This window comes from Gossypium arboreum, chromosome 13 (assembly GCF_025698485.1).
Source record: "Gossypium arboreum isolate Shixiya-1 chromosome 13, ASM2569848v2, whole genome shotgun sequence".
Taxonomy (NCBI): domain Eukaryota; kingdom Viridiplantae; phylum Streptophyta; class Magnoliopsida; order Malvales; family Malvaceae; genus Gossypium; species Gossypium arboreum.
The window spans coordinates 111187918-111260006 of NC_069082.1; the positions used below are offsets into that span (position 1 = coordinate 111187918).

The following is a 72089-nucleotide window of genomic DNA, read 5'->3' on the forward strand; positions in this document are numbered from 1 at the left end:
CATAAGCATTCCATGTTTGATTCAATAAATGAGATAATATGTGAATTCTGTGAAAAATGCCTTGTGATATTTTGATGTGTTATGTTTTAAGATAAGTGTTTGTTTTGATCTGACACTGAGCCTTTTAAAGCTCACCCATGGTATTCGTATGTCTCAAGTAATCCTCGTACTTAAGGCTCGGATTTGGATCTTCGGAGGGGCTCTCGGTATAATATGTTTTCATGGTTAAGGATTTTGGAAATAGTTTGGTGCTTTTATAGATTTTTTTAACTTCCTTTGGACTTTTATTATGGACTTTAAACTGGGTTTGTTTAAATGGTTTTGGGACTTTAAATTTTATATCATGAACTATGGTAAGAGACACTATTTTGATTTAATAAGGTATTATGCATGAATTGTTTTTATGTGATTTCTAATCTATCAAAGAAATGTTCTACAAATATGGGTTTTAAAAACTAATTTACATTTTAAATAATTTTTAATTATAAAGGAACACATAACTCTACAACAAAAAGTACAAGATGTTTTACAAAATCAATTTTTTTAAAAAAGGTAATTGAATTTTCTGTTAAAAATCATTTTGGCCATCTTCAAGGCCTATGTAATCACTCAGATTGGGTCATAGCGTCTAAGCCCGGTTTTAAGGGTTACAAGCAGCATAACATCATCGATCACCCAAAAAGGGAGTACAGAATCTCACTTGAACTCATTTATCCTTGTCAGCTTAGCTTTTCCAAATGTCGAGCCTCCATCGTCCTAGTAGATAAGCATGACAACCACATACCAATTAAATTAAAGTTATTTAAACCTTATACCCCAGAATCCATTATATAGAAACTTATTAGGAATTCTTACTCTCCTTCCTCTAATCTACTGAGTATAGAAATATGATAAAGCTTACCAGCTTCCTGGATTTTGTACTTCTTTACCTCAAACCTCACGATCATCGCCCCATACAACATTTTCCTTAACTCTCTTTTCTTCAGAGTAACCGAAGAAGACGATACAGATGAGAAGAAAATATAATCAGAATGAAGAAGAATTTCATCTGTTGAATGAGGCTTCTCCCATATATATAACCCTTCTCGCACAGTCATCAAAGCCCCAAACAACCCTTCATCGATAATTATTGTGCCTCCCACTAAGGAACCAACCGGTTTTATTTTAATTAAACCAAAATTGAAACCTAACAATTTACCAATCAACCATTAAAACTTTCCCAATTTTCAGTAGAAAACCATGTGTGAAATGTCGAATCTATGGGGAAAAATATGGCCTTTCCCCCCTTTTTTATTCCAATTTTATAATTCTTAAAAGGACCAAGTCAAAGTTATTTTAAATGTGTGACCGACATTAAATCTTGAGTTTTTAATCATATCTAATGGCTACAAATAATACCCAAATATCAATTATCTTATAAAAAGGGACCTATCAAATTCAAGTCTCATAATTCACATTTAAATCTTAATAATACTCCTTGGATGGTGAAAATTACACTTTTACCCCTCTATTAATAAAAATGGGTAATTTATAATTTAGCACATGTACTTTTAAATATTTTTCAATTTAGTCTCAAAAGTGATTTTTATCACACTAATACATATTCCAACTTATTCTTATATCACTTAGTCAATAATAATAACTCACAAATCTCATTTTAGTCAAATTTATAATTTAGTCCTCAAACTTTTTAAAATTTACAATTTAGTCCTTTTACTGCAATCTCACATCCACAATATTTTCATCGCTTTCCATCTCAATCATCAGTTTACCTTTCAAAATTTTTCTTTATATGACTCATTTCCCAATTTTCACTAAATTTCACTGTTTTTTAATCTTTAAACATTACTAGATGCCATATCAAAATTTTTAAGGTGTTAAAGTTGTGGATCAAGAAAAGAGTCCTCATTTTTATTTAATGCTAGCTTTGAATTCCAAAGGTATTGTGAATGTGACAAAAAATGATAGTTCAACTATGTTATAACATAGACGACTTAACCACATAAGTGAGAAAGGGCTTAGTTTCTTAGTTAAGAAGAATCAACTGTCAGGTTTGAAAAATAATAAACTAAAGAATTGAGCTCATTGTCTAGCTAAAAAGTGTAAAAGATATTTTTTTAAGCATCATCCTCCTTTAACAAAATCTAATTTTCTAGATTTGGTTCATTCGATGTTTATTGTCACTTAAAGGTTAGGTCACATAGTGATTCATTCTAGTTTGTGACTTTCATTGATGACTATTCAAGAAGATTTTGGGTTTATGCTTTGAAAACAAAGAACCAAGTACTTGACATGTTCAATCATTTTCAAGCTTCAATTGAGAAGAAAACATGGAAGAAGTTGAAGTGCATCCATATCGATAATAGTGGAGACTAGAAAAGACCATTTGATGATTACTATCGGTTATAGGAAATCGAACATCAAAAGATACTACTAAAGACTCCACAGTTGAATGGGTAGGCTGAGAGAATGAATCAAACATTGATTAAGAAAGTCAAATGTTTTCTTTCAGATGCAAAGCTGCTCAGATCTTTTTAGGCTAAAGCTTTGCATATAGTTGTACATGTGATTAATTTATCTTATATTGTCCCTTTGCAGGGTGATGTACTAGATAAATTTTGGTTTGCTAAATATGAGTCATATGATCACCTGCATGTGTCCGTTTGTAAGGCATTTGTTCATATTTTAAAAGATGAGAGATCTAAGTTAGATGTCAAGACTCATCAATATATCTTCATTGGTTATGGTTATGATGAGTTTGGGTGCTAATTGTATGATATAACTAAAAAGAAGCTTGTAAGGAGTAGAGACGTGGTTTTTTTATCGAGGATCAGACTATTGAAGACATTGATAAGACGGAGAAGATGGATCCACAAAATAGTGGTGACTTGATCAACACGGATCCAATTCCTCTAACCCTTTCATTGAATCCTTTTCATAATGATATGTAAAAAGATATTAGTGATGACATGCAGAGTATAGTTGATTTTAATGTTATCATAGATTATGTTGAGAATAATCAACACCAAGCACCTATAGCTCCACCAACAGTTCCATCTCGAAGATCCATTAGAGATCAATGATCTTCTATAAGGTATCCTTATGATGAGTATATTCTATTGACTAGCGAGGAAGAACCAAAATGTTATGAAAAAGCTATGGAGAGTGAATGCAAAGATCAGTAGGTTGAGGTTATGAAAGATGAACTTCAATCCTTGCATGACTACCATACCTTTAGGTTGATGAAATTGCAAAATGGTAAAAGAGCTTTGAAAAATCAATGGGTTTACAGGTTGAAGCAAGAAGAAAATTCATCGCCACGATACAAAGCTAGATTGGTCGTCAAAGGTTATAGTTAGGAAAAAGAGATTGATTTTGAGGAAATATTTTCTTCGGTTGTGAAGATGACCTCTATCAGAACTATATTGAGTTTGACATCTTGTTATGACTTAGAAGTTGAACAGATGGTTGTGAAAAATGTTTTTCTTCACGGTGATTTGGAGGAAGAGCTTTAAATAGAGCAACCAAAGAGCTTTGTTACACAAGAGACAGAGGACTATGTATGAAAATTGAGGAAGAGCTTGTATAATTTGAAGCAAGCTCCGAGACAATAGTACAAAAAGTTTGAGTCAATTATAAGGGACATGGCTACAATAAGACTACTTCTGACTATTGTGTTTTTGTTTAGAGATCTTCTGGCGATGATTTCATTATTCCACTGTCTTATTATTGGTTGTAATGTTTTTAAAATTGCCATGTTAGAGCAATAATTGGGTCAACAAATCAAATTGAAAATGTTTTAAAATATAAATAAATAGGTTTAAAATGTTTAGAAATTCATCAGCTTTGCAATATGATTTGGGAAGTGAAGATTTCTTTGTGATAGAATGTTAGTTTCATTTCGTAATAAGGCTTAGCGTCGCTCCTTTCTACCAAAAATATTTTATAAAGCTTAAAAAGTTTAAATAATAAATCAAAATTTTACGTAATTAAAATCTATATTATATATAGAACTATTATACATTAAAAATTATGAACTTATTAAATTTATTTTCAAAATTAAACAAAATAAATCGTAAACTTTTGTATATTTTTAATTTGATGAATTTATCATGAAATTAAACATTTTTATTATTGTGTTTTTATTTTCTTAATTATATTATCTTAAGCAATGATATATGATTTTAAAAGAATAATTTTTAATTTAAACTTTTTTTGTAATTATATAATTTTTAATTTATAAATTTATATTTATATATTTTACTTATTTCTCAAATTTTATTTAAAAATCATTTTAAAATTTATATATAAATATTTAATTTCAATTTACATAGATGTCACAAATCACATTTTAATGGGAAGGAAGTATCACGTATCAATAGATTTTGTTTTAAAAATATTGGGCTAAATTACATAATAAAATATAAGATTAGATACCAATTTAGAGAACCAATGCATTAATCTTTAAAAAAAAACCAAAACATTAGGCCAAACTTTTAAATATAAATATAGATAGTTAGATGCATTATATGGACAGGTGAAATTCGGTGCTAAACACAATAAAATAATTAAAATGATGACTCTTACATGACTTTTTAAATTTAGAAAGGAAAAAACTCACATGGATCCTTTATTTTTTAAGTTTAATATATTATTTGGTATTTGAATTAGATATTTTTTAATGTAATATATGTGCATTTTGATCTAATGTGGTATTTGTATTTAGTAAAAATTATACATACAATGATTACGAATATTTTTTAAATTTTAAAATAATTTGATAAAATTAATTTTTAATATTATTAATTAATTATAAATTTTCATCAAATTAATTCTATAATTAAAATGAAACACTAGAAATTTAACTCATTATCTATGAGTTGATAAATACAAATACCATATTAAAAAAAATCAAATATAGGGGCATCAAATGATGCAATAAACTACTTTTAGAAAAGGAGTTATCCAAATATACAAACAACCACATATAATACATAACTGGATAATTTGGTATAAATCACAATCTAACTAGAAAATAGAATTTATTCACGAAATAAATTATATTTAAATACGATAAAATAAACATCATTAAGAGAAATAGATAAAACAAAACATAAAAAATCACCATAAATTCATGAAAGTGTAAATAGCTGTTAGAGAAATATTAGGAAAGTTTGGCGAGGACATGTTTGGCATTCTCAAATTTCATAAGAAACCATCTAGCTCTCCACAGTCCACACAAATAAAATAGTATATTCCAAAACCGATACCGTGTGTCCTTGATTTCTCTAATAGGACAAGAATGCCACTTTCCTAATACAAACTTACCAGCTTAACAAGGCTAAAACAGTCATATAAAAGAAGACCGTCATGGATTGAGTGAAGACAAAGAAAAAAAACCATCACAATTTTTCTTTCAGTTCAGTGTTTCACAAAGGGGAAGAGATTCCGTAAAAGAACAGGAATGGAAACAAAAAGAATGATTTTTGTGATACTAATCAGTGTTCTTCTATCCTTGTCATTACCCGTTAGAACTGATTACGTTAGACCCCAACCTCGTAAGACTTTGCATTTCCCAAGGGAACCAAAGCACCCTTCTCTGCCTCACCAGGTAACTTTTTATCTTGAGCAGTTTCGTTTCTATGTTGTTAATGTTTTTGTTTGATTCTATTTCTTTTTTCTTGATCTGATCCGGGACTTTCTTGTTTTATGCATTTCTGGGTTCATTTTGTTGAAAAAGAAGATTTACTTTATATATATACGTGGAAGTTTTGGGTTTAATGTTTATGGATTTGTGATTATTTTATGTTTAGAGAAAAGGATTTAACTTGAAATAGCTTAAATTCTTGACTATTTTGTTTTGTTTGTTTTTAGGTTACTGTCAATTTTCTCTGTGGATTTTGTATTTGACCTGCCTGTAAAACTTAACATTTAAGCTAATAGATTTGGTTGTTTCTGGAACTGCATGGTAAATTTGTAAAATTAAGCAATCTATCTATGATTAGGGTTTGAAACTTTCCCTGAATGTTTTTGAGGGAATATTAATAGTAATTTTGAGATTAATGATGCTTATCTAGAACTGAAGAATGGCAGTGTAAGGTATTACTGTCAGATTCATGCACATGTTTTGTTTGAAAGCATGATACATGCATCTATAATCGCGGTCTGACATACAAAAGTTTCTTTCTCTGGTTTAACTTCCTGTTAATTCCGTCAAGACCTTGATGTTGTGATTTTTAGTTGAAATGCATTGTGCTTCATGAATGTGTTGCAGGTACACATATCATTGGCTGGAGAAAATCACATGCGAATTTCATGGATCACTGATGATAACTCCGCTCCTTCAATTGTTGAATATGGAACCTTGCCTGGACAATACACCTTTTCATCATCAGGAGAGACCACCTCTTATAATTACTTATTTTATAGCTCCGGAAAGATACACCATACTGTCATTGGGCCTCTGGAACATGATACCGTTTATTTCTATCGGTGTGGAGGACAAGGTCCTGAATTTCAGCTCAAGACCCCACCTGGACAATTTCCTGTTACTTTTGCCGTGGCTGGCGATTTAGGTCAAACTGGCTGGACTAAATCAACATTAAACCACATCGACCAATGCAAATATGATGTACATCTGCTTCCCGGGGACCTTTCTTATGCTGATTGCATGCAGCATCTCTGGGACAACTTTGGTGAGCTGGTACAGCCACTTGCGAGTGCCAGACCATGGATGGTAACACAAGGCAACCATGAAAAGGAGAAGATACCATTTTTTACAGATGCATTTGAGTCCTATAATGCAAGATGGAAAATGCCGTTTGAGGAAAGTGAATCGACCTCAAATCTTTATTATTCTTTTGAAGTTGCAGGGGTCCATGTTATCATGCTTGGTTCATATACGGATTACGACGAGCTTTCAGATCAATATAGCTGGTTGAAGGTTGGTTTTTCCTTTCCTCTAATAAGTGATTGAAGATCAATATAGCATGCAACTCTATTTGCGTATTTAATTGACAAAGTTTCTTGTCTCTTTAAAATCGTAGGCTGATCTTTCAAAGGTGGACAGAAAGAAGACACCCTGGTTAGTTGTGTTGTTCCATGTTCCATGGTACAATAGTAACCATGCTCATCAAGGTGAAGGGGATGGGATGATGACAGCCATGGAACCACTGCTTTATGCTGCTGGTGTTGATTTAGTATTTGCAGGTCATGTGCATGCTTACGAGCGCTCCGTATGTCAATATTGGCCTAGCTTTCTTTCTTATTCTTATGTTATTAGTTGGATATATGATAATGTTGTTCTCTACCTGGCAGAAACGTGTTAACAAAGGAAAATCAGATCCTTGTGGCACCGTTCATATTACTATAGGAGATGGAGGCAATAGAGAAGGATTAGCTCAAAAGTACGTCATAACAACAAAATTTCTTAAATTCTGATCTTAGTTGTAATACAAATTGAACATCATGCATTTATCTTGTTTGTTGTAACAACGTTGAGCCAGAATATAGTATGTCATGTAAATTTACTGACAGGTACATTCACCCAACACCAGAGTGGTCAATGTTCCGTGAAGCGAGCTTTGGTCATGGCGAGCTCAAGATAGTGAATTCAACTCATGCATTTTGGAGCTGGCACCGGAATGATGACGATGAACCAGTAAGGTCTGATCAGGTTTGGATAACCTCTCTCATCGGTTCTGGATGTCTTGCAGAAAAGGCTTATGAATCAAGTAAAATTCTTGTTTCTCCTTAAACTAAGACTTGGCGGTCAGTGTCCCTAGATTCGAGCTAAGTTGTTGCTAAACAGCTTGATCTGTGTTATGTGTATATATATACTAATACTAGAAGACATGGTTTCCATTAGTAAAATGGTTATTCGTTTCATGTAATTGAGCATAAAGGCCATCTCCATTTGAAGTTGTCCTATTGCTCATTTCTTATATGTAACTTTTCAAAGATAATTTTGTTTCCCTATGCGCATACTGAAAAGTCTCTCCGATCGATTGAGCACTGTCAACGGAGGTATTATTTTTGTACTAAAAAGGTAAGTTTAACAATTTCGAAATGACCTGATTACACAGTACAATAAAAGAAAATTGATTAAAATACAATATAATATGAAACACAGTAAAAAAAATATTTAAGATGTTTAGGCAAAAACTGAATCCTCAATCTTTTCTTACGATTGTTACATTCCTTCGTGTAACGAATCAATCGACCAAAAACGATTTATACAAAAATGCCTTTGCAATATCAGAATGAAGATATTTAAAGATGTGAACCAAGAACCAAATGACTGAATGTATCCATTGCTATTAATTTCTGTGTATGGCTACCTGTATTTAAGTAGTAAAGTTGATGGAGAGATTATAATTGTTAGGATGATATCTAGTCGAGTCAGACTCAGTGGCTAGCAACTCTGGTTGTTCATCTGAAACATCTTAAGGTAAGTTATGATGCTATCCCTGTAGCTTCCTTCGGTATCAAAAACAGGAGCACAACAGGAATGAAAGTGCAAAAGAGTTGAATATTGATGCCTAAAAGAAGGTTGCCGAAAGATCCTGAAGAGATGTTCAAGATTGATGCCAACCCAGCGCCTACAAACGATCCTACAGTGGACCCAAAGTTGTTTATTGACATAAAGAGAGCAAAAAGTGTTCCTTCAATCCCTGGTGGGCAAAGCTGTCCGGACAAGATCAAGAATGGCATGAACCTGTGCAGTGACAGGACAGCTTGGCTGAAGAGAGAATGTCTAAGCCTTGAACGTAACTAAAAACTAAGAACAAGGCATGTGGCTTGCGCACATGATGAAGAATTTCATATTCATATTATGATAGTGATGATTTATGAAAAGAAAGCATTATACATACTTGAATTGGTTGACGGCATCTGAAAGTGCAGATCCACAAAGAACCAAGGTCTTGTCTGATACTCCAAATGCAACATTAATTCGAGACACCAAAATAACATCAAAGAGATTCAAGAAAGCCAAACCAATGTGAGTCAACCTGCATTACGTTTTCGGAATAGGAGATACAACTTAATCACATTAGTTTCAGGAAAGGATAATATTTTACAAATGAATTAAGCTAAAGTACTAAGTACTTACGCAAGAATTCTCCGTAACTTCATTTTCTTCAAGTACTGATTATATGTAAATGTCCCTAGCATGAGTCCTAACCATCCAATAACTCGTACAGTCCCCAAAAAAGATGCTTCCAACTTCAAAAACTCGGTCTGATAGTAGAACATGACTGTTGAAAGGTTTGGAACAGTAACGTGTGCTAGGAAAAACCAAGCCATCGGTCTTGTTTTCCCAGGGGAAAATTAAATCAAAAGAAACTTGATTAGAAGGGCAAAGAACATAACTCTGAGACAATATCAAACAATTGCGTCAACTAGGATAGTATCAAAGATCAACTGCTGATTATCCAATGTTTCATAGACAGTACTTAAATGACGTTTTAAATCTACACATCTATAGTCAAAGAGCTGAGCCTACCCCACATAAAATGCGGACAAATATTAGCGAGACATTCTAGACCATGCGCCATTTTTGAGTAATCATTTCAATTAGCTGCCTTGGAAATGTAAAGCATTTAATAACACTATGTTTAACCTTCAGTTCCAGAAAGTAAGTTAATTCTTACCTCAAAATCATAGGCTGTTTAAAAGCACGGCACAAATTGTAAGTGGCATATTTCAGGGACTGGAACCACAGTAATGGCAGGGACTTGCCCTTTCCAGGACTCGGAGTCTGTGCTTTTCTGCCTGTAAGTTGTGTCTTTTTGCTTTTCTTTTGGCCCTTCTTTCTTTTTCTGGCACTAACATTGGATTTCTTTTCCAAAGAACCGTCTTCATCCAAATCATTAGCTTTTCCATTCAAATGATGGGAATCACTTGAAATAGAGAAATCAGATAAAACTTCACCGCCCATAGAACTCTCTTCGACCAAACCACATGAAAACAACTGTATGGCTGGAAGTATAGAGAAAAGAAGGAAGATAATATCTATCACTAAGTTGGTTAATGCATATCCTCCTAGCAAACTCCCACACACTCCACCAAAAGCCATCGATAACCATGACAATGACTGAAGGTCTCCGGCAAAGGAGGCCCTGATGAAAGTTAGTTCAACTTTGTAAGTTATTTGTTCTACTGAAATAAAACCAAGCAAACAATTGGTTGCAGAAAACATAGAACGATTTATCAAACAGAGTTGAAAAGTAAATTTGATAGAAGAACATACTTCTCAAATCGTACAGCCTCAGCGATCATTGCATCAACCACAACATCTGCCATTGCAGAACCTAGGTTCTGCAGTGTTAATAAGATCATGAGGTGCCATATGGAACTCCTTGTGGAGGCATTTATACCCAGAATAAGCCATGGCACAAGAGACATCACAGTGGAAATCACCAAATATGGGATCCTTTTTTTCCCTTTAATCGGAATGCAGTCAGACAAAATCCTGCATGTGGAAACAGAGTAAGGCTCCAATAAACAATCAAGAGATAAAATAATGCTAAAAGGACAATTTTCTTGTCATCATATATTTTTCACCCAAATAGTTTTCATCACATTCTATTAGGGCTTTAGTAAGGACTACATCATAATTAACATCCTTTACAACATATTTCATGGTCATTATTCCATTACCAATCATGTTCCAGAAAGATATTTTCCCTGAAAACATGCTTTTCCTATGCCTATACTTTCATGCTAAAGATTGGTTTATCAGAAAAGACCAAACTGATATTATCCAGATTCTTTAGAACCTCAATATGTCTTTTTTTCTAATAAATAAATCTACCACAATAATGTCATTCCATGGCAACAAGAGTACTAAGCACCACAATGACGCGTACCCGTATATAGGTTTTATGCTCCATGGGAAAAATGATACTGAAAACACAAATTGGGAAGCCGAAGGTGACAACTTAAGCCTATCCTTCAACTGGTAAGAAACTGCTGTCCATACGAATGATCTGAAACCCTGCACTCATACATGGTGAAGTTACTTTAAATCCAAACTCAAAGTAAGATAAAAGGGGACAAAAGGTAACATACATAGGAATTACAAGAGCAGAGGGATTGGAACTATTGGAAACCCGGAACTATAATGAGATTGTTAGCTTATGCAACAGATACTTCAGGGAAATCTTGAATCACACTTAATTCATCTTAGCTGCCTAAGGGAAATCTAAGCAGAAAAAATGGTGATGTTTCTAAACTAAAACTCATTTAGCTTTAAGCATGAAACTAAAGAAAAGCTTCTCTGTTATGTCGTTTGAGACTTGACAAAGATCTCAATCATAATTCAGCATCAATCAAACGTAAATCACGAGGTTCTATTTGGCTTAACAAAATTATTTCTTTCAATTACCTAAACGAGCATATTTTCCTTCAACGAGAAAACAAATAAAATATTAACCCAAACTATCATTTACAAATTCATATGATATCCAAATCCAAAGTTATATAACATCGACAATTAAAAAGAAGAAAAGAAAATCAAAACTTTAAATGCAAATTGTTAGTTTTTCAACAAAACCCAATACGAAATCAACAAAAAGAAACCACAAAACCAAAGCAATTGAATTTCACATAATTAAGAAGTCTATGAATCAAAGTAAGAGGGAAGAAAAAAGAAGAAGAAAGAAATGGGGGAACCTGGGTGAAGTAAATCAAACAAACGAGCCACAAAAACGCCAAACCAAATGCCGTTTTGAGCTGCTTTATACATTGTATCATCTTTCAGAAACAAAACAAACAAAGATGAAAGAAAAAGGAAAAAAAAACTTATAAATTTCTCTTGGATCGGTTTCTGGATCATCAAAAATCGTTTTGTTGGGGGGAGGGGGTGGTGTTAATTTTCAGTTATGGAATAAAATGGTGAACACGTACATGGTCCAACTAGGTCTCGCCACGTAAGCTATCTGGTCCCGCCCACAGCACCAGTCAAGGTCTCCTCCCTTGCCATCCGTGTTGACTTTGACTTTTTGATCAAAATTTACCTTAAAATAAAGGGATATATAAATTATAGCTCCTGAACTTGGCAAGTAAATTCACTTTGGCCCCTAAATTTGATAACTATGTTCACTTTGGTACTTGGGTATTTTTTTTGTTCACTTTGATATTTGAACTTGACAACTAGGTTGATTTTAATCTATGAACTTGTCTAAAAAGTTAGATTTGTGGCACTCTAAGATTGTGTTACATCATCACTTGAAAAATAAAAAAAATTTAGAAGATAATGTGGTACAATCTCAAAGTGTCATATTCAATATTTTAGTGACTGAATCGATCGTTGAACATGTTAGACCACTAGCTCTTGATTCAACTAGTTCGATCAGTTCAATTGTCGGACCAACAATAATTAAATAAATAAATATTCATAAAAATCTAAAAATCCAAGTAAAACTGATTTTATTTTATTTTTATTTTTTTAGATTTTTATGAATTTTTAATTATTTATTTAATTATCGTTGGTCCGACGGTCGAACCAATCGAATTGGTTAAATCAAGAACTAGTAGCCTAACATGTTAAACCATCAGTTCGGTTATTAAAATACTGAATATGACACTCTAAGATTGTACCACGTCATCATCTAAAAAAAATTTATTTTTCAAACTCAGAGTGTCACATCATCAAACATTTAGAATTTTCAAATTCAGAGATCAAAATGGATCTAGTTGTCTAGTTCAAGTGTCAAAGTAAGCAAAAAAAGTACATGTACCAAAATGAACTTAGTTGTCAAGTTTAAGGGCCAATATCGACCTACTTGCCAAGATTAAGGGCCAAAAGTTACATTATCCCAATATGGATCTACATGATAAGTTTAGAGGACAAATTTTACATTATCCCTAAAATAAAAAGGGAAAAAGCCTAAAATAAAATTTATCAAATAAATTTCAATTGGTTAGGTGATTTTATCTAGACCTGCTTGTGGGTCGGGTCACCCGTCCAAGCTCAAAGGCCAGTTCGAAAAATGAGAGAGTTTGAACAAAAATACGAGGCTCGTAAAATAGGCTTGGGTAAAATTTAAGACTCGTTTTCTATATAGGTCAAGCATTGGGTGTAACACCCTTAACCCGTATCTATCGCCGGAATAGGGTTTCAGGCATTACTTGGATTTACATATCATTTAACAAAAATTTCAATTAAATACTTATCGTTTCTTTATAAGTATATATCGTTCATTTCATTATATCAATATTTCATGCACCATCATTTCCATATATTTTATGTATATTTATTCTGGTAATAGTTCATATCAAACTTAACATAAATTATATTCCATGTACCTATACTTATTTTGTTTATCTATCTTCATAATTATTTCATGCAACTGTTTTGTACATATATTTCCATATGACCAATTCTTGTAAACATTTCACACAACCATTTTGTACAACCAATTCATATAACCATTCATCATCTGATACATATTACCTGAATATCAATTGTTCAACAGATGTCATAGCGTCTCTCATCCACGGTCTTATTAATCTTTGACATGATGCCATAGTGTCTTTCAACTATGGTCTTACTCATTTTCTGTCATGCTTCCATGGTATCTTTCAACCATGGTCTTATTCATTTCCTGTCATGTTGCCATGGTATCTTTCAACCATGGTCTTATTCATTTCCTGTCATGTTACCATGGTATCTTTCAACCATGGTCTTACACATTTGAATCTTGATGCCATAGCGTCTTTCAGCTATGGTCTTACTCGTCTGAATCATGATGCCATAGCGTCTTTCAGCTATGATCTTACTCATTTCTGGTATGATGCCATAGTCCAACTATGGTCTTACACATGTATTGCCATGGCCCAGCCATAGTCTTACACTCGTGGTGTCATATCCCAAATATGGTCTTATCATCAGGATGCCATAGCCTAGCTATGGTCTTACACATATATTGTCATGGCCCAGCCATGGTCTTATCCGTCAATTCATCACTAATCACTGAATGGTCATACTCAATTCAGCGTTCTGCTCAATTTGAACTTTTGATCTGATTTCCATAATTTAACAATATTCATAATTCAATACAAAACATATGAAATAATATATTATATCAGTCCTAATTTAGCAAATAATCATGAAAGTTCAATAATATGAACTTACGGTTAAATTGCGTAAATACCAAAATTCAGGGGTATTTTAGAAATTTTTTTATTTTTCTCTATTTTCCACCCAATATTTATCTAAATTGATAATTTCATTCAATTTATTAATTTAAATAATAAAACAATTCATTTCATGCAATTTGGTTATTTTTTACATTTTTACAAAATTACCCCTAAAGTTTTACTTTTATTCAATTTAATCCCTAAGCCTACAACACGCAAATTAGTCATTTTTAATGTAAACTCATGTTAGCTGAATATTCACATATATTTTCCTCCTCCTTCTCTCCATTCCACATCCTTGATATATACATAATTCTACTATATGCTTATATACTCATATCAAGTTGTCCACTTGAGTCATTGTCACTAAATTATTTAAATCTTGAGCTACAGAATTCTAAATCAATATCCGCTTGTTGTTTTAGAAACTAGACTCAAATATATTTTTACCATAAAAATTATAGAATTTATAATTTATCCAATAAGTACAGTAAAATCTTCAAATTTATCCATGTTCTGTTGTTTGATACTTTCAACCTTTCTTTGCTAAAAATTAATTATCTCTTAGTACGGGATTCGAATGATGTTCCTGTTTGTTTATATTGAAAATAGACTCATTAAGTATTTTAAAATATAAATTTAAACACCTTATTATTTTTATACAATTTTTAATAATTTTTCCAATGTCAGAATAGGGGAACCCGAAATCATTTTGACCTTGTCTCACTAAATTTATTATATCTCACAATTTCGATTCAATTGCTTACACTGTTTCTTCTATGAAAAACTAGACTCAATAAAATTTAATTTCATATTTTATTCAGCCTCTAATTCAATTTCCACAATTTTTGGTGATTTTTCAAAGTTAGACCACTGCTGTTGTTTAAAATTGTTTTAGTACAAAATGTTGATTACCAAGTTTATAACACCCTTATTTCCTTTCTCTACAATATTTTCCATCACTTTCTCTTATTTTCCTTCGCTAACATATCAAGAACATAAAACTTTATATAATAAAACTCTACATTCACATCATTTCATTGCTTTTTCAATAATATTACACTTAAAAATATATTGAAATCTTGATATTCTTACCTTGTTCTATTGATTTCAATCTCTAACTTGATTTTCTCTCTCATCCAACTTCTATTTCTTGAATCTAACTTGATATTCTAGCTCCCCATAGTCTCCTTGTCATCTTTCTCTCTTGATGGCTATGAAAATTCTTTTAATTTCTAAGTGAAAATGGTGGATTTTTTGTGAAATGACCAAATTGTAAAGAAAAGAAAGTTTCTTTCTTTCTTTTCTCTTCATACGTTGGGTGCATGGGAAAAAGATGATGGCTCTTCATCCTTCTTTCCTTATATATACTAAATAAAATAATACTAAAATAATAAAAAATAATTTAAAAATCAAATTAAAATATTAATAAACTAATATTTATTTATTTAATTAATCTAAAATATCTTTAACATTATCATTACCTTCTAGATTTTTCTCTCCTTCTAATTGACCATTTTACCCTTTATGATCTTTTAAAATTCCATCATTGAGCCATCATTTAAATTTGGTAAAATTGTAATTTAATCCATCATAATTCTTTACCTATTCAATTTGGTCCCAATTCATCCATTTTCCTTAGTTTCTAGATCATTCCACCCTTAAAATATTTACACAATTAGTCCTTTAAATTTTTCATATTTACACTTTAACCCTTCAAATTTTGAGTATTTACTCTTGTGCAACAAAACTTTTCTCACTTTTACAATTTAGTCCTTTCTTGAATTAATATATCATAATATACTCCCTAATGTTGACATAACTCAAAATTTCCCTTTTTTTCACTTTATTTCCTTATTTTACTATATCAAGGATAATATCTTACTGTAAAAATTTTCGGGGTATTACATTGGGCAAGATTCTTTTAACCTGAGCCTGGTGTTGGGGATCAACCCGTTTAAACAATGAGAAAGAAGTAATAGAGAAAATTGTGCACACAAATTTACGTAGAAAAACTCCTCCAATCAAGAGAATAAAAAGTCACAAGCAAATAAGACTTCACTAATGAGCAAACAAACGAATAGTACAAGATGGAGAAATTTAAAACAAACCCTAACCCCAAATACAAAGCTCTCTCTGGCTAAAAACACAAAATTCCCTTAAAGGTCTCTGGTATGACTATAATATTAGAGTTCTAATATGACTATAATATCTCTAGTATAATCAAAGTTTAACTAGGAAAACTATAACACCCTACATCCGACCCATTCACCAGATTTAGGTATGGAGCATTACAATTTAAAACAAATCAGACTGAAGAATCAATTTGAAATTCTAACACCTTAATTTCGATGAATCACCCCACAAACTATAACATAAACTCGAAACATAAAATGTAACACCCCTAACCCGTATCCGTCACCGGATTAGGGTCATGATGCATTACTAAACAAAAGCACAATTCCGAACATTCACATATTCACACAAGTCATACTCATATATATGAACGAATGTCCAATTAAATATTAATCATGAATTTATTAATTCATAATATATAAATACAAATCATATATTCAACATTTTAATGATATTCGAATATCTAATAAACATCAAACATTTTAAGTCATATTTCTATACATGTACATATCATATCAAATAAAACATAACACATGGCATTTTAATCATTAGCATATACGGTACTAATAACTTCACCAAATGATCAAATATGTTTTATTAAAAAATAAAACCTTATACACATTTAACCATATCAAACTTGAACTATTATCGAACATCTATAATAGTACATATCAAGTTTGATTCACATACTAAAAATTTTACTCAAATCATCTATATATAGTTAACCTTTTTATAGCACAAGTAACGACTTGAAATGCACTCATTTCATATGCCAATTATCATGCCTAAAATGCATATACACAACTAATCTATTTATCACCAATTTGGACATTTAAACATCACATAAAATGCATATAATCTTCTTGATTTACTAATGCACAAATCACTGTTCATTTGGTCATTTATTTCATTGCATTAACTGATTATACATGCATATCATTATCAATTCCAAGCAAAACTTACAAGACAAATTATAAATTAAATTATTATATTTAATCCAAAATATGATACATTATCAACTCAATATAAATCTATAACTCAATATTTGATCTTTTATTACCATAATTTAACAAAAGCATAATAACCGAAACGATCATATAACATACTCAATATTTGTATTCATCAACTGTACGTAATTTATCAACCAAGCACAATATATGCACATACACTTTCATTACAAACCGAATCAAAAAGGCTAATATATACATATATAAATTATATCTAAATCATCATCATTATGTTCTATTACTAAGCCCAAATTACTAAACCATTCACGAGATAATACATATCATACCAATTCATCATATGCATAAATATTTATAAGAGCAAGTGCCAAATCACAAAGTTGGTTATAACCATCTCACATATTTTCATCATATAGCCGACTTTACAAGTACATTATTAAAATAGCTTTCAAACCAATTCATGTTACAAATTACACTTCACAAAAATAAGTCATTAACCAAATATAGACATATATCCATAACACAAATCTTACATACCATGTAATAAACGTATCAAAACAAACTCTTATCATGTTCGGGTATAACCAAACAACCTTTAATACCAAATCACATATAATACCTTAACCTAACACAATAACCAAATTCACATATACTTTTATCTATGCATATCCATAACCGAATTAACCATAATCCATATAAAAATATATAAGGCCGAATCACCAAAATCACAACCAAGCATAATCATCATCAAAACAAAGCATTAAATACGAGCATAACAAATTATTAAGCCATTTTTGCATGGCTAATATATACAAGTTTCAAAACCAACCAAAGCAAATACTAGCCTATACATGCCATATATTCAAAGTTTAAACTTTTAAAATACCGAAGTAAAGGTCGATAATGTAATGAACTTCCTTGACGATCCCCGAGCTCGTAACCAACTTCCAAAATCTATAAAACAGAGATATACAGGAACATACACAGTAAGCTATTTAAGCTTAGTAATTTATAAGGAAATTAATAACTCAGTGTTAACATCAAGTCAATTTAACCAAACTAATTTATGCTATTAGGTTCACATTTATTTTCAAGATCATAATTTCATGTATAACATATGCTTCCATATACAATTTCACATTGGCCGAATATACATAATCTTATATACACATATTCATGAATCATTTCAAAAATATGCACATTATATAATAGAAAGGCCGAATATACTTTCCATGTTCACATACATTCTTCATTTGCATCATACATGATTTGTAACAAACATTAAGTAACTTAATTACCTTATTTCAAGTAGGTAATAAGCTAACTCCTACATGGTCATCTTAGCTCATTTTACACATTCAATCACACCTTATCGTTACCCGACGAACCATTTGGAATTGGATAGGACACTCGGATAATCACATATATCGTACAATACCAACGTCCCCGACGTGGTCTTACATATAATCACATATCGATGCCACTGTCCTAGGCAGGGTCTTACTCGCACACATATATCGGAGACACATATCGATGCCAACGTATAAAACGTGGTCTTACTTACACACATATATCGGAGTCACATATCGATGCCAACGTATAAAACGTGGTCTTACTCGCACATATATATCGATGCCATGGTCTTACTTGCACATCACATAACAGAATCCCATGTCATGACATATGTATCCTAGCTATTCCTAAGGTTCATACGGGGCTTCCGGACGTCATAACTCAGTCGAAACGGATTTATAAACATAGCTGCCAAGCTTGTACACATTCGGCTAAATCATATATATTTTCACATATTTCATTTCAACATATATAACTCAAATTTAATTAAAATTAACTACGTCTATTTGCTTATAAACTTACCTCGGACGATGAAAAACTATAACGGGACGACTAGTCGACAACTTTAGTTTTCCCCCGATCCAAATTCGATTTTTTTGGTTCTTGATCTAAACATATTCAAATTAAACTCATTCAAATATATTTTCACTCAATTTAGTCCAAAAACACATAAATGATAAAATTACACTTCTGCCCCTAACATTTCACATTTTTACAATTTAGTCCCTATTGCACAAAACACAAAATATGCAAAATTTGCACACACCATGCTTAGGCCAAATGTTCCTAGTGTTCATATAAGTCTGTATATTTCATTTATTTCACATTTTAGTCTCTCAATTTATTATTTTTGCAATTTAGTTCTAATTACTCAAAATCATCAAAAATTCCAATACAAAACATGTTAATTCATCACATATCTTTTATTTTTTACTATCAAACAACAAAAATCACAAGCTTTCAACAATGGCATAACTCAAAATATTCACCAAAATCAAAAATTCAAGCATGGGCTTTGTAGATAACATAGCAACGATCTCAAAAACGTAAAAATTATCAAAAACTGAGCTAGTTACGTACCTTAATCAAACTCAACAATGGTTGAATGCCCTAGCTCTCTTTTCTTTTCTTTTTGTTATGTTATTCGGTCATGAGAAGAAATAATGAACATGGTTTTTAATTATGATATATTATATCATATATATGTTATTAATTATTTTACAAATTTAACCTTTTAAATTTAATTAGAAAACCATATATAACATGCCCAAAACCATCCACTTATAAATTCAATGGCCTAATTACATTTGAAATGCTTCATATTAATAAGACAAGTTCAATTCGGCCCTTTTTAAAAATAAGCACTAAATTTTCATTTTACGCGATTAAGTCCTTTTTATTTAATCGGGCACTCAAATGACAAAATTAAATCACAAAAATTTCACACACACAAATTCACACATAATAAACATAGAAAATAATTTTTAAATATTTTTTCTGACTCGGATTCGTGGTCCCAAAACCACCGTTCCGATTAGAGTCTAAATCGGGTTGTTGCATAAAATATGCTAACATTCATATAGAAGTTCAAAATCCCTTCATAACTTATTATCGTAGCATAAGTTAAATAGGAACATAGGCATTGTTCCTGAACTGCGAACAGAGTGCGCCATACTTGTTTGAAGTCTAGTTCACAAACACTTACAATCAGATAGGTTAGTAAAAACTTATGATTTTAGAAACACAATCTTATTCACTTGTTTGTTCCTGTTGGATAAGTGGGTCTCCTTATAATGCCTCAGAATGACTCAATGAGTCCTTAACATGTTCCATGAGTGTAGCACAAGGCTAAACACTTTCCAACAGACCAACTTCTCCCATTAAATAGAGCTTAGCTCGACATTCCATTATCTTTCCAACTTGTCCTAAGGCCTCAATGCCCAAAACATAAAGCACAAGAGTGAGTACTCACAATCCTGTGACATGCCATTACATCTAACAGATTCAGAATGTAACACCTCTAACCCACATTCGTCGCCAGAACGGGGTTACAGGATGTTACCAGAGTTTACAGAATAATTACACATAATTCCACTATTTGCTCATATTTCAGTCAAGCTATCTTCTCAAGTCATAGTTACTAAATTATTTATATCTAGAGCTAAGGAACTCCAAATTAAGATCCGCTAATTTTCCCTAAAACTAGACTCACATATTTTATTACCATAAAATTTACAGAATTTTTGGATTAGCTAATAAGTACAATTTATTCTTCAAAGTTACCCCTGTTCTGCTATTTGACAGCTTCGACCTTTCTTTACTAAAAATTAATTATCTCCTCATACGAAATTCAGATGATATTCCTGTTTGTTTCTTTTGAAAATAGACTCATTAGGATTTTAAGAATATAAATTATAACCCATAATTATTTTTATATCATTTTTAATGATTTTCCCAAATCAAAATAGGGGATTTCGAAATCATTCTGACTCTGTCTCACAAAAATTCAAATATCTCATAAAATAAGATTTTTTTTTTGCTTACACCGTTTCTTCTATGTAAAGCTAGACTTAATAGGCTTTAATCTAATTTTATATTCAACCTCTAAGTCGATTTCCACAATTTTTGGTGATTTTTCAAATTTGGACTACTGCTTGTAACACCCCTTACCCGTATCCAAGGCCGGAACAGAGTACGAGGCATTACCAGACTTAACAATACACATAGACAAAAACCGGGCCATAAAATTTCATTTAATTCAAAACTTTTCGAACACATGCATAACAAACAAAGCTAACTATATTATCACATCAAAACATAGGACATATCACAATTAATTAAACTTATAAACCATAATGGATAAGGACCACATCTCATGATTTTATACGATAACTCAATGCAGACTGATACGTATGGTCAAAATTATAATAAAAATTACATATCACAAACCAACTTCCTATACATGCCACTCACTTGATATTTCTAATATTTGAATTAATTTTCCCAAAAATGATAGTTTGATAGTGTGATTTTGCCTCCGACGATCTCCAACCCCGAGCCGACCTACCAATACTAAAGAAATGGAGAGGATGGGTAAGCTTTACGCTTAGTAAGTTCATATGAAAATAATAAGCAATTACTACCATGCTTTTCAAGATAAAACACTATAATTGTACAATTACACATATTCAGGACAGGCTATTTTCTGGAGTCCCGGTGTTAAAAAAAATCATATCTCAAGTTACAAAACTCGAAATCCAATTCCGAAAATTTTCTATGAAACTAGACTCATATGTCTACTTACTAATTTTTTTCTAGAATTTTTGGTTGGGCCATTTAGTACAGTTTATTAGTTAAAGTCTCCCCTGTTTCAGGGTATGACTACTCTGACCCCTGTGCACTACGAACCGAATTTCTCCCTGTACAGAATTCCAACGACCATGAAGTTTGTTTCCCTTAAAATTAGATTCAATAAGGAATCCATGAATGTAAATTATGACTCTCGATAATTTTTTTACAATTTATGGTGAATTTCTAAAGTCAAAACAGGGGATCTCGAATTAATTCAGACCCTATTTCACAAGAATTCAAATATCACACAATATAGAATTCTTTTGCTTCCCCTGTTTCTTTCATGTGAAAATAGACTCATTAAGCTTTATTTTCAAATATCATTTGCATTTTTTATTAAACTTCCACAATTTTTAGTGAATTTTCAAAGTCATGCAACTGCTGCTATCCAACACTATTTTACCACTAAAATTCATTCTTACATAATTCCACTTAATCCATTTTGTCTTATCGAAATTCACCCAATTATCGAGCACATTGCTCATAATTTTTTTATAAACATATACCTACACTTATTCATCATATAATCATGTTCAATTGTATTTTTACTTAATCGATTTTCCCGTTGAACTCTTGAATAATAAGCGATACTCAATTGCTGCACATATTTTCACACTTGTAGCCAAAGCTATCTGCACGCATAGTAGCCCTCGCATAGTACTACACATGCGACCAATTATCCGGTACACGTAGTAGCCTGCACTTAGTACTACACACGTGACCAATTATCCGGTACACATAGTAGCCTGCACTTAGTACTACACACGTGACCTAACCATCTGATACACATAGTAGCCTGCACTTAGTACTACACACATGATCATAATTTTAGGGTACGCATAGTAGCCTGCACTTAGTACTACACATGCGACCTCACAATAGATCATTCGTATCGTTTTTATTCCGAAGGTTCAATCGGGAAATTCCTCACTTTTCAACATTTTACTAAATTGTCCGTAATCAATTTAAATTCATAATTTACATCAAATAACCATTTGATAGGCAGCCACATTTCATATGATATCAAAATATAATAACATAAAAAGAATCGATAGATTATTTATGTACGAATTTACTCGAAGTGTCGAACTCACTATCCATAGTACCAATTGTCCATTCATAGTATAATAAAACACAACTCAAATATCAAATCAGCTTTTGAGAATTTACATAACATATATCACATATTTTATATATCACTTGTCATGTATCTTTATTTTCTTGCATTTCATGTAACATTCTTTCATGTCATATTTCCACATCATAAACACCATTCCATCAACTTTTCCAATATATTAAATCATAAAATATATGCAATAATAGTAAGAAATATAATTCAAACATAACATTGCATTATTATTATCATACTGAACTTACCTCGATCCGAAAACAAAGAATTTACCATTTTAGTCCATAACCTTGTATTTTCCCGATTTAAGCCTGAATCTCTATTTCCTTCATCTATAATATCACATTTAGCCTAATAATTAGTCACACTATTCATACGGGTCCAAAAAACATATTTTTAAAAATTTTCATTTTGACCCCTAAACTTTTGCATATTTGCACTTTTGCCCCAAGGTTCGAAAATTAAATTTCATCCTATTTTCTTATGTTTTATGACATGCTGATCATTTTTCCCTTCTATGGCAACATCAAATTCTCACTCTAACATGTACTTATGACTATTAGGTATTTTTACCGATTAAGCCCTTTTGCTCGTTTTCACTTAAAACCGAGTAGCACAAGTTGTCTAACATAATTTAAAACCTCATATTTTATCATAAAACACCAAAATACACAAATTTCACATATGGGTATTTTTCCAAATATGAACCCTAGGTTGAATTATTGCTAGCATAAGCTAAATCAAGTTACCGGGACTCCAAAAACGTAAAAATCATTAAAAATGAGGCTAGAACGGACTTACAATCGAGCTTGGAAGCATGGAAACCCTAGCCATGGAGTCTCCCTTGGTATACGCGTCCATGGTGAAGAAGATGAGCAAAATTGGCTTTTAATTTTGTATTTTAATTCATTTTACCTCTAAATGATCAAAATGCCCTTACTACTAAACTTTTCAAAAATTCCATTCATGTCCAATATTTGTCCATAAACTTTGAAATTGGTCAAATTTCTATTTAAGACCTCCTAATTAATATTTCAAAGCAATTTCATACTAGAAACTTCTAGAATGCAAGTTTTGCAACTTATTCAATTTAGTCCCTAACTTCAAATTAAGAACTTTATGCATAGAATTTCTTCACGAAATTTTCACACAATCATGCAATCATATCATAGACCTCAAAATAATCATAAAATAATTATTTCTATCTCGGATTTGTGGTCACGAAACCACTATTCCGATTAGGCCCTAATTCGGGATATTACACTGCTGCTGTCCAAAAACTGTTTTAGCAAAAAATGTTGATAACTAAGTTTATAACACATTCACTTCCTTTCAATTAAACCCTATACATGCCATAAAAACCTTAAGATGCACAATAAAATTTACGGAAGTAATCTGGATAGTGTGCCCTGATGTGTTGATCCGATCCACTGATTTCACGTCAATCTACAAAGAACATTTAACATACAAGAGTAAGCTTATGGAAGCTTAGTAAGCTCATAGGCATAGAAAAATAAATCTTACCGAATTATTAGTTTTCCAAAATTCAAATCATATGGACATTTCAAGTAAGTTACTTTCATCCTGTAAGTTATAATATCATTTTTTAAAAAAAATTACTTAATTGAGCTCAATAATAATAATGATAACATTAGTTACATTTCTTTTTCCACACGTTACATTTACGACTTACCAATTTTTCCATTCAAGGAACGACTTACGGTTTGAGTACATCGTGATCTCAAGCTTAGAAGTCTAATTGAAGCACATAAGTGCTAAACGGAAGTCGAAGGCTAACTGAAGCACACAAGTGCTAAACGGAAGCCGAAGGCTAATTGAAGCACACAAGTGCTAAGCAAGCTTAGAAGGCTAACTAAAGCTCATCGAGTGAATCGAAACCCAAAAGGGTTAACTGAAACTCATATGAGTTAAAGGAAGCTCGTAAGAGCTAAACGGAAAGCAAACACGAGAATTCGCAACAAATGATAAATCTCAGTTTACTTGGGTAATTTACTGTCAATTCATCTTTTTCACTGAACGATCGTACTCATTTCCTGCGTTCCATTCCTCCGAAATACTCAGTTCAATTTCGTAACTTTTATACATAATTTACTTATTTTCAACAATTAACATACATAAATATTAATCACCATTCATAAAATAATATTGAAATTTAATAATTTAACCGTACGAACTTACCTGGGAAAATTCGCAAAAGTCATACAAGTTCAGGGACTAATCGATTATTTTCTCTTTTCCACAATTCACTTCGGGTTCTTGATCTATAATTGTAAAATCATTCATTTATTAGCATTCATTTCAATTTTACTCTAATTTACAGTTTATACCCTTTAATTCCCGAAATTATACTTTTGCCCCAAATTTTACAGTTTTTACAATTTAGTCCTTGCTCAATTAACCCATCAATTGAGCTAAATTTTCTCAATTAACACTTTATTTATTCATTCTAAGCTACTACACAACCTTTGAAAATCATAATTTCAGTATCAAATCTTAATTCACAACTTTTTCACAATTAGGTCCTAAAATCAATTTCTATCAAAATAACTTAATAAAATCATCATATAATAAAATAAGAACTTCAATTCCATAATAATTCACCATAATCATACAGCACTTTTTCATGGTAACTTTTAAAGTCACCCATAAAATCAAAAACTAATGAATTAGATAATTGGACCTAATTGTAAAAGTCACAAAAACATAAAAATTACTAAGAAAAAGTAAAAATTGAACTCACATATGTCAAAATATGAAAAACCAGAAACTTCAAGACCTCCCATGGCATTTTTTCTGAAGAAAAATGATGATATCTCTAGATTTTTCAATTTTGTCTTTATTTTATATGTTTAATTTGCAAAATTTCCAAATTTGCCCTTATTTCTTCTTGTCTTTTTGCTAATTTTCTTGCCCAAACCGTCCAGCCCATATAATTTGGGTCTAATTTCTTTTAAATCTCTTCTTATTAGTCACTTAAGCTATTTAATCACTTTACCAAATTTTGCACTATTTTTAATTTAGTCCTTTTTAATTAATTAACTAACCAAACGTTAAATTTTTCTAACAAAACTTTAATACTAACTCAATAACACTCTATAAATATTTATAAAAATATTTATGACTCGGTTTATGAATCTGAGGTCTCGATACCTCGTTTTTAACCCGATTTACCTAATTAATTCTTTTAAATCACAAAATTCACTAATTACAAAAAAAAAAATACTTCTATAATCACACTTGACTTATAGGTATTAATTTATTAAATTTTCAACTCACTCGTCGAATTTAGTGATCTTGAATCATTGTTTCTGACACCACTAAAAATTGGGCTGTTACACAGAAGGTAATCTTGTCAAAACATTTACTTAACACAAAGCTCGCAAATCACAAAGAGCTCGCAAAACATAAAATAATATAAAACTCGGATATCATTGTTTCATAAAAAACACTTATTTGAATACATTCATTAAACAAAGTTATTGAAAAGACTTACTCTCGGAGTCAAAACCCTAAGCTCCTAATTAACATTATGGTTCGCACATACAAGTGGCGATCCCTAAACACTCACCAATTTGTTGAATACTTAGACAAGCTTTGCTTTTCCTTGTTTCTGCTTGTAGACGGTTTTGTTGAGTTCGCAATAGACATACATAAGTTACAAACAACATATTCAACATACACACATAAACATAAGTTAACCTAAATTCGCATATGCTAGACTTTTAACGAACCTAGTTTCCTTTGTTGCGAACTTTTCCGAACATCAATAGAGAAACAAAATCTTACCTTGCTTTCTAAGAGCTAATTCATGGGTTCTTAAAACTTGGTGACAAAATAATCAATGAGGAATTTTAAAAGAATAACAGAATATGAATTTATAGTCTTAATTTATAGGCTCTTAATGTTTTAGTGTCGTTAGGATACTTTAGTTGTAATAGAAGTAAGAAGTAGTTACATGCATGAATGGTGTTGCAATATAAGTTTACTTCATAATTCTGATATAACCCTACTTGGCTACTCTTAATTTTGGCTCTTGACCTAAAATAGTGACTACAGCTCGCCAAGCCCATTAGTGAATACCAGCTTGCCTAGCCCTCTGACGAACACCACTTCGCCATGTCTCCTAGAGAAATCCTACTTGCCATGCCTACTAGTGAACTCCAATTCGCCAACCTTACTGGCGTATTTTAGTTCGCCAAACCCAAACTTCCAAGCCCTACTGTGGGATGTTACACAAATAATAACAATAAATTTTAATTTCATTTTTTATTTTTAATTAAAAATTAAACTTTTTATTGATTTTCATCATTAATTTTTGAAGAATATAATTTTTTTCTCATTTTTATTCTTAATTAATTCATATTAATTTTAGAGATTTTTAAAATGTTAGTAATTATAATTATCTTGTTTGGATAAATAATCTTATAAATTAAGTTATTAGATTTTTATGAATTAAAACTAATTATAAAAAGAATAATTATATTAAAATATATAATGTAAAAATATTCAATATGTATATCATTATATTTTTGAAATTTTATGAATATTTTTAATAAAATAAAATTTTAAAATATATATTAGAAATAAATAAAATAATTTTTAAAGTTTTAATATTTATTTTATAATGGGGTAATGTGTATCAAATAAAATAAAATTATAAATTAAAAAAAACACCTCAGAAATTAAAAAGGAAAATTGAGCCACTAAATCTCCTTTTCAAATTACCCGAACACACCCAAAAGTTTTGATTGTAAATTAAAATAAAAGTAATAAATATGTCAATATTTTAAAACAAGAATATTAGGTGACAATTGTTGAAAAAAAAACTGGATATTTAATATTCGAGTCTGTTGAATACTAAATATCTAATACAAATTTAGATTCGGATAATTCACATGCCAATTGAAATCTATAACTGAATTTTAATATTTTAAAATTTACAGATATTTGATTACTCTCTTTCCTATATCACCAAGAAACAAAAGATAATTTGCAACCTTAAAAATCATTAATTATGTCCATTTGCTTCTGCCCAAGACATCAACCAACAGTTTAAATGCAGTAGGTTGGGGCTGTTGAGGGTCTATATACGAAAGGTCGGATAGCGTGAAAATGACCCGACGGATGATTATAGGTGAACTTGATTCCTGTGCTGCCATCCCCAAGATGGTTGCAGTGATCATGGAAACTACTGATAGGTCGTCCCAAGCATGCATCCCACCGCTCACCCTCGGGCATTGTTTCGGCCACGGTGTATATCCCCTTGGAGTTTGTAAAAGCCTGATAGTTCACTACTTCCCCAGATTTTGTAATGCAAAGAACGGCAACCTCAGCACCTGCACCAAATGAAATCCGTGGTTTGTAAATATAAGACAAACAGATCAAGTTTCATTGATGATTTGGATATTTCTACTTGGTTCGAAATATTAGTTACAATTTGCCTAGAGAAAAACCCCGACTTTGTTGGGAAATTGCCTCAATGAACGAACCAAATTCTATCATTTAAAGCATCAATGGCATAATACAACTTTAGAGATAATGCAAATGGCATCAATGAAGCGTTGAAGTGAGGAATAGTTTTCTCCTGTTTAAGACAAATCGACTTGGGAGGAATGCTTAGTGTGATCGCTAAAGAAAGAATATTGAACATTTTCAGTTCTTCAAAATTGCAAAGTTTGCTCTTGTTTATTGGTACAAGAATTGAAGACTCGGTCTACCATCACTAGAATGTGACCTTAAAAGGTTAGGAACAGTTCTATCGATTCCGAACAGCTTTTTCTCAATTATGGAAATGAACAAGTACTTACTTATCAAATGCCAGACACATTTAACAATCTATTAGAAAGTTACAGCAACTGTCCATTCTTTGATTTATAATCTACTAACTTCACCAAGTATGCAAAATGAAAAACAGACCTTTGTCTTGATCAGGATGAATTGGTGTTGTTGTCGGATCTTTACAACATTTGTAACCCTAAATCTGTTGTTTGGAACTTGCACTAAATTAAATAACAAAGTAAAAGAAAAGCTAACAGGACAGTCATCACAGTGGTGGAAGAAAAAATATCGAAACCAAAGATCATGAACATATCACACAGTTTGACATTTTAAGCCTAACTCCTTAGACAGACTTGTGGGAGAATGCACCCTAAACAAAAAAGGCCTTAGAATATAGCAGTCAGCTCAAAGACCCCTTCTAACACTATTATTGCCATTTCCAACCCAATTAGCCACCATTTAATCTATTGAGCAAACACGAATTGTGTGACCAGGATGAATCGGTGACGTTGTTGTACCTTTACAACATTGGAACCCTAGACATGTTCTTCACAAATTGCAGTAAATTAAGCAGCAATGTAAGAAAAAAGCTAGCAGGACAGCCATCACAGTCACAGATGAAAGAAATGGAAACCAAAGATCATGAACATATCAAACGATTCCACATTTTAAGCCTATAAACAAAATTCCCTACACAAACAGGATCCAGACAACAACAGGAGGTCAGCTCAGAGATCCTTTCTAACACTATATTAGCCGTCTGCAAACGCAATTAGCCACGGAAAATCTATCAAACAAGCTCCTATTGTAGAAGCAATTTACACAAAAGCAAAACACAAAGAACTAAGCACACCATTGAAAGGTAAGTTTGTTTTATTTTCTTTGTTCAATCTTAGCATAAATTCAATCAATCCAATGCAGTTACAATAGATAAGGCCCGCCATCACCTAATTTCATCCAAATTCAACTAAATCATTCAAGTTCATAAGCATATAAGCAGTAATTAACCAACGAAGGAACAAACTTTAACTTTGCCCAGAAACTGAGATGCCACCGACACCTTAAGAATCATAATTCCGACACAAATACCACTTCAAATTTCAGATTAAAAAATAAATTTACCTATCAAACAACCACGATTATGATTACAGATGAGGAAAAAAAAAAGAGAAGTGAAGAGGAAAAGAGATGAAGGGAGGAACCTTCTAAAACATGATCTTCAGGACCAATGGAAGAATCAGCACAAACATCACAGACAACTCTACCATGAATCTCACCAGTCCATGATTTAACACCTGAGATTAAAAATACAGCTAAGACAACAAAACCCAGAACCAGATTATTGTTCTTTGATTCCATGGGATGTGTTTTGTCTTTGTCTGAGACGTTCAGTTGAGCAACCAATAAACCTGTAACAAAAGAAATGCATAAATCTACCATTTGTGATTTGGGAAAGCTAAAACCTTCCTTTTTTGGGCTCAAAACAGAGACCCAGCCCATTGCATCAAAATAGTAAAAGTTTTTTTTCGTAATTTTATTATCTTTGGAGGATAAATCAGACAATTTCTACTTGTCATCTCATTCTATAAATTAACTCAACCCTACGCTCTTTATTCCCAAATTGTAGCCCTTCCATTCCAGGTTCAATCACTCGAGATCTGTAATTTTTTTTTCAATTTTAAGTACGAATATCCAATTCCGATGGGTTTTTTTTATAATTATTTTGTCTTTTGCAATTTCTCTTTCCTGTTATGAGTAAATTCTCAGTTAAAATATTAATTTTCATCTCAATTATGTTGGATGCTTTTCATGTTAGTTAAAAGTAGCCTGATTTGTTGATGATAGATAATTCCATTTCTGATGGATGCTCATGATTGTTTTTTTCTGGGTTTTCGTTTATTTTATGAGGACCGATTAAAAAAAATCATGTTCAATTATTTAATGCTGAACAATTTCATAATCCCTATGATGATTTCTTATTTTATTCTAAAAAAGTTGATAGGCCTGATTTCTATTTGAAGAATATATCATTTTGAGGGATATAACAATTTAAATTTTTTTTATAGTGATATTTTGTAAGTTATTTGTGTTTTCTTGCTTAGATTAAATGCTTTTGGTATTGTTGTTTTTGTGTTTTCCTTAGAATGTTAACCCTACACTAACTTGCATCCCAATGATGATATGGATTGTTAAAAGTAGTGCCTGATCTATATATTATCATTTGATGATAAATACATACTGAGGGATGCATAGTTTTTTTTTCCCCCTCTATGTAGTTTAGCTTTTATTATTGTGCTATCAATTCAGTATCTAACTGGTTTTCTTACTATTTTGAATCTCAATGATGATGATATGCATTGTTAAAAGTAGTGACTGATCGATCGATGATCAGTTGATGATAAGTACATACATAGAGGGATGCAAAATTTTGCTTGAACTTGGTGGTGTTGTTCATTAATGAACACTTTTTTTGTTAGCAGTAATTAGAGATTTATGTATATTAATATTGTGGCATCAACTGATTTTGGAATGGCAAGGGGTCTGATTTCCTTGTTAGCACTGAGGATTGGCAGTGTTTTGGTGTTGCTGGCTGTTATCCTACACTAATTTGCATCCCGATGATGATGTATATCGATTGTTAAAAGTAGTGTCTGATATATTTACAATCGTTGGATGATAGATAAATACATACTGAGGGATGCATTCTTCTCTTTTTTACTTGTAATGAGTATTTGGTTATCAAGACTAGCATTATTAACGAAATTAATATCTAAGTTCAATCCCAAGGCAGTTTATTCCAAGTGATTTGGCAATCTCAAGGTCTCGAATGATACAACCAGGCCTTGCTGCTCCCGGATTCTAAATAAAATAAAATCATATATTCTATTCAATTATATATTAATATTCTAAATAAAATGACAAAACATTCAAAATACAAGTAAAACTAACTAAATATTAAATCTAAGTTAAAGGCATGTAAAAATATAAATTAATAGAAGCATATGAAATTCAATAATTAAGTTAAAGAAAGAAAGGGATTGGACTGAATTGTAATTGGATTTGGTGGATTGGATTGGATTTGAAATCAGTACCTAATAGTTACTAAAACCATTTTACTATTATAGTACAAGCTCTTTTATCTGATTTTTTGTGGATTTTCATTTAAATACCAATCATTAAAATTGTTGATGCATGGATCAAACAAGGCGAAACTTAAGTTACTCGCTTGATGTTAGAGGCAATATGAATACCTGGTAAAGCTTCTTTCTCTTACTTTAAATCTAACGGCTTAGATTAAAAGGGTCACATCACATGCGGATTGCATGGAAAAGATTGCACACCCTAAAAAGGAGACGTTATTACCAGAATACCCTTAAAAAATAACTGGCTTGCAGAACAACAGAAGAAGGCGTGATTTGGTTTATGATCATCGAACGCAGCATTCTCCTTCATTTTTTCTTGATGAGCAAGCAGAGAAAACAAGACTTGCTTGTCTACTGATAGTGATAATGATAGTGATACCATTTTTTTCTTTTCAAAAAAGTGAGTCGGTATCTAGTGTGAAGCATTGGATGCAATGGTGGAACCAACAGGTAATGAAATTGAAAATGAAACCATTATTGAAGAAAGGGAAGAACTTATGGTTTCACCTTTTGCTAATGGAAAACCATGTTTAAGAGCAGCCCATTTTCTTAAACCAACTTTATCTTCCATTCATGAACCAATCCCAGACCTTTTTCCACTTTCCCCTTCTTGTCTACACTACATTTTCTGCCCTGAACAGTGGCCTTTAAAGGTCAGCTTCACTGGTTGGAGCAACCCCAAAAAGGCTTGGGTTTTTTGGATTGATATCCTGCGTCCCGTGTACCAACCTATCTGGGAGAAGGCTGGTATCTTTGAAGCAATAATGAGCTCAACTTACTCGACCAAAAGATATTATAATTTGGTTATCGGTTTAGCAGAGAAATGGAACCCTGGAACCAACACTTTCATCTTCCCTTGGGGTGAAACAACAATCTCTTTAGAAGATGTGTTGATTTTGGGAGGCTACTCTGTTGTAGGCTTCCCTGTTACATTCTCTGGTGATAGCCAAGAACTCAGGGAAGCTCAAGATAAACTGGTTACAGAACACAAGAACATCAGAGGGGATACATGGAGAAAGATCTTTCTAACAGAGTGGATGGATTATTTTATAGGAAGCGGGAGAGATATTGAGCATGAAGCATTTCTTTCATGGTGGTTGACAAGGTTTGTTTTCCAAGATTCTGTTGGATTCATTTGTAAAAGAGTGTTTCCAATTGCTTGTCTTTTAGCTAGGGGCCAAGTTGTGGCACTAGGACCTGCGGTTTTGGCTAGCATTTACAGGGACTTGACTTTATTGAAAGAAACCATTGCTGATTCAACTAAATATAGGAGTACTGAATTTGATGATTGTGTGTCAAAAGTTACACTTTGTTCACCAATGAAGTTGGTTCAACTTTGGGCATGGGAAAGGTTCCCAGCATTGCAGCCAAATCCTAATGTGATCCAAGAGTTTGACCCCAGATCAGCTAGATGGAACAGTGTGAAATTTGTGAAAGTTGAAAATGTGAGGATGGTTTTGGATTCAGCAGGCGACACTTTTGGTTGGAGGCCTTATGCTAAAATTGTTAATAACAGGCAGTGTCTTGAATTTTACGAGAAAGAAGAGTGGGTATCAATTGATAGAAATTTGATTAAAGAATTAGTATCGTTTGCTCTATGTTTGAGGCCTTCGGAGTTGGTTGGATTAGGACCAGGATGCATACAACAGTACCTGCCGCATCGAGTAGCAATGCAGTTTGGAATTGATCAAGATGTACCATCTCATGTTGCTCGGTCCAATAAGTCTCCGGAAATCGCTTGGAACAATTACCTGAGGCCAATTAATGGTGGAAAATTGTATATCCCATCTCGTTTCTTCAGGTCTGACGTGACTGTCCGATACTTAGAATGGTGGAAGATGGTGTCAATGCTGGTTCAACAAGATGTGATAAAGGGTATAGTGCGGAGAAAAAGGAGTTCAAGGAAGAGGCCGAGACAAATTCCATGGGTGAAAGCTAAAAAGGGAGAGAATGAGGCCAGCATTCCTCCCGGTTTCCTTCCCAAATTAATCACTGTGAAACCTGAGCCTTTTATTGATGAACTTGAACCTGAAGCTTTTGAAGTGTCTAAACAGAAAGGCAATGTCATTACTAGACCAGTTGGTCATGATAATTGCTTTCTTGTTAAGGCTCAAGGTCACTCATCTTCAATGGCAGATACTGGAGGATCTGTAAAGATGGAGTTTTCCATGACGCCAGCTCAAACGGCTATAGATATCAAAGATCAAAGTGAAGAAACAGCAAGAGTGAGGAGAGAAGCAATTGAGAGCGAATTCGAGTGTTCAATGTATAGTAAAGATAACATCAGCAAGAATGGTGAAAGCAGTAGTACTTTTGAAGTCAACATGATAGCTTCCACACTTGAAGTTCGGGTTGCCAGGCTTGAAAGAATAGTTTCTGATCTAATGCAGCATAGAAGCTTGGAAGAAATCCAAGCAAAGAAGACAGCTAAAGAAAACCTGGCCATAGTCAACCTATACATTTGATTCAGTATATGTTTTGCATATGAGATTGGATATATAGACACGAGCCTACAACTATGTATTTAACTTTAACCCCGTTAATTTTGCATAGATGGTATAATGCTATCTCAGCTTCTATCATTATTTACATTGTTTAAAACTTTATTATCTCCCTTCATTCAGTTCCATATAAATCAAGCATGGCAGTGGTGTTACTAAAATGAAATACAATGTTGGATAGTTGTATTAGCAAGTCTCTGTGCACTGCTTCATGTTGCAGTGAGGTCTCTGAATTTCCTACAGAGCTTGATCTTGGTTGTATGAAACATATGAAAGACTGAAATTAATAGCTGTTAAAGCTTTTCTGCGATTTCCAGCACTGTCAAATAGACGTACATTTACATTTATATCAGAGGCCACTATCTTACATGATATACAAAAATGTATAAGTGGCCTCAACCATTGATGCTAGTTTTCTTTCACTTCAAATTTACATCATGTAAAATATATGCGCCGAACCAGAGTAACATAATCATGAAGTTTCCAAGAACAACACAGGATTCCAAAACCAAAACCAGCAGATTTACTTATCAAACTGTTGCAGCTCAATTTTCCAGGCAGATGCCAATTGTAATAGAAGTTGATCAGGTACTGCGCCTTCCCAATTCTCTGGTGGATCCATCGTGGAAGCTGCTTCATGTAAATTCAACAGAAGCTCTTTCTTCAACTCCATCGTTATACCCAATGCATCATGTCCGTTTTCTATCACCACTTTGACCAGCTGAATAATTACAGGAATTTTTTTTTTTTTTTAATAGTAAACTTATAAAAGAAAATGTCTAAATAGAGCAGCTTGAAGTAAATGGCTCAAAGATGAAGAACCCATACCTGTTGAATCCAGGATAGACAAATATCAAACAAATCTTGCTCCATAAGAAATTGCACAATAGCGTGCAAGGCTTCATTTGCTATCTCATTTGACAGTTGATCAACCATAGGGCCTGATCTATCCATCAGCTTTATAAGCAAGAGATCATCCCCTGTAGAGAGAACTTCTGCATAGGCAGAGTCCATATCACCTACTTGAAGGGCATGCATTGCATTGCTCCAAGAAGTCCAGACAGGATCTCGCTCCGGTCCAACATTATCATCGCCAACAGCTTCAGCAGTCAATTCAGGAACACGTCCTGATTGAGATGCTACACTATCCTCCCCAACTACACGAATTGCTTCCAAGGTAGCTTCATCTTTTGATGCTTGCCATACACTTCGAGCAGAAGGTCCTTCACCAAGCCTCGCAGGCCCAGGACATTTATCCCAACCTCTCCTGCCACCAAGCTGATCACTCTCATGTTCCGATTTGGGAGATCTACTATCCCGGCTACTGCTAGCTGGAGCTCTTCTTGATACAACTTGCCCATTTCTGGAAGCACCAAATGCAGGGAAATCCCAACCATCAGGCATTTCAGATCTCCAAGAAGGTCCCCTCCCCCTCACACCTGGAACAATTCCACCTGATTGGGCAAATCTTTCAACAAATGGAATTTGCCCATTGAAATTGGAACCGTAGTCAGAAAAACCATTATACTTCCCTAAATGTCTATTATAAGGTCCTTCAAATGCTGCCGTGAAGTTACCACCTCTCCTGCTTGATGATATTGATAAATCCCTAGCCATGTCTTCAACAATTCTTTCAAGTCCCCTAACTCTGTTCTCCAAAGTTACCATGCTATCATGAGAACCACCCATAAAATCCTGCAACATAACAAGGAATCTCATCAATCAAAAGAGCACTTTTGGAAGCGTTCATAAGTGCTTAACTGAGAAATACCTGCAACATGTTCATAAGATGAGCTTGTTGTCTCTCCAGCTGCACTAACTGCCTCTGGATAGCCACCCAACTTCCTTTGTTGCTAAGGAAGGACCCTTCAGACTGTCCATCCACTTTCGAGAAACCTAAACGATTTCCAGATGGCTCCCTTTGATTTACATCTATCCTGTCATCAGCATCAGTTGGCCTTTTTCTTAGGTCGTTTCCATTTATCTTCTCTTCAGGCCATTTGTCTCGCATACCAGCAGCTCCTCTCTCTATTTTACGGTTTTTGCTGCTGGAAGATGCATGAAAATCATCTGTCTGGTTGTTTCCCACACCACTCAATCTCATCCTCGTGTCTGAACCATTGGGATCAGACTCTTCTTCACTCTTCAAGTTAGAAGAATTAAGATATCTTCGAGGAACAACTACTTCAACTGGCAAATCATCAGAACCCCTTGTTTCGAGTTTCTGAAAGAATTCAGGATTCAACTCTCTGTCTGTTAATGCAGGTGATTTCTTCTTTAAAATTACAACTGCTTTGTCAATAATGCTTCCACCTTTGCCTTCAGAAACAGAATCTGAAGTCTGTGTTTTTTTATCACCCGCACTTGGATCTTTGGAGCCATTCTTTTCTGATGATTCAGCTGACTGAGCATTGTCACCATCTACAGCATTGAAACAAGTTTAATCCAATAAGATGAATGACCTATACATCAGAAGGACAACCCGTAACACTTAACTGACACACTTACCATGAGACAAGGCTTTCAGGTCATCTGCAGCTCCATCTTCCCCTTTTCCTGCAATCTTCTTCCATAATTGCAATGCTTCTGTCATGCTATCTCTCACAGGTTTCATCTGGTTGACCAATGATTAAACGTTACAATAGAATAAAATTTCCATGAGGCAGTGTTGAGTAATGTAAATCTGTCATATCTGCACCATTAGAAGAGATGATAGTGAAAGGACTTCAATCCTAACCTTGCTTAATCATAATGTGCTAGCTGAAAGTCCCTTGAAAACCAATTTAGAAAGCATGGATGCATACAGTCCAAACCCACATTTTCTATTAGTCTAAAATCTGTCACACAATTAACCCTAGGATTTCTAATTATATCAAGTTCCTACAAAAAAAAGGAAATCTATGTGGAGGATATACACGTTTTCCCGAAGCAAAGTGACCAGATCAACACATGTAATGAAGAAAAGAAAGTACATGGTCTGGCACCAGTCATGTCCAAAATATGTATCAAAATTTCACAATGAAATCATACACAAGGCATTGATGTAAAAGTAATATACATATATATAAGTATGTATGCATGCAAGAAAAATGACTCCAAAAAGCTACCCTATCAAAGCGACAACCCTCAAGTATGGTTATTGTCGAAGATGCTCTATCTGCAATCAAGTTGCTTGAATGCAGTGCCAATGCACTTAAAGAATCTGCAGCTGCCTTTCTCGTCGCCCAATCTGTGCTCCCAAGGCATTCGTGGATGCTTAGCTGCAATGCTTCCAAGCTCTGAGGTGCAATTGCTCCCACCTACATGGTCATCATAAATTTACAGAACTTCAATTTTCTTTTCCTATTTTTTGACCAAAAAAACAAATTGTTCCTATTTGTGGAATTTTCCATATCTATTCCCCACCTAGCTACCTAATTCACATGATCAAATAAAACAAGATCTACAATACCAGCCAAAAAAAACAAGCACAAAGTAAACAATAAAGAAACTACAAGATATTCATTTACGATGATACTTGACATCCACAAAACCAACAACATAAATCATCAATATCCTTATGAATCAAACACAAAACAACTGCAATACACAAACCTGTGACAAACTTGCCACTACTGGCAAAAGGGAAGCCTTGGCCATAAAATTCTGGTTATTCAACAGCTTGCAGATCCTTGGACACAGTTTCTGAAAAGCAGGCAAAGGAGGATCAGATGCACATTCCACCATCTTAGCCATACACGTCGATGCACCAGATTGTACCCCTTTGTTCTGCTCCCCCATTGCTTCAAACAACGGCTTTACAAACAATCCCACCATATTCCCCCCACTCTCCCCTTTCAAATACTGCCCTGAAAGCGCCCCTATTGAATCGCGGCAAGCATCTTTCACCCCAGAATCAGCATCTTTCAGCCTTTTAACAATGTGGGCAACGATTTTAGTCAAATGGGAAGCTGCCAATTCACCATGGCAATTACATAGCACTGAAAGTAACCTCAAAGATTCTTTCTTCACAGCTTGTTTTGGATCATTTGAAGAATCAAAAAGGCAATTGAGTAACATGGGAAATGATTCGGGAGACAGAGTTTGGATGGTCTTTTCAAGTTCTTCAACAGCAATTTGGTAAGTATCACGGTCAGAGAGCTTGGAAAGTGAGGTTAAAATCCTTTGCTTTAGCTCTACCATTGCAAGGTGAGATGACACTGAAGAAGGTTTAACAGGGTTTGAAGGAGGAGCTAAAGTTGAAACCTTTGAAGGTTTTGTTGATTTGGGTGCTTGAGAATTATTCATTTTCAAAACTGAGAAGGAAAAAAAACAAAAGGCTTTATAAGAAATGAGATTTCAAAGATTGAACATTGGGGAAAAAAGATGGGATTTTGAGGAAATGGGGTTATAAAGATTGGAACAAAGTGCAAAGATGGATTGGATTTTGAGGAAATGGGGAAGTTTCATATTAAGTGAAAAAAAAGGGTTTATTTTGTACATTGAAAGTTGATGGAGGAGGAAATTTTTAGAGTTGAATGAGAGAAAATATGGTAATCTCTAAACAGGAAATATAGATATTAGAAACTGAAATAAGGGGGGGAAATGGGATTTTTGAGGATGGTTCTATGAGTTGAAAGGGAAGAAAAAAGATGGGATTTTGCATAAATTGAAAGACAAGTTGATGGAGAAATGAGTTAAGGGATGGAAAAAGCTGAGATCTAAAGAGAGTGAAGAAAAAAAGAAATTATTTTTTTCCTGGATTCGAGATTTGGTGAAAAAGAGGATAAAAGGGATCATTCAAGATTTTAAATTTGATAGTTTTACTTGGTTTTTGGAGGGCAAGGAGGTGTTAGGGTTTGACCGTTGAGGTGGTGAAAAAATCATTACCGTTGATTTTGATTAGTCAATTTTTGTAATGTCATAGAAAAACTTATATATTTTTAACTCCATATACTGTCAACCTATTATTAGAGAATGTAATAATTATTTTATTTTTAATATTTTAAAAGCTATTTATTCATTAATTTATTAATGATTTGTTTTAAAATTTTAATATATTTTGTCACAAATTTATCAGCTTCTACTCTGCCATTGCATCGATAAAAAACCATAATTCCATTTATAATATTATCAATTTAAATTAATTTTAAATTAGATAAACAAGATGAGAATTCAAAGTAGAAAGAAATAAATTTCAAAAGTTATGATTTAGAAAATTTAGAGTTGAGATTTAGTAGGTTTGTTTCAAAATTTTCCTTTTTCTTTCTTAAATGGTTGAAACTTGCTCTTCTCTGGTGAATTACCCCTTAAGTTTGTGCAACTAACACGTTTTAGTCTTCAAAAAATTCTCTTTTTTTAAAAAAAAAATCAAACGTATAAAGCTTTTCTTAGATATAAGAGTGGATGGTCCTAATTAGTTTAAATTATTTACAAATTTTTATTTTTATATAGGTCTAATTGTGTCCCCATCCCTGCACTCTTTTGATTTTAACAATTTAATCATTCTACTAGTCTAATTTGACAATTAAAATCCAATTCAACACTATTAATTGACTTGTTAAATTTTATTGTCTCAGATTGTACTTTAATTTTTAAATCAAATATTTAAAAATTAAAATGTGAAATTCAAATTTAACAAAAATTCAGCAAAAGTGTTATAAATAGACCTTTAATTTTAAAATCAAAGAAAGAGTAAAATTAAACTTCAAAAATGCAAAGAATATGGACGAAAGAAATAATTAAACCTTTATATATATTAGGACGTATGTTAAGAAGTTGAAAACCTCAAGTTAACTACTATCATGACATGGAAGGTTAATGCAGCAAATTACCTCAAATTTAGGTAACTACCTTTTTATATATATAAAAACATAGTATCATTTTTAAGTTGTTGACATATTTAATAATTTATGATGTGACTAGACATACATACAAATTATCTAATCTAGTAAAAACAAGGTGAATATATATGTATCATATTAGGTAAAGGGAATACAACACGTAGCAGCATCGCCTACCCACCAACTTAATGCATGTAATGATACAAAGTAGAGATTTTGTGCACTGAAATACGGAAAAGATTATAGATAATAGCACATTAGCATTACATGGACCACTGCAAACCGTGATACAGCAAAATTGAAAATAGACCTCAGAACATGCTGACATCGCTCAGCATTGCACAAGCCAAAACCTGCAATTTGTAAAGACATTGAGGAACAGAAGCTTTAAAGGAAAACTGAAGAATCTTAACTGATAAAGCTTTATGTCCAGATTTTCAACTTTCTTTGTTCCAAAAAAGAGAAGCTCCGCCTGGTTTCTAATCTTTAACTTTAAAATTTGGGATAGAAACACTCTAGAGGTTTTCTTGACTCAATTGTTGAGATACCAGGGGATCCATACACAGCCTGTGAAATGCTCATTAACGGGAAGATGCGTTTATTGAGCAGCTGAAAACAACCTGTTATAGACTTAAAAGTTCCACCGGTCCAACTGCCGCTTGGCTTCTACCATATCTTTCTGTGCTTTCTTTCTCCGGTAAAATATTGGACAATCCCGACTGTAAACATGATAAAACATAGTTTATAATTAAAATAAAGGAAGGACGAAGCAATAAGATGCAGTCACACTTAATAGGCAGCCTGTCATTCCCTTTCTTTTCCAAAAAAAGGAAGCACATAATCTGCATGGTTCTATATTGGTTGAGCACTACTACACTAATGCATTGCAAGATCCTGGTTTTACCAAGGATTTTCCAGGAAAAAAGAATTGTCAAACTAAAACAGCATTAACATTATTCATCACAAGTCACAAAGAGAGAGGAGATGGTAAAACCTAGTGCAGAGCACATCCTGGTGAAGAGAGCCTTGACACTCTTGGCACTGTGTCCATAGCCTCCCAAAAAGCTCCTCTAGTTCTGACACTGCAATCATTTCATACAATCATAATGTCAAAAGACCTTTGGCTCCTCCAGTTCTAAAAAAATGTTATTTTAATTCAGAAAAACAGTAAAGGAAAAATATGCACACCTTGAGAAACTGTTTTATAATAAAGTTCTGCCTCTCTTCCCTTGCAGTGTGAACAGAGTGTTCGATCTGAATTGCTGAGGGAAAACCCAAATGGTATTTATACATGTAAGATATGCCATATATTTGCATGGTGTGCAGTAATCAATATGCAGGTGGACTCTATAAAGTTCTTGCAGATACTTCTAAGAACTTTTACACCTATACATCTCCCAATGCATATTTCGTATTTTGCAAGACCTCTCTAAAGGCCGTTCTAGGTTCGATCAATTTTCAAAGTTAAGAGTGTGTGTATCTTTGGGGGAGAGATCATTTTATGGAAAAATCAATTGAGGGGAAGTCTGTTGAAAGCATTTCGACATTGAAAATAGCATACAAAATCTGGCTTATGAAGCACAAAATCATAAGAATTGAGACACTGGTCATCTTCAGAATAGTAAAAAGCAAACATCATAAAACAAGGATCCTCAATTTCTTTACAGAAAATATTACTGATCCTTTAAATATAAAAAATAGAATGAAGTAGATTTATACCAAATTAGCGCTTTGCAGCCAATACAACTAAGTTGTTTCTTTGCAAATTTCATTATTCCACTGTTTGACGGAGTTGATATGGAAATGGATCTTGTGTGACTCCCATGGAGAAGTTCCTTGCTAGCATTCTTTAAAATGGGCTCAAAAATTCTTAAAAGCGGCTGTTACATTAATACAATTGTTAAAACAAGGGAAAAATTTGTCATAGACTAAACTGAAACAATTAAACCACTAAACTAACCTTGCTAATTTGATTTTCAAGGTAATATTGAGGATCTATGGGGATGTTATTTTCTAGCACATAGATTGGGTCCTCTGACCTCTCATAAGCCTGAATTCATAGACAGTATTGGATACCAGGATATATAAATAATACAATCATTTGCAATAGTTTTATTTTTTTATGAAAAAATCATCAACAAGATTACCTTGGCGCCTTTTGCGGCTTTAATAATGACATAAGGCACCCGATCCCCAACATTTGGAGCAGTCGCAGGATCTCGCTGTCAAGTATAGAGAAAAAGTTCATCCTAATGCTCTAAAATCAATCAGCATTTTATAGAAGATATCAAACAGGCGGCCTTAGAAGAAAGCAACTACAACTGAAATCTGGTAAAGGCAACAGCTCATTATCTCATTTAGAAATTGAAAAATAGTAGCAATCATTATTGCATCTAACAATTATCTAGAAATATATGATAACATGCAAACTCAGCATAAAACTTACAGTAAGCACATGCAATATTTGACTGTTTAACAAGTATCCAAAGAAATTAAACTTAAGTCATCTGAAGACAATGCTACCACCATATATATAAGTATTATAATTAGGTACCTCAAACATATATTATATATAACATGCTGAGATATACCAAGAAAAAGCATAATACAAACCTTGCGCATACGTTCAGCAAGTTCAACATGAGCAGCTTTTACCTCATAATCATCTCCAGTTTTTGTCAGACCCTGTACATAGGAGCAGGAACAAACAGCTAAAATAAAGACCAACAAAAATTTAGACCAAGCATTACAAAATCTTCACAGTGACTAAAGCATCATTAAACCAGGAATAAAGGATATTCTTGTCACCTTAGTAATAACCAAAAGTGACAAATCCATTCGATTCATGAGAAGATCTGAAATGGTATTCTTGACATATTGAACTGCACCAGGAATATCTCTATCAATCAGTATTTTGTGCAGGCATTCAGTTACAAGGTTTTTGACCAATAAACAATTGTCTCTTCGAACAGTTTCGATGCCTGTTCATGATGAAAGATGAATTAGCATTCAAGTTCAATAAAAATTTCAGAAGTCCACATGGTTGAGGTTTCTTGTTTACCTTTAGTGTCCATTTTGTCAAACTTTTGTGGATTTGTCCAAAATAAACCAGCATATCTTTTCTTGCTAATCAAAAGATAGGGATAATAAACCTTCTCGAACTCTAGCTTGATGGGCTAAAAACACCAAACCAATATAGAAAAAGGGGGAAAAAAAAAAGAACAGAAAATGAAGACAATATTAACAACAGATAAACCAGCAAGTAACCAGAAGTTGACAAAAAACACAAAAATTAACTTTTAAGTGATAATTTGCTATGAATGAGATTATTAACATCCATGGCCCTAGAGGTAGCCGCCACGTTCACATTATGATTCAAGATGAGAGCTGACCAGAATATTATAACCAAGTGTAACACATTAAGGCTCAGACAGTTGCAGAACACTTCCCCTTCCTATTTAAACACTGGGCAATTAGGGTTTCTTCAATTTTAAAAGATGTGGCACTATTTACTATAAAAGAAGTCTTACTTTTGTAAAAGTTCCACTGATGTGCTCTGCAGCTTCTCTCCCCAAGTTCATTGCTGCTTCTACATCAGACACACCAAATTGTACCATCACCGAATCTGTGTCCCCATATATAACCTGATTATAAAAAATTATTTAGTATGATTTCTGCCACAATATCCGTAAGAATAATGTGATGCAAGACTATCAAGCAACAATAAGTACACATATGCAGGCCCAAATACTGTATCACTCTAATCTCCTTGGCCAGACGAGAAAATTAAACTTCCAAGAACCAGGTAAGACAAAACAGCCTTAACTTGGGAAAGCTGAAATAGATAACATATGAAAGGAAAGATGATCCATGTTATGGATGCATTAGAAACTATTTTTTTTTAAATGATCCTTGAGATTCCAACTTTAAACCTTCAATCAAATGCTTAACCGAATCTCAGTTCATTTTGATTAGCATATTGCATCAAGTTCATGACATATATAACTAGAGCTTTTGGGATGACTTACCTCAGCATTGTGTTCATAGCCCCCGAGCACTGTAAATTTATCTTCAACAAGCTTCTTGGTGTGCTCAATCATTTGGCGACCTTTACAAGGTAAACAACATGTTAGATCAAACAAAACTAGAATAATGCATTTTAAATCATTTATAGGGATGGGAATTTTTTTAGCAATGCTGTTAAAAAGAACATTTTATTGTACCATAGCTTGTAACACTCGAAGAAATCTCTAAACATGGTAACTGACCAACAGTAGCTCCTGTAAATCCATATACAGAATTTGCACTTACCTGAAATAAATAATAAATCAGATCAAAGTAATGAAAAGCATACAAGGAAACATTTATTTCAACCCCAGAATGCAATAATTACCATTTGAAAACGGATGATAAGAAAAAAGTAATGATCCTACCTTCAGGGCCAGCTGTCGGCCATCTAGAACAGCTTTCTCAAGTGGATCCTTTGCTTCCTACATTCATATAAAGAATATGAGTAAAAAAATGGAGGCAAAGAAGAAGACTTAATATTTTGATGGCACAATATAGAACCAATAGCAATAGGAAGCAGAACTGTGCAATTAAAATAAAATTATTGTAATCACCTTCAAATCAGCTTTTGCTCGTTTACGAGCAGCTAATAGCTCTTCCAATATTTCTGGAAGTATCCCCTGAAGATTTTCATTCTTCTAATCAGTTAGATTTTCGGTATTCATCAACAAGAAAATAAAATAAAACCTCTAAAGTTTACTTATTTATAGAGGAAATAATCATCTATGACGAAATTGACATTTTAATAATATAACCTTCTGTAGCTCTGGTTTAACAAATGTTTCACCAGATGGAGTTCTGTTAACACATTCTGGGGGGAGGTTGAGTTTGCGAACATCTTCAGGAGTCACCTTCACAAAGACCATCCAAGATCAGAATTTGCCCAAAAGTCCCACCAATTATTGATCAGACAAAAAGGAACATAAATAAAAGAAACATAAAATAACAGCTGAACGAGATGGTAAAAGCAAGATAAATTTGAAGTATCACCAATGTGCAATAGCATAAATTATATGCCATCATAATTGATGGATACAAAGACGCAAAATCCAGTGTCGCAATTGGCTTTTCATAGAATCCTGCTTTTGCTTCCAACACCTGAAACAGAGTTCATCAACATGATATGTATGTCTGTTTAATCTTTTAGTGAGGTAGCTGTAGTTTTAGGTGGCAAAAAGTTACTAGCATAAGAAATTTGAGAACAAACTTACAGTTGCACCTTCAAACGTTCCCTGTTCAGATCCTGCTTGTTTGACATTTGGAATAACAAGGTTCTTCTGCTTAGACTTCCTAAGAAGTTGAGAAAGCACCTGAAAAAATCAACAAAGATTTTAAATTTGAACTATTAATCACTTGATTCATCCACGGAAACTTACAAATTGTACAAACCTTGATGCTTTGTCCTCTAGAAAGAAGAAAAGATATAGGCACACCTGTGACACGAGCCATCTCAACATAATTGTAAACATACATTAGTTTATCCAAAAGCCTTTGGGGAAGGTAAGCATCCTGCAACCATACAAGAAAGAGAATACTGATTCAGTCATAGATGATCAGAAACTTAAGCTCTTCAACTCAACCAATGCACTCTGAAGAGTAGAGTATAATGTCTGCTGATGTAATAGACATATAAGATCAAAAAATAAAGATCACTACGTAGGATTTTAGAATGGAAGCTACAGCTGATGCTGGTAACATCTTATATATCTTAGCTGTAAAGAAATTGGAATAACCATTAGCAAAAGGCTCATGTCTTGAACAACTCAAAATACTTGTAGAAATACAACTCTGGTAATATATTATGTATGTAAATTAAATGCAAAAGGAACTTGGGCTTTAGCACCAAATGTTTCACCCACCTCACTTAGGAGGTAGACTTCTACAAGGCTGGGGTTTGATGCCCATAGCAATATCCCTTCCCCTATTCCCTGGGCATTGCCTCCCTTGTATCAGAAAAGAAAGATGCAAAAACATGGCCCAAAAGACACCTAACAAGCTCTTAATAGAAAAACTAAACAATAGGGCATTTCTATGAAACCAACTAGATGGGAGCTACTATCACAAATGTCTCAAGAGGCTCAGGCATTTAATGAGCTGAATACACATGAAGATAAAGAGCAAATCAAACTAAATTCAATCACTAACAATAATCAATCAAAATGAAAGTCAAATAAACAATTCTATCCAACAATAAGGACATGGACTCAAGTTTCTTTTAGCCTCTAAATTCCTGATGAGACATAAAAAAAAGTCAAAAGAATCTACAACCATAATAGTTTGTGCACTCAAGTTTTGCAAGTTAGACTAAAACCAACTATGCACCTTCAAACAATAGACAGCAAGACGCCTCCTAGTCTCAGCATTTCCATTCTGAAGATCTGATATTATTGAATGGTGAACATCCTCTTTCTGCACAAAAGCAATGCAAGGGCAAAACTTGAGTTCAAATTTTGGAGAAGAGTGACAAACAAAAGGAAACAACAAATGTCGAAAGGTAAACAAATCTGCAAAAGAAACCTTAGGAATATATTAATCCTAGGAACCAATGGCAGAATCTAACAACATATTTTAACTATTAAAACATGATTACAGAAGTAGCCATAATCTTAGAAGAGAAATTCTAACCTGCTCAGATAGAAAGTGTGCTGAAACTGAATTCAATGAATAAGAACTTAGTTTGTAGTCCCTTTGCATAGCCTACAACAAAAAGAAACAAAGCTAACAAATTTGTAAATATGAATCATTTGAACTCAGATAAAAATTACAAACTCATAAAGTAGAAAAACTGCATGCATAAAACCTGGAGCAAATCAAATTGAACTCTCCCCTCCACAGTAACTTCTTTGCTCTCCCTAGTTCCATACTGTCTGTAAAACAAGCCAGCATCAATAACCAGAATATATACCAGGAAAGTAACTCTTAACTCAACCAGAAACTGGAAGAAAACTCACAATAGTTATTTATGCTAGGGCAGGAAGTATGATGAAACAAAGTAACAAACGCTCAGTTAAACGCTTTCAAATCAATAGTTGAAGTAAGTTACAGATAACATAACTTTCCTTTTTTATAACCTCACTCTGAAAATTAGTGACAAGTGAATTCAGTAAGGGTATAGATGGAAGCAGCTAAAGGAAAATGAATACAAGATTGATTCACACTAAGCTCCTCATATGACCCTTTGGGTTATAGCCTTGTATGAAACAGAGCCTTAGAAAGGCAAAACTTTTTAACACTTCTTTAGTAACAGAAGCAACTAACTTCACCATCGGAAATTATGCAGGAACAAGAAATTCTAATTTGATAGGAGTAAATTAATAGTTTCAAAAACATAAAAGGGAAGGCAATGAGGAGAAACAAATTAATTTATAAGGATGTGGAGATTATTAGTATTCTTTGCAATTGCAATGTGAGAAGCCAGTTTAAAATAAGGCTAACAACAGCAGCAATTATAAGAATAACACCCATAACAGATACTTTACCTTGAAGAAAATGTTGTATCTTTTACACGAACCCTACTATTCCTGATGCGGCCAAGTATTGGAAACTCTGCTATTCCAAGTGTTTGTGCTCTCTGTTAACCAGAAGATTAAATGTCAGATGGTTCAATCACACAACTCCTATACAAATAAAGGAAACCCTACATAATGAACCAAAAAGAAACCTTTGCTGCAGCAACATTCATGGAGAATAAAACAGAAGCTAATTTTTCATTTACCTCAATAAGATATGGCAAATCAAACTTGCAAATGTTATATCCAATTATAATATCAGGGTCCACTTCACGGATAAATTCCTGCAAGCAAAACCTTCTCATTAAAAAAGGTGCAGTGTAAGCAAAAGAAACACTTTCTTCTCATACGAGATTGATGTGAGATTGCCTATGTTCTTCAAGGAACCGGTTTTGTAAAATGGAAATTTATCATAATATCAGCTTAAAAGCCACTGACACTTAAAGAAGTAGGTTCCTAGACATATACTTAGGGTTACTGATAATATTTTGATGATTTCATTAGTGCTTAAGTGAATTGCAGTAATGAAAGCTTTATATTTGGCTTGAAAAAGCATTTGTTTTCCTGGTTCTTGCATTTCTGGCAGTTTTCTGATTCAATTTAAATGATTTATCGAATGAAATACAAGAAGACAAACATAAAGGTAGAACAGGGGTGAATCAGGAAGTTGGTTAATGAATCCCTTCAAACATATCAAACATGTCATGAACAATTAAGATTAAAAAAAAAGACTCACTCATGGTGTTCAGTAATATGAACAAATGGATAACTTCTTTTTTATGCCTAAGTATTGAAGTAAAACAGAGAAGGTTTTAAAGACAAAATCAGTACCCTCCAAGCAAGCAAGACTTCTTTTTCTGTATCAAAAGACATTACATCAACACCAACTATTGGGGAGCATGACTTAAGGGTCATGACATTACGAATGAATGGCTGATCTTCTCCTTGCAAAGTAACTAGATTTGCTACCTAGAAAGAAACAAAAAATTTCTTCAGAGCTGGTGAAAGAAAATGAAAGGTTAGCTTTCAATCAATCCTTCGTCAACGTGAACTAGGATCCCAATGAACAAACTTAATAACATTTTTCCAATTTTTCCCAAATCAAATGGGTGACTTGAACAGAGGAATAAGACCTGGATTACAGGATCATGAGAAGGCTCTGGAAAATGACCTTTGCGACCAGCACACTCTATATCAAAACTCAATATGCGAAATGGAGCCATCTTTGAGAATTCCCCCTCAGGGGCATGGCTAATCAAATCTGAATACCTAAGAACAATAAGGGAAGAGAATTAAACCAGGAGGATAAAGAAACAATGGAATAGTTGAAATGCTCTTAATAGACAAAAAAAGTGTTTACAAGCAATCAAACTCCAATTGGCAGTAGGACATATTCTTCGCTGTCTTCTTATATTTACCAGCCGGTATCTCAATCCAATTACCACCAACAATATTGCAATCAATCATGAAACGTAGTGCAAAAAGAACATTGCTTTCATATGTAATGAAGCTCTTCATACCAAGGCCGTCAATTTGTATGCCTCGATCAAGAATGCCTGCAAATTATTGGCAATTAAAAAGCCTCCAGATATAAAAAGAACTAGGCAGTTTTCTAGGTATTCAATTATGTACATGATTAAGATTTCATGACAGAGAAAAAAGTAAGTTAAAAATAGTTTCAACTACAATAAGGCATTTCATTTACTGAAGGAAACCCAAACAGAATAAATACCATACAAAAGAATCAGGAATGTTACCACGACAGGTAGCAACCATTGTTGGCAAGGCCACTACAATCTTGAGAAATGGTTGAGACTTTTGTTGCTGGTAATACATAATACTTCTTTTCTGAACCAATTCAATACGTCGAACAAACTTCGGTACCTTGCTGTTTCTGTTCATCTCCTTCATCCTGCCCTGAAACCATGTTGCTGAAACAATTAAGAAGCCACTCGCAAAAGGTAAATGCATAACCTGAGGAAGTGGTAAAACCAAATACCTCAAGCGTTTGATGAAAATGGGAGATATCATCAGGACCCATTCCTGGAGGGCAGCCAATGTAGAAATACGGCTCAAATCCATGAACAAGACAACAAACGCTATGTCCTACAAGTTGCCAATATAAGCAATTCATCAGATTGACATAAAATGTACAATTTAGGATTCTTTCAAATTAATAACAGGCACGGTCAGTAATATTATATGCTTTTTAGTACTCAGCAGCTAATATCACTTGAAAAATTCTCGAATAAATACCTTCTCCAGTAACCCCGAAAATTCGGATAATGGCAGCTTGACAAGAAGAATCAGGCAGCAAATTTTTATGACTCTCTCCAATCACATAATCAATCTCCAATTGTTGGAAAACTAAAACACCAGCAAGAGAAGAAGAAGGCAGAGCTCAAAATTTCCCCCAAAAAAACTTAAAAATCAAATATTTACAGCAAAATATTTGCTTCTTAAACTTACCAATGCTACGAGACTTGGAAATGTAGGCATCAGAGAGAGGAGGGCGAGCCCACTTGGAAAGACGAGAAGCGAGAGCTTGACGTTCCTCGAAGTCGCGTAGAATTAGGGATTCCACGTCTTCTTCCCCCATCAGGGTTTCGTCAAAGAAGACATCTTCATCGACGAAATCTTCTTCCGTCGACGGTGGGGGAGGCGTCGGAGTCGTCGCTTGGTGCTTCAAAGCCGGAGATGGCTGGTGTGAAGAAGGCGGTGGCGGCCTCTTCCGTGGGTTGCCGCCCTTGTTCATGATTTGGTGTCGTTTTGGAGTAAAGAAAGGGAGAGTGATGGGAAATGGAGGGGGTTTGGGAGTTGAGAAGAGTGATATTCCCGCCAGTTTTGGGGCTTTTATAAGGGAATATGATGTCACGTGTCATGCAGGTGATTAACACTATATTTTTGGGATTAGAGAGTAATTTGCCCTTTAAACTATATCTCCTCCTCCTTGTAACTATTTCTCAATGTATTTTATTTACCAAGCCCAAATTAAGGGTGCAATATTAGACCAATTAGAATTAGTGGTTAACAAGTGACATAAAAATAACATTATTAAAGGAATAGTTACAAATCAGTAAAAATGTGGAAAAAGGTCAAAAAGAATGTGAATAAAAGTGGGTGACGTGAAAATTTTAAAGTAAATAAAGGGGTAAATCTTTTTTAACAGATATTATGCTCCATTCTTGTGGTCAAGTGGTTGATAGGATAAAATCACAAAGCACCAAAACATTAGTAGTGGCAATTCGTTGAGATTTGGTGTCAATAATAGCAAGTCATTGGTTAGCACAAGTCACTAATTTTATTTGTAAATTTTGTTTCGTTTGAGTTCAAATTTAGTAATAAATAATTTGTGTTCAATCATTTCCTATTTTCTTTTGCTGAATTTCTAGCAATTGTGGCTGATATTTCTTTTTTTGATATTTTGATTGGATTTTAAAATTGGGTTTGTATGTTTTACCAACATGATTTTTTTTATAATTTAATTTTTTATTGTTGTTTTGAGAGGATAATGGGTGATACGTGATTGAATTATTTTATTGAGTACTAATGTTTTTTGAATTTGAATGATTTTCTTAAAGTTAATTCTAGTTTGGTATTTGTAATTTTATGTTTAATAAGTCATTTTTAGAATGATATTTGGTAATGGTTTTATATTGATTGAGAAATGTTTTTTTTTTTTCCCTTTTGAGAAGTATACTTTTGCCATGGATGACGATGTCATGGCTTCTTTCTTTTGAGATTGAATAAGTTTAGTTTTGAGGGCTTGTGTGAAAGCGCTATAGGGTTTAAAAGGATATTGAAATGTCAAGGGATTCGTATCAACATAAATTAAAATAAAGTCGATTCTAATTTAAAAATATGTTTGAATCATAGTTTTTTCTTCCTATATATGACTATTGGTAGAAGCTAGCTTATACAAAATTCAGGCAAATATATAATGAGCTGATCAACGATGGTGTTCTAATTTGCAAATCAAGATTTCTGTTGGAATCAGATTTGACAAATATGTTAATTTTGCAGGTAGTTAAGATCCCAGTTCCAATCTTATTTGATAAATATATTTCTAACTTGGTAGTATATTGGATACTTGATTTGTATTTAGTGGTGAATTATTTTTTTTGTTTCTTGAATTTTCAACATTTCTTTAACTCAAAATAATTTTTTAAAAACAGGTTTAAGAAAATTTATCAAATGTTGAGAAATATTATATGTAGAATCATTTAAACACCATAAAATCAATTTATTTTTTAAAATTTATTTTTCAAAACAGTTCTGTGAAACAAACAACCTTTAATGTTTTTGTCATATTGAAGCATGACTATACTTGTAGACTCACTCAAAAAATGAAAGAGTTTAGATAAAAGTATAAGCTTGAAAAATGGGTTTAGACAAAAAAATAAAATCTGTTGGCTAGGCCTCATATAATTTTTTTTTTTGCCCGAGCCCAAACTAAATATGCAAAAAAAAAAAAAACTATTGCTTTTCCTTGTTGTTTTTTACTCTCTTTTTTTTTTTGCTATTTTCTTGTTATTTCATTATTTTAATATCATTTCACTATTATTTTGTTTTTGTTTTATTGTTAATTTTGTTACTATTTTAGAGACATTTGTTTGTTAAATTACGCCTATTTTAGTGTTATTTAGGTAAACATATATTTTTGTTTTCAATTTATTGAGAAACATTTATTTTTATTTTTTGGATTTTGATATATTATATTTTTTAAAAATTATATAATAAATAATATAAAAAAAAATTAATACGGTTAGACTAGGTCCAAAATTTAATATTTTTACCTAAGCCGAGCTTAGGCAAAATATTAGGCCCATTTTCGGGTCCGGCCCATGGATACCTCTAAGTATGACCTAAACCCAACCTATCAACATTGTGAAAAATGTTTGAGGCTTGATTTAAAATATGAGCTTCAAATTTTATTCAACTTCATTCACATTTATAAATGGTTAACCAAAGACCATTCAGAGTTAACCATAATTTTGTATTTTAAAGATACAATTATTTTTATTTAACATTTATTAATAATATATACTTTTTACTACTATTGTATTTTTTTCCTTTTATTAAATCTAAAGATACACAACTTAACATATTTTTCTTTAAAAAGCATATTTTTAATACTAACATTTTAATATAGAATATTTGATTTTCATATTATATAAATTATATTAAATTAACATATCATAAATTTGAAAATGAGTTGGGCTGCACTAAGTTTGAGTTTTAAATTTAGAGATTGAGTTCGACTTATATTTTAAATAAGTTTAATTTTTTTTAAGTATTATATTTTATCTAAATATTGAGAAAACCTTCAAATTTAAGTGAATAGTCTTTCTACTGAACAAATCTAATTGTAAATAACAATTAATTAATTAAAAAGTATTACTAAAACAATTATTAATAAAATATTAATTAAACACAACTACACAAGTAAAATCAATGAAACAAATATGAATCTGTCTATATTTTTTTCTTCTAAAATATCAATAAAAAAGTTTCTAATCTTGTCATATATATACTAAAAGAATCGTTAAGAAATTTTTCAATAATTTTTGGTTGAATAAATTACACAGTCTTATCAATCTATTATCATTTTACATAAGACTATAAGCTAACCTCAGCATAAAGTTACAACTTAAATATGTTATATTTGTGTGTGTGTGTATATATATATAGTTCTATACTACCAAGAATGAACAATCTATAAAGTACTTAGATTCAACAAATGAATCAAAAATTATAAAGAAAAGCAAGGTAGGCGATAGATGATGGTTAGTGATGATGAACGGTGGGTTGCATGATGACTAGATTTTCTTCAATATAAGTAAACTAGTTTTTTTTCCCGTGTAGTGCCCAGGTTATTAATGTGTTTTATAAAATTGTTATTATTCAAATAACAATTTAAAAGTATTTTAGTGGGAAAAATAAAAAATGCGATCCATTTGTATCTGTTTTCTTTGTTCATTTTATAGAAAAATATTTCAAAGTTTTTAGACACGATAAATATAATAATTTGATTTTCAACGGTGTCGTAAAATTCAATTTTGGACTGAATTAATAGAGTAAAATTAGTAGATAATTTAAAATGGAATAAATACAAGTGAAATGCGGATTGGAAAAATCGAACTAATAAGTGTCATTGAATTAAATAGATTATAAAAATAGTACAATGACTAAATTATAAAAGATAACGATTATTAATATTTAAATTTTAAAAATGAAGAGGATCAAGTAGGAAATTAACCTAAGGTTATAAAAGCAATTTAACCATTTTTTTTAATGTTATGGCAATGGTTAATGGAAAGTTGAGTCATCACGTTCTAATTGAATTTTAAATAGTTAAGGTTTAGATTAATAGCTAATTAACTTAATTAGTTTGCTAATTATTATATATATAGTGGGAGAGAAAATTTCATTTCCATCATCTTCTTCTCTCCCACCAAAGAAAAACAAAACCATTCCTCCATTCCATCATTGTCGAAACTTTAATTGGGTAGATAAGTGAGTTATAACTTTAATTTTAATTGAATTATTAATTGACTGATACTAAATAATGTAAGCTCAAGTGATAATATTTAGAATTATTAAGTTTTGGTTTAGTTTCATTGTTGGAAAAATTTAACAACTCTTGATATTAATAGTTTAAATTCATGCATGTTAGTAGTAGTTAAGATCATAGTTATTTATGTTGAAACTTTGATGAAAAGTATTAAATTAGGTTAGAAACCAGCACAGATTTTATAATTAAATTATGTATAATTATGAACTTAATTGTAAGAAATGAAATTTTGAGGTTTGATAATAAATAATGGTTGTAGGAAGTCCCTATATTATATTAATTAAATCAAATTTAAATTTGATTGGGTAAATTGTGGGTTACATGTGTTCCAAATATTAGGATGTTTAGGGGCTTAATTGAATGAAACACATTCACAAATATAATGTGTTGAATTGTGTTTGAATTATATGATTAATGAATTTTCTACATCTGAATTTATTGTAAAGCCATCAACGAATAGCTAATCCGATTTTTGCTAATTCAAATATGTTAAATAAATGTGTATATATATTTGATTCGTTAAATGTTCAGAAATGATAATCTAACAATGTGAAATATTCAGAAGGTATTTATATATTTGACTGTTTGATTCGTGATTATGGGTTGGTTGAGTACTTGAGTATATGATTATTGATGAAATATGATAGTAATGATATTTACCCAACTAACGTTGTCAAATAGAGTTATGAGTATAGTTAACATGGCATAGGATCTGTTTTGATAGGTGGGAGATTCAATAATCATATACTCGTACGCTGAGTAATGATTACACAGATCAAAAGCCTTTTGATAGGTGGGAGATTCAATAATCATATACTCGTGATTATCTGTTTTGCACTATTGTGTAATCTGTTTCATTTTGTATGTATATATATATATATGTTTAAAGTCTATGACGTATACCTAGGTTGGATGGCTTGTAGCCTAAGTTAATTTTGGAATTTTTGGTAAGTAACATATAAGGTTATATAGGTTGAAGTTTATTTTTTGACTACTATGCTTGATTAAGTATGTTTGAACGTGCCAATTGGTTGATTTAGTAATGATATATTGAAAGTTATAATTTGATAATGTTTGAACATGTTTAGATAGGTTCATTAGATGACTAAGTTTTGTGATACATTTTAGGTATGTTTAGGTTCATTTGCTTAAGGCTTTGAATACTTAAAAGTGTAGGATTTTGACCATTTAATCACTGTGTCTCAAGACAAAAAGAACATGTCTTGAGAGTACTACTTGAACAAATTTCATTTAAATTTTTCATTCAAGATTCTGAGGTCCCGAGACATATTTGTATAGTCTCGAGACAATTGTTCCTAGGTCTCGAGACAGAAGTACATCAAAACTAAATAGATTTTGTCTTGTTCCAGGTCTTGAGACAGGAACCCCTTATCTCGATATATCAAGACATTCAAACATCGAAGCAAAAATAGGGAAAGATGTGAGGTTGGTCTCGAGACATAAAAGGCTTTGCCTTGATACACAACATGTAGTATCTCAAGACATTCTAACTTCGAAGCTAAAAAATTCAAAATAAATTATGACCTATCTCAATTAGAGGTGATCATGGGCCGGACTGGGCCGGGTTCGGGTCGGGCTCAACTAAAAATTTAGGCCAATTCATTGGGTACGGGTCGGGCCTAAAAATGGGCTTAAAATTTTGCCCAAGGCCCACCCAAATAAAAATACTAAAACCTGGGCCCGGCCCGGCCCGTATTTATTTTTATATTATTTTATATAATTTTTAAATATATATAATACATCAAAATACTAAATAAATCAAAATAAATATTTTCCAACAAATTGAAACTAAATTTTAAAAAATGTAGACTTAAATAACACTAAGATAGATGCAACTTAACAAGTGAATAACTCTAAAATAGTAATGAAATTAACAAATGCCTTTAAAATAATAACAAAATTAATAATAAAATAAGTTTTATACAATATCCAAATAATAACAACAAAATAGGAGCAACTAATAGTAATATGGTAGCAAAATAGGGAGAAAACAATAAGAAAATAACATTTAAAAAAATAGTAGATTTTTTTTGTCATTTAGTGTATTCGGGCCGGGCCCAGGCCAAAAATACATTACCCGAGACCCGACCCATTTTTTAAACGGGCCTCATTTTTTTGTCCAAGCCCATTTTTCGGGCCTATATTTTTGCCCAAGCCTTCTCACATTTCGGGCGGGCTTTCAGGCAGGGCCGGGTAGCCCGAGCATGAGCAGGTCTAATCTCAATAAATAAATTCGAAATTTGACATTTAAGTTTGAATTCAAGTACTAACTTTGAAATTAACATGTATAACCCTCGTAAATTGATGAAATGAAATCAATGAGTGTATAAATAGTTACATATGAATTATTTTGTTGAATTGAAAGTTATTTCGGCAACACAATATGATATTACTTACTCAGATCCAACAATCAAGTCAAGTATAAGGTGTTATAAAACTTCTAAAATTATCTACATATTTTGAAAAATATTAGGAATAATTTCTTAAAAAACCGTCAACAATTTCAAATAGTTAAAGTCAAGAATATTTATCTTTTATGTTCCAATTTTATTTATTTTAAATCATTCAAAACCAATTTATCACATGAAAATAAGAATTCAAATAAAACTTCTAAAATTATCCACCAAATTCATTTTAAAATTATAAAAATAATTTATTTAAAAATTCAAGAATACTTTTAATTTTATTTATTCTAAATCATTTAAAAATAATTTATTTTGATAATTTATCACATAAAAATTAGGAATTGGAATAAATATGGAGTTATCCACGTGCCATTAAATTAGGCTATCCAAATAAGTTTTAGTCTTAAACCTTGTAATATATAATATATACAAGTATGATACATAGATAGAGAAAAAAGGTTTTTTTATAAAATTAATCTAAAAAATTAATTAATTATATAAATGACTCATTTTTTTATAAAATACGAAAATGACCAAAAATCTACCGTGCAAGTTGGTGGAGCCAAATTGTTTGGTGCCACCAATATCTCACATCAGCAACCGGGATAAAAAAAATCAATTTTTTGGTAGAGCCTTGTAGAATGGCGCCACCTGTATAAATACTAGGGAAATAGTGCAATTTCTAAAAATATAAAGAGCTTTAAACAAAATTTCCTTTTTCTGGTGGAGCCAAATAATTTGGCGCCACTAGTTTCCAACATCTCTGCCACCTTTTTGTCAATTTTCTATTTTTCTTTAATTTTTTTATTATTTGTTTATAATATTTTAAATTTATATTTTTTTGGTAGAGCCATTGTAAATGTCGCCACCAGTACATTTAAACCCTTTTTTAATTTTTTATATTTAAAATATAAAAATATATATTTTTTATTTGGTGGAGCCATTCTCTTTGGCGTAACCAAGTTGGTATATATAAGCCTCAATAACACATCAATCTGAGTTGAAGGAAAAAAATTACTTATACTTTGTTAGATATGAAAGCGTTTTTTTATGTGTTTGTGTTTTTCTTTAATTTAAAGGTATGTTTTGTTTAACGATAATTGTAACAGCCCGTTTTTAGTGAAATCAGAACAGTGATTTCGGGACCACAAATTCGAGTCCGAAAGAAAAATAATTTTAATATTATTTCATAGTCTACATTATGATTGAAATATCGTATGAAAATTTCGTTAAGAAAATTTTACCGATTTCATGTTTAATTTGAGGGAAATGACCAAATTGCATAAAATGCAAAAGTTGAATTCTAGCAGCTAGAGGGATCAAATAGCTATGGAATTCAAAATTGGAGGTCCTTATATGGCAAATAAACCATTTAGAGGAGTTAATAGATAAGTATGCTTAGTCATCAATGGAAAATTAAATAAAGAAAATGACTAAATTAGAAAAATGAAATAATAAAAGATGATATTTCAATTAAATAAGAAATATCATCATTTTATATCATCTTTCTCAAATAAAAAAAACATTGAAACCCTAGTTAGAAGAGCTTGAAGATAGCAAACTTATTTGGCTTAATTAGATCTGGATAGATCAAATACAAAGTTTGAACGAGGAAAGAAAAAGTGTCGGATTAGTAGATTACAAATCCACGAACACTTATCGAGGTAAGTTCGTGTAACTAATTTGAGAATTTATATGTTTGAATTGAATGTTATGTATGTAAATTGTGTAATTGACATGTATGAAAATCAATCACATATCCGATAATGTCTGACAAATAATAAGTTCTGTATGAATAAATGAAATTCGATGGATACAGGGTTCCCGAATTGGTTGTGGTTCTGTATGTGTTGCGGACACACCACAGCTCGAAAGAGCGTCCTGTTATTAGCTCTCATGAGCATCTCGATATTTGGCTCTTATGAGTTTCCCGTTATATGGTTCTTGCGAGCTTCTCGTTAATAGCTCTTCGGAACATCCCGATTGGTTGTGATTAGAGGTGCGCATGGGCCAGGCCGGGCCAGGTTCGGGCTGGGCCCAGACAAAATTTTAGACCCGTTTTCTAGGCCAAGGCCCGGCCTGGCCCGAAATATGGGCATAAAAATTTGTCCAAGCCCCGCCTGAAATAAAATTGTTAAGCCTAAGCTCGACTACCGTGCCCATATTAATTTTTTAGCTTATTTCATTAAATAAAAAGTTTTAAAATATCATAAATCAAATACATTTAAAAACATAAAACAAATATTAAAACAAGAAACAAATAAAAAATAAGACTAAAACAATTCTTAAAACAATACACAAATTGAAAATATAATAAAAAGTGGTTATATTAAAATTGAAAATAAAATGTAAATATGATTAAAAATAAAAAAATATATATATTTAGTATATAATTCGGGTTGGGCAGGGCCCGGGCCAAAAAAGTTTTACTCGAGGCCCGGCCTATTTTTTAAACGGGCCTCTTTTTTTTCCCAAACCCATATATTGAGCCTATATTTTTACCCAGCCCATGCACACCTCTAATTGTGATCCTACATGTGTTGTGAACTCACCGCAGCTCTTATGAACATCCCGATATATGGCTCTTCGGAACTTCTCGATTAATGGCTCTTTCATGAGCTTCCCGATTAATTGGCTTTCTGGAGCTTCCCCATATTGGCTCACTTAAACCTTTCTGATATTTGTTCGCTTGAACCTTCCCAATATTAGCTCATATGAGCTTCCCGTTAATGGCTTTCTGGAGCTTCCCCTTTATGTGCTTGTATGAGCATTCCCGAATATGAATTGACGGATTTCAGATTTGTGTACTTCGTATGTACTACCCGTGTATCCATCAATATTTTAAATAATTTAACGGGCAAAATCCTAATATGAGAAAATAAGCGTTAGAAATTAATCATTACCCGTATATGCATGGCATACATGGAATTTGATATTTGATAAGCTCATACATGCTTCTTGGTGTTCATGTGAAATACATGACTAACATTTTTGATGGGGTTATATGTTTAGGTTATTAGCCAAGTTACTTTGGTTGTATTATGTATGCTTACCTTAAATGCAAATGTATGGTCAGTTCATTTCTCGTTATACGAACTTACTAAGTATTAAATGTTTACCCTGCTTTATTTTATTTGTCTTATAGTACTCTGAAGCTCGTAAAGGTTGGAAGCTGGTCAGAGCTACATCACACTATCCATCGTCCCATTTCGGTATATATATGGAAAACTAATTTTGGTTATAATGGCATGTATAAGGTTATTTAGTCAATGTTGGCTTAAAAATATTTTGATGTAAATAGCCATTGGAATGACTTGAGTTGGATATATTTTGATATGTATATGTATGTTTGGCTTAATATGTTTGTTGTGTTTAATGTGGTTTAATAGTGAATAATTGATAAGTATAATAATGTATGGTTTGAGATAATATATAATTAGAGAAATATGCATATATGATTGTATGATCAATTAAGTAAGATTGAATACTTGGACATATGGGGTGTTATGATATGTGTTAAACTTGGTTTTGGCTTGATTTAAATATTTTGTATTGGTTGGTGAAAGTGTTGAAGTGTTGATGTAGGTGGAAGACAAATTGGGTGAGAAAAGTGGCTTTGGAATTGGTCTATTTTCGTCCACACGGGCATGTGTCTCAGCCGTGTGTGACGCATGGCCTACACATGGGCGTGTGATTTGGCCGTGTGTCTTTACATCTTAAAATTTGAAAAATAGAATGCTCAAAATTATCCACATAGCCTAGCACACGGGCATGTGGCTTGGTCGTGAGACCCCTGCACCTATTTAATGCAAGTCAGTATGCTCACACAGCTTAGCACACGGGCGTGTGGCTTGGCCGTGTGACCTAAGCCAGTGAGTACCTTAAATTGGACACGGGCTGAGACACAGCCATGTCTCCATACTTCGAATGCTCACACAGTCTGGCCACATGGGCTTGCGTCCCTCGCACCTTGGAAGATTTTTGATATTTTGCGAAAATTTTTTTGAGTTTCCGATTTAGTCCCAACTTGTTTCTAATGTACATTTTGGGCTTCGAGGGCTCATATAAGGGATAATATGATTGAATAAGATTGACTTCTGATATGAATATTAAATTATATGAATTATCTATATTTGATCTGTAAATTTTAGTAATACTATGTAACCCTGTTTCGGCGACGGATATGGGTTAGGGGTGTTGCAATAATCCGATAGGGCTTTGACATCGATAAATTTAATGGTCATTTTAAGACGAATAGGTATGTTTGAAGGTTATGCAACCAATTTAGTTCAAATTAGTTATGCAACCAACGATTGGATTATTTGGGGTTCCCTAGGTCAATGGGATGTTTGAAGGTTATAAGGAATCCCAAATTGAACCGCAATGGTGAGATCATCAATATCGACAGCATTCAAGCTACAATTTAACAGCATTGAGAAAGTCATTTTTGTTGCGATTAAGCAAATTATTTTTTAATTTGTAAGATAAGATGATGTCGGTTTTGAACAAAATCATTTAATTATGTTTTGTTTGTAGGATACAATTTTGTCGGTCTTGAAAAAAATCGTTTTTTTTTAGTATTGAGAAAATTGTTCTGTTGCAAAATGATATATTATAAGTTAAGTGAAACTATTTAGAATGTTTGAAATGTAAAATTAATTTTGTAAAAATATATTATTTGAATAATATAAATTGATAGTTATTTTATGAAATGTAATTTTCATGTAAATAACTTATGTAATGTGAAATAAAAAATTAAAAGGATATTTTTAAAGAAAGAATTATAACAAACATTTTTAATAGAAATAAAAAATAGAGGACCAAAAATAAAGAAAATTTGGAAAAAAATGAGAAAAAGAAGATGAAAGTAAGGGTTGAATAGATTGGGAAAAAAGAGAGAATTTATTCGTAAAAAATAAATTATGGCTTTTAAAAAAAATAATAAAAGGGTTAAAAGTAAATATAATGATTGATCAAATCACAAGACATCATCGATGTGATTGGTTAACAGGTTAATTAATGTTAGTTTAAAGGAAAAAAGAAAGAAATAGGAGGGAAGAGAAAAGACCTTTAAAAAGGAAGGAATGTGGGGGTTTTGGTTCCCGTTCAGTTTTTTTGTAAAGAATAAGAGGAAGAAAAGAAGAAAAAAGAGAAAAAAATTGTATTTGTTTTAAAGTTGATAAATATAAGCAATGTATGTATAAATTTTTTTATGTGGAATGTATTATATTAATTAAAAGTAGTTATTTTAATATAATAACTAATTATATTTAATTTACGTAATTGTTTTTAAAATTATGCAAATATTAGAATGTCTTATCGAGTAAATACAGATCACACTTCATCGAATATCAACGAAACAGTAAAATTAAATATAAATTAAATAAAAAATATTTTGTTTTTATTTCTTGTTTTTCGTTGCTCAGCGCTACTTTGCTCTTTGTGTTTTAGTTGCATGATGTTGTTCTCTATTTGGTTGTTATTAGCCCTTTTTAACCCCAATAGTCGTACAATTACTGCATAGCCATTTGTTTCGCCCACCATGCTTTCCTGTACGACACTCTGTACTGGAATCGGGCTTGTATGCCTACAATCAATATTGACACAGGAATGGTTGGGCTATCTTTCACTAGTGGCATGATGCAGTTGCAGATACTTTTGGCATCCAATTTCTAGTGGTCTTGAGACATACGTGCAACAATGCATGTATGACGCCTTTCTAATTTTTGTATTTTCCATTGTTGAGTCCTCTGTATAAATGCAACTCGAACTCACCAGCCACACCCATTGGCAGCTCTCCAACATTCCCCAACATATAATGTTGGTGTAGACTTGGAAACCTGGTAATCAATCGACACCTTTATGTTGTACTATTTGATGGTAAACACACAGTCCACTTTGTTCTCAAACCGTTGCCCAACGAACAACTCTTCCAACTGCGAATTTGACGCCAATGTGTGAACAGATACTATATTGATGTACTTAGGGAACTTGGATGCATGACCTGCATCTGGATCTACGTTCAACATGTCACCCCCAAGTTCATTTCACAAAACAATGTCATGACTCGGGTTACTGAATGAAGGGTCGTGAGCATCTTAAACCTCCTTCAGGCCTTCATTGTCGATATCATCCTGAACCTTATCAAAATCGAGGTCACTAAAATCTGCAACGTCTTGATCAGAATCTTCACCATTATAATACACTAGGGTCAAGCCGAGCTCAGACCAAAAATTATGTCTAAAGCCCGATCCATATAAAAAATGAGTCTTAAATTTTACCTAATCTCATTTTTTAAGTCTCGTATTTTATTTAAATTCTTTCATTTTTCGAATAAGGCTTCGGTTTTGAATGGCTAACCCAACTAAAAAACGTTGTTGAAAGGTTAAAGTTTTTTTTTTCGTTGTTGAAAGGTTAAAGTTTTTTTTTTCTTTTTTGGATTTAATATTTATGAAGGGGAACATGAACCTAAGTTCCATAAGCTTGGTGGATTTAATAATTATAAAAATATATTTAAATTATTAATTTCATAAAATGTAGTTTGAAATTGATGCGACCTAGTGCTAGTTGATAAGTTAGCAAAGTAGGAATCTGTATCCAAAGAGTTTTTATTTATTTATTTATTGATGTTATAGTTAATATGATTGTATTGCGTACCAACACATAAACTTAAAATAAAAATTGAAATACAGACACCTGTAAATGGCTGATTGTTTTCATCCATCTACAATTTAATTCCTCAGATTTGTCATTTCTCTAACTATGATTTCTTGAATTGCCATTTCTTTTTTTGTAGATTTGTTACACAAAACAAACTACACATCACCAATTTTCCATGTACCTAAGTTTTGTGATTTTTTTTATAAAAATAATATTAAAAAATTAATAAATTATAAAAATGGGTTCAATAAAATTTATTTATAAAGATGGGGTGTTTGTTTCAACGATCGTTAGTGTCGTTTGACATATCGACATCATCGTTCTACTTTTTGGCCAATCATTTAAAAATTATTAGGTTTTAAAATATAGATATTTTTAGTGTCGTCACTTTGTTAGGCGACACTCGTATGTATATCTGAAAATTCTAGTGAAAATACGGGTATACACGGTGGAAAATTTTTTTATTATGTCGCCAGTGTGTCAGACAACATTAGCTATATTTTAAAAAAACCTGTAAAAAAACCGAAATAAAAAAATATTTTTATCGGCGCCATTGTTGTGTTAGGTGGCATCGAATTATTTAAAAATTTGTTGCCAGTGAAAAAAGCAGCAAAACTGGAAAAATAATTTTTTATTGGTGCTGTCGATGTGTTAGGCGCGACACTAGTTTGAAAATCCATGTCTCACAACGTTGTCAAGTAGCACCACCCATTATATAAACCCTCCCATCCCCTGTTGGAAAGAAAAAAAAATATTTTTTAGTAGAATGGTAGAAAAAATAACTAAAAAAAATCTGTTTAGCAATACGGGAGAGAAAAAAAATTGGTTGAACAATTCAGGAAAGAAAAAAAGAGCTATTAGAAATTAACAATTGAAGATCAACATATTTGTTTTTCATTGTAGACTACAAAAATCAAATTCGAGTTTATAAGGTTAGTCTGTAACTATTTGTATGTAATTATATTATATTATATTATATTATATAGTAATATAAGATGCAAGTTATTTTTTTGATAAAGTGTATTTTTATTGCTACATATTTTTAATAGAAACTAATATTTTTATTTTAAATTTATTTTATAGATTTAGTATCGAAGATGGATAATCGATTCTTTGTATATGTTCATTTCGAGGGTGTAATTTTACAAACACCAATAGGTTGTATATTTGAATCTCGTCAGTAAATAGGAATGGCGTTTAACAATAATGTAAAAGTCAATGAAATGAAACAAAAGATTAGTGCGAAAATTGTTTGACGTTGTGAGAGGAGGATGTATAGACTATTCTACAAATTTCTAGTTTCATTAAATCTGTGTAAATATACAGAGATGGAATTTGTAGATGATGAAGACTTGGAGACTATGATCGCACTTTATTGCTCGACTGGGAACATGAAGGTTGAACTTGTTGAGTTGTTCATTGAGTTAGCAAATGTTGAGCCTGTTTAAAATGTCACTCCATTAAATCAACAATATGGAGTTCAAAACCTGTATCTGGAGGTTTTGAGAGCGTCTGTCGATAGGCGATCGCCTGTAAATGAGTTTGACTTTGATATGAATGTTGGGTGGGCAGAATTATAAATTTGGTCTCTGTTTACAAATACATCTTTTGGTGATTGATACCGATGCAGATGGTGAAGAATGACCTAATAATGATGGTTGTTCTGATCATGAGGGTAAAGATTTTAATGACCCTAATATCGATGAGGTATTGGATGATATCGATGACGAAGGCATGGACGATGATGATAATGTATACACCCTTTTGCTCGGGAACCTGACTCATGCTATTGCCATGCGCAATGACCCTGAGGCTCGCATGTTGAGCATAGATCCCAATATGGCGCACGCATCCAAGTTCCTCAAGTACTCAGATATAATATATTCTCACATGTTGGTGGCAAATTTTGAATCAGAAGAGTTGTTCATAATTCAACAACTCGCAAACAAGGAGGAATACGTATTTGCCATTAAGCGGTATAACATGAAAATGTAGGTGGACTACAAAATCGTCATATATAAACTGACATTAAATATTGGAGAGTGTGGAGGTCTACAGAATGTTGTAATTGGCGAGTACGAGCAACATTGATCCAGAGGCCGTAACAGCCCGTTTTTAGTCAAATCGGAACAGTGGTTTTGGGACCACAAATCTGAAGTCAAAATATTTATTTTTTTATTATTTTAAGGTCTACAACATGAATATATGATTGTGTGAAAGTTTTGTTTAGAAATTTTATCGTTTGAATGTTCAATTCGGTAAAAAGGACTAAATCGCATAAAGCGTAAAACTTTGGTTCTAATAGCTAAAGGTGTCTAATAGCTATAGAACCTTAAAGTTAAGGTCCTTAAGTGGTAATTAGACCATTAACATGATAATGGATGATAGTGGCTTGGTAAATTTGAAATAATTAATGTTCATTAAGGTTATTTTTGTAATTTGGTTAATAAAGGTTAATAAAATAAAATAAAACCAAATTTATTCCATTATCATCTTCTCCAACTGATTTCTAGGGCAAGATAAGCTATTTTTCTCCATTTCATTCGGCTAAGGCAAATTGGTGCAATTAGGTATATGTTTTGTCCCATTTTTAATGATTTTTACGTTTTTAATATTGTTGCAGCTAGTGTCACGGACTTAGAGCTTTCCCAAGCAATCCGTGCGGCCTTAAGCATTTCTCCGCTCAAAAACGCCTAAGTCAGCCTATATCGCAACAATTGAGGATTCAACAGAACTCCTCTAAAGAACCCACGAAGAACAGCAGAAGAACGAAGTAAGAACAATCTCAAAAGATGAACAAAAGCCACAGAAAAATAAGAACACCTGAGAGAAAAGTTTGAGTGAATGCTCTCAAAATTCTATTAATCACTGAATGAATACAATAAGGGGGAAAGGCTTCTATTTATAGTTGAGCCTTCCCAATATCAACAGTACAGATCAGAATACATCAATGGCTAAGATCTAAAGCTATCAAGATATCAAATCTCTAAGATTACAGAATCGTATCTTCTAAAGATTACCTTAAAGTTTAGGATCACATATCTTTGACGATCCCCTTCCATATTTGCCAAGCATATCTTTGAAGATTATTTTCCATATTTTCCAAGCTCCGGAGATGGGCTTTCAATCTCTCCAAGCACTGGACCAGTCTGATTGGGCCAAATGACCTCCCTCAAAAGCGATAAATCGCACAAGTCTGTCATGGTTGCAAGTTTCCCTTCGCAACCCATGACACTAGTACTAGCTAGCCCAGGGGCTAATTTGCAAAACTGTTAAAGATTTTGAATGTTACCATTGATGAATATGTATGAGTTTTGGTGATTGATGATAGATTTTGAATGGTTGTTGATAGTTAAATAAGTTTTGTTAAGTGATTTTTAGTGAAAAAGAAAAATAGGGATTAAATTGAGAAATACGTAAATTTTGTGGTAGAAATGTGAAATAAATGAGAAATATGGACTAGTATGATTACTAGAGAAATTCGGCTAGCATGGGTTGTGGTTAAATTACATGAATTTTTTATTTTATGAAATAAGGACTAAATTGCAAAAGATATGAAACATTGGGGCAATTGTGTAAAAATGTCAAAAATTGTGTAAATCGAATTAGAGTTTGAATAAAATATGAAATTAAATATTGTTGAGTCTAGTTTCTCATAGAAGAAACAGTGTAAGCAATGGAATTTTAAATTAAAAGATATAATAAATTTTGTGAGATAAGGTCAAAATGATTTTGATTCCCTATTCTGACTTTGGAAAATCATTAAAATTGTATAAAAATATTTTTAGGTTGAAATTTATATTTTAAATTCTTAATGAGTTTATTTTCAAGAGAAACAAATGAGAACATCATTCAAACCCCGTACTAAAAGATAATTAATTTTTAGTAAAGAAAGGTTAAAACTGTCAAATAGTAGAACAGGGATAAATCTAAAGATTTTACTATACTTATTGGCTAAATTATAAATTCTGAAATTTTTATGGAAGAAATATATTTGAGTCTAGTTTCAAAAACATCAAGCGGATCTTAATTTGCAATTCTGTAGCTCAAGATATAAATAATTTAGTGACTATGACTCAAGTGGATAGCTTGACATGAACATATAAGTAAATAGTGGAATTATGTATATATTAAGGATGTGGAATGAAGAGGAGGAGGATGAAAATAAATATATAAATATTTAGCTAGTAAGGGTTTACATTAAAAATGGATAATTTACATGTTTTAAGCTCAATGATTAAATTGAATAAAAGTAAAACTTTAGGGGAAATTTTATAAAAATGTCAAAAATGACCAAATTGAAGGAAATGAATTGTTTTATTGTTTAAATTAATAATTTGAATGAAATTATTAATTTAAGATTGGGTGAAAATCGGGGAAAATAGAAAATTATCAAAATACCTCTGGATCTTGGTATTTCTACAATTTAGCCAGGTAAGTTCGTGTAACTAAATTTTGTATATTTTTATGCTTGTATTGGATGTGTACATATAAATTATATAAATACTATGAATATATTTGAAAGTATTCGCATATGTCCAACAAAGCCCAATAAATGATAATGCCCGATAAGTGACAAGTGCTAGTTGAATATTGAATATCGATGGATAAAGGTGATTTCCCATATGGAATGAGGTCCTGCATGTGTTGCTGATGGGATTTAGCTCAGACGAGTAATCCTTAACCTCATTACAAAAAGGATTTAGTCCGAAAGAGTAATCCTGATATAAGCTTTCTCGAGCATATATTAAAGACAGAATTTAGCCTGGACTGGTAATTCTGATCTTATGTTGAAATCAGGATTTAACTTGGACTGGTAATCTTGATTATATGTTGGATATGGGATTTAGCCTGGACTGGTAATCCTGATCTCACTGATTATATGTTGTAGACAGGATTTAGCCTAGGTTGGTAATCCTGCTACATAGTTCTTGCAAGCATCCTGATTGGTAGTGAATCTACATGTGTTGCACACTACTATAGCTCTTTGTGAGCATCCTATTACATGATTCAATCGGTTGTGATCCTGCATACGTTGTGGGCACAAATACAGCTCTTTGTGAGCATCCTGACATGGCTCGCTTGAAGTCTCCGAGACATGGCTATCCGGTGCTCCTGTTACATGGCTCTTTGTGAGCAATTATGAGTTTCCTGATTTAAAAGTTCTTTTGTGAACTTCCTGAGATTTAGCCCGAATGAGCATCCTGATATGTATTATGTGCCCTAAAGGGGTACCACTGGATACAAATTGACGGATTATAGACTGGTACACTTTAAGTGTACTGTATGAGTATCCATCGATATTTCAAATAAATTCAACGGGAAAAGTTCTGACAAGGTTAAACATGAACTAAAGATAAGTTGCCATGGAATGAAATATGAGATATGGAAATATGACATAAGTTAACAGAAATTGTTCCGAAAATTTTGGTAATACTTCGTAACCCTGTTCCAACGACTGATACGAGTTAGGGGTGTTACAATCTCAGCCGTGTATGACACACAGTTATGAACACGGCTGTGTGTCCCCTGGTAATGAAATTGAAATGAAGCCAGTATGCTCTACAGGGTCTCACACACGGGCGTGTGATCGACCGTGTGGTACAAGTCAGTATACTCCCTAATTTGCACACAGTCTATCACACAGGCGTGTGACTTGGTCATGTTGCATAAGTCAGTATACCCTATTGTTTTGGCACGGCCTAGCACATGGCCTGGCACACAGGGTGTGTGGCCATTTCGAATGGCACATGGACGTGTGGTTGGCCGTATGATCCAAGTTAGTAACCTCACTTGTTTGGACACGGGTTGGGACACGACCATGTGCTCTCATTCTGAATGTCCACACGGCCTATAACACGGGGTTTCTGGTGGCCGTGTGAGACACACAGCCTGATTACACGGGCGTGTGTCCCCTGTTTTAAGAAAAAATTTGTTAAGTCTCGAAAAATTTCCCGAGTTTCTGGTTTAGTCCCAAACCACTCTTAATGCATGTTTAAGGCCTTGTAGGTTTGTTTAAGGGACACTATGATTGATTGTGATTGAAATGTATTTAAATTTATAATTTGTAAATGAAAAGTATGTTTAAAAGTGTTGTAAGTCCAATAATGCTCCATAACCTTATTCCAGTGTTGAATAATGGTGAGGGGTGTTACAACAACTATGGGAGATTCGTAAATTTGTTTGACCTCATTCATGCATTACTGTACGGATGACACAAGACCATCAGAAACTTGATACGAAAACAATCTATAATTGCATTATGTCATTGCTGAAAGACATACCCAACATTTCTATATCGATCCTAATTGTCGATATGCAAACTCAGTTTTAGTACAAAGTATTATACAGAAAAGCATGATGGGCTAAACGGATGGCGATGGAACAGTTGTACGAAGATTAGGATGCATTGTACAGTGAACTTCAGGGGTGGTTAGCCGCAATGCAGGAGTACGTGTCAAGGCCTATAATTGATTTGCAAACGCTGCCTTCTTACGGCTTGGATAACGAACTACAATTAAGGAAAATAATTTTCCATCGCTTGTTTTGGACATTTGATCCATGCGTTAGTGTTTTTCCCACTGCAAGTCGCTTGTGCAGATTGATGAGACTAAACTATAAGGGAAATATATGCAAGTTCTCCTTATTGAGATTGCACAATATGGTAATCAAAACATACTACTGATAGCCTTTGCCATTGTGGAGTCCGAGAACATAAAATAGTGGCAATTTTTCTTGGTGAACTTGCGGAGGCATGTTGTTAGAAAAGATAACATTTGCATAATTTTGGATAGATCGAAGGGGCTAATTTTCGCGATTAGTCATTCCGATGTTCGGTGGAGATCCGTTTATTGCACCCGCGACATTGCGGTTAACTTTCATAAGGACTTCAAGAATGTAGATTGGTGTTAACAAGTCATGAACTTGGGCAATTCTTGGTTTGATATTTTTTTAATCATTTGAATACTTTTAGAAACTAAAATGAAAGATAACATGTATTATCGGAATACATATGCAGGGTACGAACTAGAACAACATTGTTTCAAATAGAAGCTAGTGAGGTTGTCAGATGACCAATAGCCTTCGCTGCTGAACCATCAATCTTTTGCTAGTTTTGCTGGGTCAAGTTTATGTCATTTTGGTCAGCCTAGATGCATCTCGGTTCTCCAAGTTTCGCCAAAAATATTAGTTACATAAATCTTATTTCCGTTTCTGACTCATAAATTATTCTAAAATAATAAAATAAATAAATCCTGTATGGAGATAATAGTCTACGATCTAATTACATACCGAAAATTAATAATAATTACATTCAAAACTCTAGTAATCATAATTTTGGCAAAATTATTTTATCATATAAATAATAAAATAATAACAAACATTCATTCACATACATATCCCTAAACATGTTGATAATTACAAGAATGCCACATCTATGAGAAAATACACATTATTTATTAAATTAATTTAAATAAAGTAATTTTTTTTCAACTGATTCTATTTCTGTTAAAATCATTACAACTTTACCGTAAAAAATCTATAAGAAAATATATTTAATTTCTACATTCAATGGATTCACAATAACCAATTAATTTCATTTTATTTTCGAACTTCAATTAATTAAATAATAATTCAAAAGCTTAAATTAATTCTCAGGTTATTTTCATACTTAGTGAGAAACTACATTCATTTCTGAATGTAACCCAATTCTCTAAATTTATCATTTTTATTCATTTTGTTCATTTGATTCAACATGCAATTCATTTTTTATTTCAACAAGTTAGAGGAGGGACCGATTGGACATATGTAATTAATGCTTAAATGATTTATAATTAAATTCGAATTTTTCATCTATTAATTTTAAACTCATTTAGTCACAAAGTCATTCTACTATAGTACCGTGACTAAATTCTCCCCAATTATATACCATTACGAAAGTTATTCGATCAGTACTTGTCCAATGATCGTATCATAAGTGTGTTCCCCTTATAGGATATCCTTAATCCCATTGGGATAAATCCGTTCTCCCAATATGATCTTATTTTATCTCATGATAATAATTACATCTTTTCTCATGAAAAGTCAATTACTATCATATAATAATTAAGTCATTTATCACAAAAGCAAACGACCCATGACCACCTTTACTTTTCATTTATCATGTAATGCCAATGAGAGGATATCAATTACCTATGTCTTGGGCTATGAATTCCATTATTGTGAATGATGCTACATACTAATACACTAACTTTTAGTTCCTTATCTATTTGAACTCAAGCTTTTATTTACATCAAAGTATATGAGTCATGCATACATAATCCATCATCCACTCAAGATTAAGGTATGTTGTACTATGAACATCACAAGTGGATAAATCCATAAACGGATTCAAGATCTATTCTTCTTGGGCCTTGTTCAATGTATTGTCAATTTAGCCAATCATATCTATGTTTATATCTTCTAAGAGTCATCTGCTCCAATGCCCAATACAAAATATCTCCGCAACTA

The 72089-nt window shown here is 32.5% G+C and overlaps 6 protein-coding genes and 1 non-coding gene across 8 annotated transcripts; 3 read left to right on the forward strand and 4 right to left on the reverse strand.

Moving 5' to 3' along the window:
- Window positions 1–5181: 5181 nt before the first annotated feature.
- LOC108464055 (purple acid phosphatase 18) lies at window positions 5182–7992 on the forward strand. Its single transcript, XM_017764133.2, has 5 exons — window positions 5182–5611; window positions 6275–6943; window positions 7047–7235; window positions 7318–7406; window positions 7537–7992. Exons 1-5 carry the CDS (start codon window positions 5465–5467, stop codon window positions 7754–7756), a joined length of 1314 nt encoding a protein of 437 aa, XP_017619622.1. The 5' UTR covers window positions 5182–5464; the 3' UTR covers window positions 7757–7992.
- Window positions 7718–11862, reverse strand: LOC108464054 (probable folate-biopterin transporter 4). The gene is made up of 7 exons (XM_017764132.2): window positions 11677–11862; window positions 10872–10999; window positions 10253–10474; window positions 9654–10121; window positions 9113–9310; window positions 8874–9011; window positions 7718–8716 (listed from the first exon to the last, which is right to left on the reverse strand). The coding sequence occupies exons 1-7, from the start codon at window positions 11755–11757 to the stop codon at window positions 8455–8457; spliced, it is 1497 nt and encodes a 498-aa protein (XP_017619621.1). The 5' UTR covers window positions 11758–11862; the 3' UTR covers window positions 7718–8454.
- Window positions 11863–27981: 16119 nt separating this feature from the next.
- On the reverse strand, window positions 27982–30360 carry LOC108461862 (uncharacterized). Its single transcript, XM_017761829.2, has 2 exons — window positions 30081–30360; window positions 27982–28436 (listed from the first exon to the last, which is right to left on the reverse strand). Exons 1-2 carry the CDS (start codon window positions 30316–30318, stop codon window positions 28153–28155), a joined length of 522 nt encoding a protein of 173 aa, XP_017617318.2. The 5' UTR covers window positions 30319–30360; the 3' UTR covers window positions 27982–28152.
- Window positions 30361–30468: 108 nt separating this feature from the next.
- LOC108462859 (uncharacterized) lies at window positions 30469–34606 on the forward strand. The gene has a single exon (XM_017762767.2). It carries the CDS (start codon window positions 32456–32458, stop codon window positions 34484–34486), a length of 2031 nt encoding a protein of 676 aa, XP_017618256.1. The 5' UTR covers window positions 30469–32455; the 3' UTR covers window positions 34487–34606.
- Window positions 31045–31126, forward strand: LOC128287273 (small nucleolar RNA R21). The gene has a single exon (XR_008277969.1). It is a non-coding gene; the product is annotated as a small nucleolar RNA R21 (small nucleolar RNA).
- Window positions 34607–34805: 199 nt separating the features above from the next.
- On the reverse strand, window positions 34806–39403 carry LOC108461433 (microtubule-associated protein TORTIFOLIA1-like). The gene is made up of 6 exons (XM_017761273.2): window positions 38117–39403; window positions 37630–37821; window positions 37031–37136; window positions 36294–36943; window positions 35351–36217; window positions 34806–35243 (listed from the first exon to the last, which is right to left on the reverse strand). The coding sequence occupies exons 1-6, from the start codon at window positions 38807–38809 to the stop codon at window positions 35046–35048; spliced, it is 2706 nt and encodes a 901-aa protein (XP_017616762.1). The 5' UTR covers window positions 38810–39403; the 3' UTR covers window positions 34806–35045.
- Window positions 39404–40439: 1036 nt separating this feature from the next.
- Window positions 40440–50827, reverse strand: LOC108464543 (DNA polymerase delta catalytic subunit). Of its 2 annotated transcripts, XM_017764897.2 has the most exons (31): window positions 50391–50827; window positions 50178–50288; window positions 49921–50027; window positions 49679–49838; window positions 49282–49477; window positions 49055–49190; window positions 48753–48890; window positions 48128–48205; window positions 47892–47983; window positions 47213–47279; window positions 47038–47109; window positions 46735–46821; window positions 45802–45921; window positions 45624–45722; window positions 45403–45510; window positions 45168–45263; window positions 44967–45032; window positions 44778–44834; window positions 44568–44655; window positions 44373–44452; window positions 43875–43988; window positions 43406–43520; window positions 43153–43325; window positions 42958–43029; window positions 42492–42566; window positions 42305–42394; window positions 42064–42224; window positions 41533–41606; window positions 41339–41426; window positions 40965–41063; window positions 40440–40697 (listed from the first exon to the last, which is right to left on the reverse strand). In XM_017764897.2, exons 1-30 carry the CDS (start codon window positions 50674–50676, stop codon window positions 40976–40978), a joined length of 3294 nt encoding a protein of 1097 aa, XP_017620386.1. In that variant the 5' UTR covers window positions 50677–50827; the 3' UTR covers window positions 40440–40697; window positions 40965–40975. The 2 variants fall into 2 exon arrangements, with proteins under 2 accessions (XP_017620386.1, XP_017620385.1); XM_017764896.2 differs by having other exon boundaries at window positions 40440–41063; window positions 50391–50824.
- Window positions 50828–72089: the final 21262 nt, after the last annotated feature.

What these genes read in the sequence shown, in the direction of transcription:
- LOC108464055 (XM_017764133.2), top strand. Translation starts at nt 5,465, where the DNA reads ATGGAAACAAAAAGAATGATTTTTGTGATACTAATCAGTGTTCTTCTA. An exon ending in ACCCTTCTCTGCCTCACCAG is followed by an intron (nt 5,612 to 6,274) that starts GTAACTTTTTAT and finishes AATGTGTTGCAG; the next exon opens with GTACACATATCATTGGCTGG. An exon ending in TGCATGCTTACGAGCGCTCC is followed by an intron (nt 7,236 to 7,317) that starts GTATGTCAATAT and finishes TCTACCTGGCAG; the next exon opens with AAACGTGTTAACAAAGGAAA.
- LOC108464054 (XM_017764132.2), bottom strand. Translation starts at nt 11,757, where the DNA reads ATGATACAATGTATAAAGCAGCTCAAAACGGCATTTGGTTTGGCGTTT. An exon ending in GTTTGATTTACTTCACCCAG is followed by an intron (nt 11,000 to 11,676) that starts GTTCCCCCATTT and finishes GTATGAGTGCAG; the next exon opens with GGTTTCAGATCATTCGTATG. An exon ending in AAGTTACGGAGAATTCTTGC is followed by an intron (nt 9,012 to 9,112) that starts GTAAGTACTTAG and finishes AACGTAATGCAG; the next exon opens with GTTGACTCACATTGGTTTGG.
- LOC108461862 (XM_017761829.2), bottom strand. Translation starts at nt 30,318, where the DNA reads ATGGTAGATTTATGCATTTCTTTTGTTACAGGTTTATTGGTTGCTCAA. An exon ending in TGAAGATCATGTTTTAGAAG is followed by an intron (nt 28,437 to 30,080) that starts GTTCCTCCCTTC and finishes CATTTGGTGCAG; the next exon opens with GTGCTGAGGTTGCCGTTCTT.
- LOC108462859 (XM_017762767.2), top strand. Translation starts at nt 32,456, where the DNA reads ATGGTGGAACCAACAGGTAATGAAATTGAAAATGAAACCATTATTGAA.
- LOC108461433 (XM_017761273.2), bottom strand. Translation starts at nt 38,809, where the DNA reads ATGAATAATTCTCAAGCACCCAAATCAACAAAACCTTCAAAGGTTTCA. An exon ending in AGGGTTGTCGCTTTGATAGG is followed by an intron (nt 37,137 to 37,629) that starts GTAGCTTTTTGG and finishes TTGGTCAACCAG; the next exon opens with ATGAAACCTGTGAGAGATAG. An exon ending in ATCTTATGAACATGTTGCAG is followed by an intron (nt 36,218 to 36,293) that starts GTATTTCTCAGT and finishes GTTATGTTGCAG; the next exon opens with GATTTTATGGGTGGTTCTCA.
- LOC108464543 (XM_017764897.2), bottom strand. Translation starts at nt 50,676, where the DNA reads ATGAACAAGGGCGGCAACCCACGGAAGAGGCCGCCACCGCCTTCTTCA. An exon ending in TTGCTGAACGTATGCGCAAG is followed by an intron (nt 42,567 to 42,957) that starts GTTTGTATTATG and finishes TATACTTGACAG; the next exon opens with CGAGATCCTGCGACTGCTCC. An exon ending in AAGCCGCAAAAGGCGCCAAG is followed by an intron (nt 42,395 to 42,491) that starts GTAATCTTGTTG and finishes CTATGAATTCAG; the next exon opens with GCTTATGAGAGGTCAGAGGA.